This window comes from Rattus rattus, chromosome 15 (genome assembly GCF_011064425.1).
Source record: "Rattus rattus isolate New Zealand chromosome 15, Rrattus_CSIRO_v1, whole genome shotgun sequence".
Lineage (NCBI taxonomy): Eukaryota > Metazoa > Chordata > Mammalia > Rodentia > Muridae > Rattus > Rattus rattus.
The window spans coordinates 78,542,707-78,614,795 of record NC_046168.1 but is presented as its reverse complement, the minus strand read 5'-3'; the positions used below and the strand labels follow the sequence as shown (position 1 = coordinate 78,614,795).

At 40.3% G+C, this 72,089-nt stretch overlaps 1 protein-coding gene and 1 pseudogene across 2 annotated transcripts; one reads left to right on the top strand and one right to left on the bottom strand.

Moving 5' to 3' along the window:
- Nucleotides 1-25,495: 25,495 nt before the first annotated feature.
- On the bottom strand, nucleotides 25,496-26,697 carry LOC116884785 (annotated as a pseudogene).
- A 2,579-nt stretch (nucleotides 26,698-29,276) lies between these two features.
- Snx2 (sorting nexin 2) lies at nucleotides 29,277-70,871 on the top strand. 2 transcript variants are annotated; one of them, XM_032885520.1, is made up of 16 exons: nucleotides 29,277-29,432; nucleotides 40,029-40,146; nucleotides 45,300-45,463; nucleotides 48,583-48,649; nucleotides 48,887-48,930; nucleotides 50,411-50,552; nucleotides 53,898-53,976; nucleotides 57,670-57,745; nucleotides 58,450-58,563; nucleotides 58,818-58,911; nucleotides 60,990-61,195; nucleotides 66,428-66,571; nucleotides 67,023-67,034; nucleotides 68,143-68,223; nucleotides 68,326-68,397; nucleotides 70,410-70,871. In XM_032885520.1, the coding sequence occupies exons 1-16, from the start codon at nucleotides 29,325-29,327 to the stop codon at nucleotides 70,458-70,460; spliced, it is 1,572 nt and encodes a 523-aa protein (XP_032741411.1). In that variant the 5' UTR covers nucleotides 29,277-29,324; the 3' UTR covers nucleotides 70,461-70,871. The 2 variants fall into 2 exon arrangements, with proteins under 2 accessions (XP_032741411.1, XP_032741412.1); XM_032885521.1 differs by lacking the exon at nucleotides 67,023-67,034.
- Nucleotides 70,872-72,089: the final 1,218 nt, after the last annotated feature.

Genomic DNA, 72,089 nt, shown 5'->3' with positions numbered 1-72,089 from the left:
CCCTTCTCAACAAGGCCACACCCACTCCAACAGGGCCACAGCTAATAGTACCACTCCCCATGGACCAAGCATTTAACATGACCACCCCAAACTGGGATCTAACTAGACCTCTAGGTCCCCCCTTCCATTTGTAAGACACAGGAAGGATGAAGAATGGAATGTAGGGGCAAATGCACCCCCACCCAGGGCTACCAATGGCCACGTCCAGAATGGGACAATCTGATGAGCGAGATCTAATTCCCTCCACCAGTAAACAGTCTGGGCTGAGAGAATAGAGACAGCTGTTACACAACTATGATTCACACAAATCCTTCTTTTCATAGAAATGTTTCTTTTAAACAGTTGTGACGTTTTCAAGGAATTGTGAGTTAGACAAGGGCATTGTGGGTAGGTATGTTTTTTTTTTTAAGTCTTCATTTCTTACAATTACATTCTGAAGTATTTGCCGTCAAAACGCAGTAGTGTTTAACATCATCCAGTGGAAATAACCCACTGTGATTGACACAAAAGCGGCCAGAAGCTGAGGTCGCTGACATTGGCTCGTGGGTTCTTCTCTTCCCCCCTTCCTAATTCTGGATGTTTGGAGATACTTGTAGTTTCAAGGCCCCAAGCATTTGGGATTAGTCACAGCGGCTAGTGTTTGTAGAGTTACTCAAAGAGGGGCCGCACGGTGCTTGGCAGTGTTTGGCTTGTAAGGCATCTGAAGTTGTGCTTCTTACACTTCCAAGAACTGTTACGTTCAGCTGGAGGGAAGACGGGCTGAGATGCAACAGAAGGGTGAGACAGCAGGCAAAATCCTGCACGTAGAAGTCTCGTAGTGTCTTCCCGGAAAAGAGGAAGAAGGGCAAGAAAGGAAAGAAAACTCCTGAGTGGGTGGGAGGGCACATCCTCCAATAATCTACAGATGCTTCCTGTCAAATGGCCACCATATCCTGTGTAACTTCCTTGCCTGGGTGCACTTTATTTTCACATTCGATCAAATGGCTTTGTGCTTTCCATTGTAAGGTTTTGTTTTTTTCATTATAAGTCTAAGATTTGTTTAAGATTTACATGCTAGAGAGGGCAGCTGCATGTGAATTAAAACAACATAAACAAGAGCTGTACAGGCCGTACAGGTTCAGACTAGACCATAATCCCAGCATGAAGTCCCACCCCTCGCACGAAGCCCAGACCCTAACTACAGAGCTATTGGCAGTTGATTGCAGATTGGAGAGGGAGAGTCAGTTTTCTTTAAGGGCGTGGCCCTTAGTGGAATGACCTCCCTCCAGTGAAAGCCACACATGCAAGCATACATGTCCAGAATAAACTAAGTGATGACTTTAGCGTTGGAAGGGTAGGGAAGGGGGTATGTATCCCGGAGGACTTGAAGAAGGGGATGAATATGATCAACATGCGTTGTACACACTTTTTTTTAAAGACTTATTTATTTATTTTATATAGATGAGTACACTGTAGCTGTCTTCAGACACACCAGAAGAGGGCATCAGATCCCATTACAGATGGCTGTGAGCCACCATGTGGTTGCTGAGAATTGAACTCAGGACCTCTGGAAGAGCAGTCAGTGCTCTTAACCACTGACTCATCTCTCCAGCCCTGTACCAAAATCTTAAAGAACTAATGAAAAAACAAACTGAAAAAAAAAATTTAAAAAGAATCCTAGAGAAGGCAGGGTAGGCCCAGAAGACAGTAGTTTCTCTAACACTTCCTTTCAGTCCTTATTTCTCAATCTGTTTTAACAATATTAACTGGGCAAGCCATTAATCTCAGCACTCTGCAGGCAGAGGCAGGCAGATCTGTGAATTCAAGGTCAATCTGGTCTATAGAGGGAATTCCTGGACAGCCAGGGCTACACAGGGAAACCCTGTATCAACAAAACAAAATAGAACACAAGTGTGCGTGCGTGCATGCGTACGTGTCTGTCTGTCTGTGTCTGTGTGTCTATGTGTATGTGTGTATGTGTGTGTGCATGTGCAAGTGCATGCCCATTATGCATATGTATTAATTTTTGAAGACAAGGGCTCATGTAGTCCAATTTACCTTTGAGCTCCATACATATCCAGAATGACCACAACTTCTGATCATCATTGTCTCTACTTCCAAATGTTTGAATTACAGGTGTGGGCCACAGATGCATGGTGTACTGGGTAACGCAACCAGGGCTTCGGCTTCTAGGTGAGCAATTTCCCAATAGCATTGCTGCCCTAGTCCCTAACAGGGTTTTAAAGTGTGTAGTGAAGGAACTTGGAGAACTGCTGTGTAAATTCAAGTGCGAATTAAAAGATCAGGGATCACGAAAGAAAATGAGAAAAGACTTCAAAATCCCATACCTACATTTTAACCCTCGTATATAAAACCTATTTCACTAAGTCCATCAGGCTGGCCTTGAACTCACAGAGATCTTCCTGTCTCTAACTCCCTAGTACTAGAATTAAAGGTGTGCACCACCATAGACAACTCAAAATTTCAGTTTCTATAACTTATATGGCCAACTATTAAGAATATATAAGAATAGCTCATCGTATATATTATGGTTTTTGCTTGGGAAATTTGTGTGTGTGTGTGTGTGTGTGTGTGTGTGTGTGTGTGTGATTTGTGTGTTATAGCCTCAGTACAGGTTTATTCATTAAATAAGTCCTCTGGAGAGATGACCCAGCGGTTATATTCCAGAGGTCCCTGATCTCCACATGGTGGCTCACAACCATTTTATCCGATGCTTCTGGTGTATCTGAAGGTTACAGACTTGCAAATGAATAAATTAAAAAAAGTCTGGCTTTGTTATTACCAAGTTTTTTTTACATTCTTTAAAATATTGAAAACACAATCCATCTGTTTTATGTGACTTAGAGCTTTAAACCTTCAATCAACTAGATAAGACGTCAGAAATGGTCCCAAAAATAGTTTGGGACAACTCTAACCAAGCAACTAAAAGATTTATATAATGAAAATATTAAGATACAGATGAAAGAAATTAATGAGTCAGGTATGGTGGCAAATGCCTTTAATCCCAGCAAAAGAAGACAGAGATGGGTAGATCTCTGGCATGTATAGCAATTCTAGGACAGCCTGGGCTACAGAGAGGGAGAGAGACAGAAAGAGAACCAGACAGACAGACAGAGCCTGTATCAAATCAGTAATAAACTACATATTCAATGCAACCCCATCAAACTTGCAACACAAATGAATCTTCAAATTCATATGAAAACAGATACAAAAAATCAGCTAAAGCAGTCTTAAATAACGGCAATATTAAAACTGCTGCAGGTGTCACTATTCCTGGTTTCAGCTTGTGTTACAGAGCCACAGTCATGAAAGCAGAATGGCATCGGCACAAAACCAGACCCATGATCAATGGAACTGACGTGATTCCACATACTTACATATGCCTGCTTTCTTATAAATACACAGTGAAGAAAATAGAGCATCTTCCATAAGTGATGCCAGCCAAATAGGGTTGAATGTAGAATGAAAATGGATTCATGTTTTTACTCTGCGCGACACTCAACTTCTACTGGATCAAGAAGCGCGACACGAGACCCGATGTCCTGAATCTGATAGAAGAGAAAGTGGGGAGTAGACTTGAGCTGATGGGCACAGGAGAGGACTTTCTGACCAGGACACTGATAGCACAGGCGCTGAGATGCCTCACTCTTGGGTATAGACCGGAAGGAGTCTCCATCCGACTGTGGAGATAGATACCTGCTCATCCCTGCTTGTGGCTGCTCGGTACGGTGCCCAGAAACGTAAAACAACCTAGTTGTTCAAACAATAACGTTAATTAATAGAAATTAAATTAGGAAATGTGCAGGTAAATAGATGGAGCTAGGGAAAAAAAAATCATCCTGACTTCAAAAGACAATGTTGTATGTGTTCTCTTACATGTGGATGTTGGCTTTTTCTTTATGTATTTTTATTAAATATTTTATTTATTTACATTTCAAATGTTATCCCCTTTCCAGGTTTTCTCTCCACAAACCCTCTACCCCATCCCTGTCCCCTCGCTTCTATGAGGGGGCTCTCCCACCCACCAATGCACTCACTGACCTAGCATTCCGCTACACTGGGGTATCAAGTCTCCACGGGACTGAGTGCTGTTGAAAAAATATAAAAATAAAAAAATATGGTTGTCTTTTATCCCACTGGATCCGGCACCACAGTGTCCCAAGAGATCTGCTAGATATCTTGGCGGAAACACATCCAAACTCCACGGCGGCCCAGTGTTTCCTACCGCCGCACACTTTCCTACTCAAACCGTCACATAAAAGAACACACAACACAATAATCTTTGACTCAATTGATAAGATATAATTGCCCACTTAATCATACATAGCCCGGTACCATCCATCCCTTGAGAACATTAATAACCTGTAAATACACAGAGCAGAATCTTAACATCAGCCTCCATCGTCCGGCTTCTCCCCTTCTCTCTCCCTCCCGCCTCTTCCTTTCTGTTCTAGTCCCCCTCTTCCTTCTCCTCCAATGACAGGCCTCCTTCTATCCTGTACCTGCCCCTTACCTGTACTTTACAAACTCAATGGGGAGAAGGTTCTGGTGAAGTCACCTGATTCCTGAGTAGTGACTAGGCAGCTGTCCTTGGGGCAGTGGAATTAGCATCAAAATACAGATAAGTCCAGGGCAAACCACAACTGAGGGCCTCCCTTCCCTTCTACGCCTGATAAGGATATTGGCTTTCAAGCTTTCAAAGTGAGTGTTGCTGTCTGAATAGCCACAGAGGTTGAAAATCCGAGTAAGGAAACAATGCAAGAGAGGTTCTCCTAGGAAAAGGAACGTAAAATATAGCTAGCATTTTGGAGAAATGAAGGGGAAACCAGAATACCATTAGATAGAGAAGGGTTGGGACAGAAGGATAAAGGGAGCAATGTGGGAGATCCCAAAACTAAAGGACATTTTAAACCTAGTACTGTTCCTAGAAAATATGTACATAGAAGAAAGGAATCTAAAGGGAATCAGCAAATAATAAGGCAGACGATGCCCCAGTCAAACAGCTTATTCCCCCAAGTGGAACCTCCAGTTGCCAGGAAAGGGTTACTTCTTATCGAGTCATTGACTAGAGGAGCCCCACGAAACCGTCCCCCAAAAGCACAGGGCATCGCCAGGACTATGGGTTGCTCTCCACATCCTGCTGGTCAGGCCCTGTGGCTGAGGATACTCATGTTGTAAACGTGGAGAAGTAGAGCTGGGTCTGTACTAGAAGCTTCACTCTGCTGATTGGCATTTCCGGTGCTGGAAGGTAGTCTCCCAGCTGCAAACTGTGCAAGCCACAATACCCTTACTTTCCGCTGAGTGCCTTTTTCTCAGCCCTTGTTCTTAAGCCCATATTCAAGTAACTTTACTAAACCTAACACTGCTTCATTTTTTTTTTTTAAAGAAAGCTTTCAAGGTCATCCAAGGCTAACAGAGCCAGTTCAACTCCAGACTCCTTTCTCAAAAAAAAAAAAAAAAAAAAAAAAAAAATTAAAATGTAAGAATTCTGAGAACACCAAAACACCAAATTTCTAAACTCAAAGGCTTTATAACAAAGCACTGTAGGGTGTGGAGTCTTGGGTGAGCCTCTGTACACAACTGGTCACTGACAAGCAGCGCCCTTAAACAAAGAGGGCTTTCACCAGGGACTCATAGGCTTACCTTATTCCTTGTTCTGCTACTCTCTCAGCCTTATAAATTTAAACATATGATTTATGCACTCCGTTTGAATCTTGATCAGTGGCAGATTTAATGGAAGATCAATAAAGGAAGGAAAAAGGTGCCTGAAAACTTTGGAACTTAATGTTTTAAATGTCGAGCTAAGAAAATCAGACAGGGCAACTAGGAGCATGGTGCATACCTTAAAGGGCAATTAGCATTCTATATGGCTTCTGTGAAGTGGCTGCCGCCTTTAACTAGATATAGTGCTTTCACACAACAGTGTAATAATCCTTAAAGTAGTAAAACTAAATGCCTACCTTATTGATTAACTATCAAAAGTATTATCATATTTCACCTTTCTCATAAAATATGTTCTAAAAATTTATGAGGACATTAATGTATGAGTTTACCTCTCTGGTAGGATGAACTATGAATACCAAATAAATGTTCCCTTTGGACTTTTAAAAGGTGGCATTCTAGAGCCATAGAAGGAGTGCCTGCACTCTCAGTGCCCGAGAGGCCAAGGTCTATTGGGGTTACATAGTGAGTTCAAGGCTAGCCTCAGGAACCTTGTGTCAACCAGAAGAAAAAGAAGAAATGGGAAGAGGAACAGAAAAGGTGTGTGTGTGTGTGTGTGTGTGTGTGTGTCTGTGTGTGTGTACAGTAATTTACAGTAATTTCCATAAATAAGGACTTGACTTTGTTCACGTAGGCACTTAATTCTATTTCTAGAGCAGTGGTTATCACCCTGTGAGTCTTGACCCCTCTGGAGGGTCTAACGATCCTTTCACAGGGCTAATCTAATGCCATTGGAAAACACACATATTTATATTATGATTGATAACAATAGCAAATTTACAGTTATGAAGTAGCAATGACAATAATTTTGTAGCTGGGTATTACCACAACATGAGGAACTATATGAAAGAGTAGCAGCATTAGGAAGGTTGAGAACCACTGTTCTAGGGCTTTAAAATATCATCTCTTCTTTTTTTTTTAATATTTTATTTATTTATTATATATTATGATTACACTGTCACTATCTTCAGACACACCAGAAGAGGGCATCAGATCTCATTTCAGATGGTTGTGAGCCACCATGTGGTTGCTGGGATTTGAACTCAGGACCTTGGGAAGAGCAGTTGGTGCTCTTAACCACTGAGCCATCTCTCCAGCCCCCATATCATCTCTTCTTTATGATCCTTAAGCATCTTGAAAGAAACAGCATAGATATATATTAACTTCTAGTATTGTGGTGTATACCTGTAATCCCAGCATGCGAGAGGCCGAGGCTGGAGGATCAAGTTTGAAGCCAGCCTGAGCTACATAGGATGGCCCAATCTCAAAAAACAAAACAAACAAACAAAAAACTAAAGGCAAACAAAAATACAGATATTAAGTGAGTCTCATTCTTTCCCTTCCTGGATATATGTAATAAAAGTAAATATTATTAAGCTGTAGTTCAGTGACAGAGTTTTTGCCTAGACTGTGTGGGGTCCTGGATTTGATTCCCCAGCACTGCAAGGAGTAAATGGCCCTATGTGCTAATTGCATAGTCATTTACCTCTGCTACCTGAATCAGTGTTCTAAGACGTACCAATTCTAGAATAATTAAAATGTAATTGTCTGCTTCAAAAACACCCGTTTAGCCAGATGTGGTGGCCCCTGCCTATAATCCCAGCATTTGGAAGGTGGAGGCAGGAGAATCAGGAGTTCATGGCCAGCATTAGATACACAGCAAATCTCAGGCTGGCTTGGACCATAGGAGACCCTGTCTCAATAAACAAACAGACAAAACCACACTTGCTTATTTTTTCCCAATAAATTTCTGTATTATTTAAAAATCATGTCATTAATCTCAACACACTAATAAGCACTCACAGTATTTTATCTTTTCCTTCATTGAGAAGCTTTTATTACTTCATTTACATGGTTTTACTGTGAACAGAACAGACGAAAATTCCTGCTCCGGTGGGACTTCCGTGTTGTTACTATTAGTGAGACAGACCTCAGACAGCTCCATGTGCCTCAAACGAACGCATTTTGACATGGGTAATAGCAATTTTGTTGTTGTTTATTTTTTATTTTTTCACTGTGTGTGTGTGTGTGTGTGTGTGTGTGTGTGTCTGGTATATGTTGTGTATGCACATATATGTGCTCTCATGTAGCCCAGACTGCCCTGGGTTTGCTACATGACTATGGTGGTTTGAATGAGAAATGCCCCCATAAGCTCTTGTATTTGAACACTTTGGGTGTGGTACTATTTGGGGAGATTATGGAACCTTTAGGAAGTGGAGCCTTTCGGGGGGAATAACTTACTGGGGGTGGGCTTTAAGGTTTTATCATCTGGCACCACTTCCTGTTTTCTCTCACTAGACTTCCTGTGTACACATGAAATATGACCAGCCATGCCCCTGCTCTGTGCTCTTTTGCTTCCTTGCCATGACTGTATCCATCTGAACTCATAAGCCAAAGTAAGCCTTTTCTTGATGAAAAGCAATGTAGGACTTTTTGTCAAGCTATTCCATCACAGCAACAGAAAAATACTGAAAGCAATGGCTTTGAACTTTTAATCTTTTGTCCTTCGCCTCTTGTCTGCGGCCATTACAGACAACGGGCACTACGCCGGTTTATATGGTCCTGGGATTCCAACGCAGTATGTCATACATGCTACGTGTCTTCGTTACTTTTCCATTGCCATGACAAAACACCATGACCAAGGCAACTTAGGAAAGAAAGCATTTAACTGAGGATCGCAGTTCCAGGTGAGTCCATGGTGGGAAGCGTAGCATTACGCATGCAGGCAGGTAGACATGGCATTTACATCTAATCCACATGCCTACAGTAGAGAGAGAGAGAGAGAGAGAGAGAGAGAGAGAGAGAGAGAGAGAATGAGAAGAGAGAGAGATGGGAAGAGTATGGGCTTTTGAAACCTCAAAATCTATCTACTATCTACCAAGACCACACCTCCTAATTCTTCCCAAACAGTTTCACCAGGCTGGTGACCAACTATTCAAACACATGAGCTGAGAAGAACCATTGTCATTTTAAACCACCACATGAGGCAAGCACTCTACCAAACTGAGTTACATTCCCTGCTGAATCTCACAGGCCAGCTAGTCTGGTGCATGCAGCACTGAGCAAAGACCACATTGTTTCACACAAGGTGGACCTTGAAGGCCAGCACTCATGGCTGTCTTCTGACCTCCACACGCCCATGTGCACACACATTCACACCCACAGAGAGGGATGTACAGATATGTACACACATCAAACAAACATATCCACAGTATAAGGTTAGAGTGTGCAATTGACATGTGTAATTTAGCAATGGTAGTGTATTCACAGATATGCCACCATTGTCATGATCCATTTTAAAACATTTCTTTACCTTTCAAAGAAATCTTTCGCTCTTTAAACAAGTGATCAAATAAGCTGAAGTTAGAGGTAAAGTGATTCATAAGTTTGTTAATTATTTTAATACCCCATAAACATAATAAGTTTTAATTTAAAATAATAAACATACGGCCAGGCACGGTGCTTAATTCCTATAATTCTAGTACTTTGGAGGCAAAGGCCAGAGGATCAGAAGTTCAAGATTATCCTCAGCCACATAGTAAATGTAAAACCAGCCTGGAGACCTGTCTCAAACACACACACACACACACACACACACACACACACACACACACACACACACACGGGTGGGAGAGGAAGAGATAGATAGATAGATAGATAGATAGATAGATAGATAGATAGATAGATAGATAGATAGATAGATAGATATAGATAGATAGCCAAGAATGCTGGGGGACATCTGTAACACAAGCACATTCGAGATGAGGCAGGAAGATCACAGGTCCAGACTAGCCTTGTCTCTGTTGTTTTGCTTTGTTTTGTTTTAAGTTAATTATCCTGATGGTGGCACACATTCTTAGTTCCAGGACTCAGGAGGAAGAGGCAGGCAGATCTCTTAGGTAATTAGGACAGCCAGGAAAAATGTAAGCTCCCAAGACACATCAGAAGTGGGCACCAGTATGGTTGATGGTGAAATAGCTTCAATATGGCAGTTCCCAAAGGTCCTGTCACTTTTAGAGCGGGTTCTCTAATAAGAGGGTTCTGATCAAAGAGTAGGGGATTGAGGTTATTATTTGGATACTAAAGAAAAAGGTGTATAGGCATATGGTGACACAGATCTGTAATCCTCCACACACAGACACACACACACACACACACACACACACACACACACACACACACACACACACACACACACACACACACACACGATGACCCCCAGAAAGATTGAAGAGTTAAGGACAAAGTCCTGAGTTAAAGGAGGATGTAGCCACATGGAGATTTTAGAGGAAACAGTGCTCAGGAGAAGCAGTGATGGATTACTGCCCCCTCCCCACAGCTGTTCCTGTGGCCTCCTCTACAGTATACAAGTCTGCTGAGCTGCAGGATTCTACAGTTAACCGTCAGCTACTCAGCACCTCGGCCAACAGGGAGAGATTTCTAGATCCCTTTTTTTTCTGCCATGAAAGGCCAGTTCAGCCTCTTGTATCCTGACAGGGGAAGTGAGTCATCCAGCTGCAGTAGCATCAAGTTCTCCTGAATCCTCCTGATGGCCCCAAGAATTCTTATTTCAGAGATTCCGAGGAAGTAGGTCTACTTCATCAGGCCTATTTGTTTGTCTTAATACCTCATTGATGTGACTTTATTTCAAGACATAAAAAGAATAGTTTACGATGGCTGTGCCCCTGTACCCCACAAAACATGTGGTGTCTGGTGATATCCGTCAAATCCAGTGACAAAGAGAAAAAAGGAGGAGGGATTGTCTTAGTTAGGGTTTTACTGCTGTGAACAGACACCATAACCAAAGCAAGTCTTATAAGGGCATCATTTAGGGGCTGGCATTCAGGTTCAGAGGTTCAGTCCATCATCATCAAGGCGGGAACATGGCAGCATCCAGGCAGGCATGGTGCAGGCAAAGCTGAGAGTTCTACATCTTCACCTGAAGGCTGCTAGTGGAAGACTGGCTTCCAGGCAACTAGGATGAGGGTCTTAAGCCCACACCCATAATGACACAGCTATTCCAACAAGGCCACACCTCCTAACAGTGCCACTCCTTGGGCTAAGCATATACAAACCATCCTGGGAATGAACTGGGAATCTTCCACCATAACAACTCAGAAAGAGGACTTTGTTTCCCACTTTAGTAACGATTCATTAGTCCTTTGTCTCTAATTTGACCAGGCCATTTGGTCTCAGCATTTTGAGCCCCTAAGTCACATACACATATTTTTTTTGAGGAATCGGGTCACCACACATATTTTTATCTTCTCCTGCCAGCAGCTGCTTTATTGCAAAAGAATGAGCACAAGGACAATGCCACTGTCTGTGCCCTGTTCTACTGTGCTCTGGCTTCTGGGAGCTCCTTCCTTCCATCCATCCATCTCACGGCCTATTGCTGCCTGTCTCCAGCTACCCCCTCACCCTGAAGGCCTCTATGGTCCCACAGTGTAATCAGTGTATGCTGGGTGGAAAGGGGTGCAAGAAGCTGTGAATGGCACTGAGCAACTTCTCCACTTAACCCCAGTAAACAGTCAAATTTACCACAACTTCAACTTTGATGACATTTTATAGCATGCTCAACGGGGCGAGCACTGCTGTGAACAGAGCTGACAAACTACTTTTGTCTGATTCATAACTGTTGAGGAGGGGGTGTGGATGGACAATGATGTGAATTCCAGCCTTTGAGCAAAGGGAACCTCATGCAACATTGAACAGAGCTATAGTAACAAGCATGTGCTATGCTTCAACTTGCTTGGGTAACAAAAGATGGCCTTGAACTCCTGATCTCCCTGCCTCTGTCTTCCAAAGGCTGGGCTTATACCTATCAGCCACCATACCGGACTGAGATTTTTTTGTTTTTAACACAATGGTGAGATACACAGCTTTGTACTTCAAATGTCCTAAGATGGGTTTCCCCCCTGTTTCAACACAATAACAAACCATATGCGAACTCAACTGATTTAATGTGGTACTGTGGGCTAAATTATTCATAATATTGATGTCCTAACCCTCAATTGCTCAGAATGTGGTTTGGAGAAAGGGGCCTTTACAAGAGGGAAGAAAGCCAGCTCAGTGCGACAGGCTCCCGTTCAAGAGGAATGAGGTCCTTTTCCTCCCCCTTGAAGATTGAGGTTGAAGCCTACGTGCACGGCAAGTGCTCTAACACCGAGCTATATCCCCAGAGCTGGTATTCTTATTAAAAAGGGGAAGTGTAGTGTCAGCAAGCCAGTCTACTCAGTGAAGAACTTTCAATGGAGACCGGAAGACCAATCGCCAAGCCATCCCCACATGGTAAGACAGATGGACCCTTGAAAGTTATCCCCTAACCTTCCTGAGTGTGCCTTGGTGACGGCACACACACACACACACACACACACACACACACACACACACACACACATACACACACTGAATAAATTTACAGGAGGCTTACAAGGAATATGCCCAGGTGAATGTGAAGAGAAGCATCTAAATGCCAAGGAAAACGAATGCCTGGAGAGGCTCTTCCTTCAGAGATCTCAGAAGAACACAGCATCCGTTTGAGAGATGCACAAGAAGGAGAGATCTCATTACCTAGTTTTTGATTGGACTTAAACTCCTGAAGCTCCTTTCAGCCTCTTGAGTGCTGAAATGGTGAAATACTCACTTCCCACCAAGTGTCTTGGTCTGACATTTCTAGCCTGCAAAACCGAGAGAAGCCAAACCTCTGTGATTGAGGCGCCCGGCGTGTGGCATTTGTGATAGAAGGGCTAGAAAACTAACCAACGTGGGGAAATGAGAAAGTTTTTATTCCCCCATTTTCGGTCCAAGTTAAAACTGACTGAGTTTCCATTCTGCAATTGCAAGCTCCAAGGTTGCAGAGACAAAGCAGGTAATCATAGGACTAGATCTAGCCAGTCAGACTCGGCAGGATTCCCAGAGAGGACCAGGCAAACTGGAAATAAACAGTGGCCTGCTCTAGCCAGCTTCAGTGAAGACATACTGGCCTAGTATTTACTACCCAAGAGTCTGATCTTTGAGAAAACTCCAAAATGTAGGGTTTTGTTTGTGTGCTAACATTAAAATTTTCCTCTGTTTAAAGTACTAATTTTAAAAATATATTGTCCTGGTCAAAGTCATGAATCCAAATAAAATCTGAGGCCTGGCCCAGCCCACAGCCTAATGGAGCTCAAGGTACAGAGGAGGGTGTCAGAGAATTCCGCCCTTGCTTTTAGGTGGCGCTCAGTGACTAATTCTGGCCAATGGAATGTGACTGATGGAAAGGAAATCAGGTACTGGGACACAGTCAAACACCTTCTTACTGCTCTACCTTTCTAGAACAACCTTGGTGGGACATACTGACCTTCACCATTTAGGGTGTCAGATAGCATTTGACAAAGGCAAGAACTTGAAGTTGGAGACAGTTACAGTTTATCACATAAAGGATAACTCTCCCTTATCCTGGCCCTAAGGGAAAGAATAAGGCGGGAGGTGAGGTGGGGTGGCTGTTATCTTGTGCTAGATAATCAGGGTTTCAGGTTCCACCCTCAGCTCCTCTGGCCCAGGATCTAAGGGTAGCATCTGCTCAGGACTTTCTGCCGGCTCAGTCCCCAGACAGCACAAAGAATCAGTTAGTTAGAAACAAACTGGTTTTGACTACAGACCCACTCTTAAGATAGACTAGAAAACCATTAATCCACTAATCATATGAATACGTTAGTCTATTTATGAAGACCAGGCCCTGATTGTACCATGAGTTTTGGAGGGGACAAACCAGGTTAAAGTCATAGAGCTGAGGTCAGATTTCCAGCTCCATTTATGAAGGGCACACAGCAAGCCATGAGAGACACATAGCAATTGCCCCTTCCCTGACAACATTTAGGAAGAATCTGATAACTTCTCCGTGTCCCTTCCCCACACAGGCTCACGTTGGTAGGATAGTCGCCATGACTAACAGTCCATTTACCTTAGGCACATTTTTGTGGCCACTGGAGCTTGTATAAGAAAATGACCACATTTTCCCACATCTCCCAGTGAAGGGAGCAGTGGTGGTGCACGCCTTTGATCCTAGCACCCAGGAAGCAGCGGCAGGCATATCTTTGTGAGTTCAAGGCCAACCTAGTCTACAGAGTAAATTCCAGGATAGCCGGGACTGCACAGAGAAACCCTGTCTCAACCGAACAAGAAAAAAAATTGACTACTAAGTAAAATTTGTTCTTTCTTTTCTATAGAAAATTATTTCCTCATCATAATCATTATTAAAAAGTTCACTGAATGCTTTCTTTATAGTACTACTTTTAACACTTAGGAGTAAAGTTATACAACTTAACAGGATAGTGACTTTATTAAAAATAAGCCTTTTTTTTTTTTTTTGTCTTTTTAAAAGTGCTTGAAAATACCTTTTAACTTGAACTTTGAGATCTTTCGAAACTCCTGTTTTGCCTACATATAAACCCCTGGGCCTTGTGACTGGGCTGAATACATATTAACTTCCGTTAGCCTCCTTATCTGCTGTCTTTTACAGCTGAGCCAGTTTAAGCCCATTTTGTCTGAGTTGCCCTGAAGCTCTTCGCTGACTGTCTTGGGACCTATTCGCCACTATCATATTTTTTCCTCAGACCCTCCCTGAATAGCCTTTAATCTCATTAAACCGACTTCCCAGAGCTTTCAACATTTTTATGTTTCTACTTGTCCTTACATATTATGAGTGTCACACAGTGAGTTCCTTATGTGTGTATATATAAATATATATACAACTGTACTGTACACACACACACACACACACACACACACCCTATAACCTTTTATGGATATTTTACCTATATCTTTTAAAATTAGTGATATCTCAATATAAGATTTATTTGTTATCAAATCTGTCAAAAATAAATCTTTACAGGTGGTGCATTCCTGTAATTTCAGATCTTGGGAGACAGGGCAAGAAAATTGTAAGTGCAAGACCATCCTGTGCTACCCACTGACTCCTGTCTCAGGGAAAAAAAAAAACAAAAACCAACAGCAACCACAAAAAGCAAGCTGAATTTCCTTTTTTGGAAAGTAAGATAAGTTAATTACTGTAAGCACTATCGTATATAAAGATAGAAACTGCTTCTGCCTGGAATGTCAATGTTTAATGGTAAATTTGGCGTTTTTAATTTTTAGATTTGGCTTAGAATTGGATTCTAAGGTGGGGGCTGGTGAGATGTCTTAGCAGGTAAAGTAAGATTTCTGAGGACCTTAGCTCAATACTCAGAACTCATCTAGTAGAAAAGGAGAAACAATGAGTCTAACATCAGCAAGTTTTTCTCTGGTTTCTGTATGCAAGCCACGGCCTACCTGTGCCCATAGTTCCACCCCCAGACAAATACACAACTCAGTGTTGGAGCTGGAGGGAGGGCTCAACCATTAAAGGCTAGGCTCATGACCAAAAATATATATTTAAAAATGTTTTTAAGAGTGGAAAGCTTTGGCTTCTAGGCAAGCATTCAGCTGAGCTAACCTTTAAAAAGTAATGCCCTAAGCCAAGTAATTCCAGCACCCAAGAAGTAGAGGCAGGAGGATGGCTGTAAGTTCAAAGCTAGTCTTGAGCATAATAGCAAGTTCTAGGCCAGCCAGTGTTACATACCTAGATTTGTCTCACTCCTATCTCGCTTTAGCCCGGACACCGTGTCACAGTGATAAAGCTGGTATCATAGATGTTACCTGAAGAAGACTCCATGGGGGTGGGGGGTGGGGTGGACAATAGGATGGTTCAGGAACACTGAATGAACAAGTTTTATCTCTGTAGACTTTTCTTGTTCTGCCAGAAACCTTCTGTTATCCTTTAAACATGAGCTTGAATAGCTTTACATAACTGTAGGCAATCTTTACCTGTGATGTAACTCATGAATCTTCAGAGTCACTGACCTCAGCCAGTGAATAAATTCTCTGGTCACGGATTTCATGTTTGCTGGGTAACCCTTCTCTGTTCTGTATGTATAATGACCATGCCTTTGCTTTTAGTAAATTTGAAGTTTAAATTACTAAATGTATGCTCCCAACTTTCTTTCTTTGTTTGTTTCCTTCTTTCTAGAGCAAAGTAGGGAGTTTATTGAGAACAGTTTGTTTTTTTTTTAACTCAGTAATCTACAGTAAGAATTCATGAAACATTTACATGATGTCAAGCTTTAATTACATGCAATTTGCTTTTTAGAGAATGAAGAGAGGGCAAAGCTAGATGGTTCAGATGGTGTAGGCTCTTGGCACTGAGCCTGAGGACCTGAGTCTGGTCCCTGGGGCTCAAGGTAGAAGTGGGAGATGTTTCCAAATCTGTCCTCTGATGTCTACACACGCACCATGGACTTACCCCACCCCAACAAAATAATTCAGTAAATGGAAAACCAAACATCAGTTTGTAGCGCATACTGCGAGCCTGAAGACCCGAGTTCATGGACGCAGAGAACTGACTCTCACAGACGGTCTCTGACCTCCACACGTGCACCTACACACACACTCACCCATCACAAGCTAAACCAAGTAGATAAATTTAAATTTTAAAAGATGAGTGCTCAAAAAGCATAGATTTCACCATGACTTTCCCATACATATAGCACTGTCCTTTGCCCACATTTTCCTGCCCTTTCTTGCTTTCTCTACTTCTCTTCCCAATGGTCTGTGCCCTCAGAACATCACGAAATCATATCAGCATGTATGAAAAATTCTGCATGGGAGAAAAGATGCAACATTTGTCTCACTTGTTCTTGTTTCTTTCCTTCTTCCTTTAAAAAGCTTTCCTCTCCCCATCGAGCCCCGTTTTATACACAGACACACACAGAAACACACACACGCACACACACACACACACACACACACACACACACCTTTCAATTTAGACTTTGTAGAAGAGAAGAAACATGATATTTACCTTCAGAGTCTTGTTTAGCTTGATATAAGGTTCTCCGGTTCCATTCTTTTTTCCTGCAAATAACAATTTCACTCTTCTTTACAGCGGAATAGAACATGTAACATTGTTTTTTTTTCTTTTTTGTTTGTTTGTTTGTGTGTTTGTTTGAGACAGAGTCTCTCTGTGTACGTAGCACTGGCTGTCCTGGACCTCGCTCTGTAGACCAGGCTATCCTCAAACTCACAGAGATGCTCATGTCTCTGCCTCCCGAGTGCTAGGATTAAATGCAGACATGACCACCACCTGGATGTAATATGTTTTCTTTATCCATTTGTGCTGGTGGAGAGCAAGTTTGGTTTCACGTCATTGGATATTATGAATAGAGCTTCAGCAAACATTGAATCAGCAATTCAAGAATCTCTGTGGTGCTGATATGATTCATATATATATACATATTCATAAAGACAAAAATCAAAACAAAATAATCTCTTCAGGAATAAACCAAACCAATGAAGCGAAAACGAAAACTTCTAAAACGAAAACTTTAGGATTGACAAGGTGGCTGGGTAGGTAACAACATTTGGCAAAGAAGCCGCCGCCGCCGCCGCCGCCGCCGCCGCCACCACCACCACCACTCTCAGAACCCAAGTTAAGAAGCTGGATGTGGTGGCATAGAACTGTAATCCCAGCATCCCTACACTTCATTGAGATGGGAGTCAGAATCAGGAGGATCCCGTGCCAAATTGCAGGTCAGTTAGACGAGAGTATACAGGAGGACAGAAACAACCAGAGATTGTGCTTTAGAACAGTGGAAGGAGAGGGGGAGACAGGGAGAGGGTCAACTCCTCAAACTTTTCTTATGACCTCCACATGTGTGTGTATATGCAGAGAGAGAGAGAGAGAGAGAGAGAGAGAGAGAGAGAGAGAGAGAGAGAGAGAGAGAGAGAGAGAACAAAGAAAAATGAATACTTTATGGTGAATGTGTAACACTAGCACTCGGCAGATACAGACAAAAGGTTAGGCATTCAGAGTCATCCTCGACTACATATCAAATTTTCAAAGCTAGGTTGGCTGTGACTGTTTGAATGAGGACTGCCCTTCATAATCTCGTGTATGTGAATACTTGGTGCCCAGCCTGCAGCACTGTTTGAGGATGTTACAGAACCTTTAGCAGGAAGAGCTTTGCTGGAGGAGACATATTACTTGGGGGAGGCTTTACAGTTTTACAGTCAGGTCCACTTCCGGTTCTCTTCCACCCCCTCTTTCTCTTCTTCTGTGTGGATGAATGGATGTGATGTGATCTCTCTGCTTCCTGAATGACGGGCTGGATTCACATTTCTACTCCATGCTTCCCTCATCGTGAGAGGCTATCTTCCTAAAACATAAGCCGAAATAAACCCCTTCTTCCCCCACATTGCTTTTGATTGTGTATTTTATCACGGCAACGTGAAAGTAACTAATACAGTTGCCTCAGACCCTGTATAATAATGATTATGAAGACTTTAAAAATACTTAGTGTAACAGGCCCCAGACCTTAGTAGGTCCTGAGACCTTAGCAAGCCTGACTCCATAGAGGAAGTACCATTAAGGATGTAAATGTAAAACTCAGCACATAGACAGCACCATCTGCCAAAACTAAGACAAAGACCTAATCAATCAATGTCCATAATTCTGGGAAAGTCTGTAAATGTATTAACCTTGCTTTTTGGCTTCTGTAGTTCTGTTTCTGGCTAACTGTTCTTGTTTACTGAAGTATATCAGCCCAGAAATGTTTTTAATTAATTAATTAATGGACACCCAGGCAGGACATGGTTTTCATGCTTAAAAGCTTATCCAGGGGAAGGATCGGGGTTATCCTGAGATCCAGAAAACCCAGTGTAAGACACTGGCCAGAAAAGAAAGACTTCCTATTGTCTTAAACCTATGTCTGAGCAGTCTTCTCTGGTGAATATCCCACAACACTTAAAGAGAAAGAAAGACAAAAAGAAAGGAAGAAAAGAAAGAAAGAAAAGAAAAGAAAGAAAAGGAAAAGATGTTCCATGCTCATGAATTGACAAAATTAATATTGTGAAAATGTGTATCAGTCAGGGTTATTTAGAGGAACAGAACTGATAAATGAGTCTATATATCTAAAAATGGAGTATTTTAGAGTGGTTTATAGGCTATGGTTCAGCTTATCCCACAATAGCCATCTACCAACACAAAGTCCAAAATTCCCATAGTTATAGAGTCCTGAGGATGGCTGTCTTAGCTGACCTTCAGCAAATGCCAGAGTCCTGAAGAGCAGGCTCTAACGCAGTGAGGGCATGGGCTTGCTGGAGAGAGTGAGGGCACGTAGGCAGAGAGCAAGCTTCCTCCTCCCACGTCCTTTACATTGGCTGCTAGCAGAAGCTGTGACCCAGATTAATGGTTGATCTTCCCGTTTCAAATGATTTCATTTCAAATAATGAAAATCCTTCACAGGTGCTTGGGTTTTAGTTAACTCCAGGTGTAGTCAAGTTGACAACCAAGAATAGCCATCACAAAATAGTTATATTGCCAAGACAATATACAAATGTGGTCTAATTCTCATCAAAATTCCAACTGAGAAAGGATTGGGAAAATTAAGAGAATGTGGAAAGAGAGAGGGGACTTCACCCTAGTCTGGCTGAAGTCTGAGCAGCTGAAAGTCAAGAATTCCAGGACAAGTAATATTTGACGTGGAGTTTACCTAAAGAGACAGCATTTCTTTTATAGAGAGATATTTCAAATAAGAATGCTCATCTACTGGATGGAGAAATGGCTCAGTCTTTAGAACACTTGCTGCTCCTGCAGATGACCTGGGTTTTGTCCCCAGAACCTGAATGATGGCTCACAACCATCCATGACTCCAGTTCTGGGGACCAATACCCTTTTCTGACTGCAACAGGCACCAGTAAGGCATGTGGTACTCACAGGGACACGCAGGCAAAACACTCATAGACATAGACGGAGTAAATTTTAAAGATGATAAACAAAACAAAAATACAGCTGCTTTTTTTTTAAAAAAAAAAGAATGTTGATATATCAATGAACTACATTTTAAAGCTATGACTAAGAATGATCTTCCTTTTCAGCTGTAAATTGAATATTTTTGAGGACTATTGTAAGCAAACATGTAAAGTCCATTGTTTCAGCCTTTGGGTTTCACAGATCACATTGTAACCTTATCTAAAACACTTCTCAAATCACACTGTGAGTTCTTCTTCCAAAGATCACGGTCCTTTGAGGTGTAACTTCACAAGCCACTGAAGTCAGAAAGATCGCTTTTGCAAAGACATTTGCAGTTGTTACTCTCTCGAAAAGTCTGTTCTTTTCTTGAGCGCTGGATTTTTGTACACCCCATATTTAAGCCAATGCTAAAAATCTTCTTAAACTTTAACTCTACTTCATAATGGTTCATCTTGAAATGTTTTCCTGGAGCATCCTGGGATCCCAGCTTCACTCACATAGAGGTCTCTGAAAGAAAGCTTCTGCAGTTGGATAGCACAGGGTTATTGTGGTGACTTGATTACGAATGGCTTCACAGGCTCATATATTTGGATGTTTGGCCATTAGAGAGTGATACATGACAGGGATAGGCGATCTGGACTTGGAGGAAGTATGGCACTGGGGTAGCCTTTGAGGATTCAGAAGCTCAAGCCAGACCCAGTGGCTCACTCTTTCTTCCTGATGTCTGGCAATGCAGATGTTTCTAGAACTCTCAGCTACTGTCCTAGCACCATATGTACCTTTGGGCCACTATGCTTCCTGCCATTATGACAATGGACCAAACCTCCGGACTTGAAACCAGCCCCAATTAAATGCTTTCCTTTACAAGAATTGCCATGGTCATGCTGTCTCTTTGTATCAATAAAACCCTAAGACAGGTGTGTCTCCAGCCCCTTCCCCCACTGCTTCTGACACAGTGATGTTCTTTATAGAACTGAGTTACTTCTGAGTGGTATTTGGCCTGCAATTTAGGCACACCCATGATTTACTCTGAAAAATGTTATAGAGTAGATTGGGGGCCGATGGAGAGCTATCAAGGTAGGGAGGTAATAGGAAGCTAATGCCAGAGCAGAATGTAAAAAGGTGTAAAGAGGTTCACAAAAGAGGCATGTGGTAGGGGTTGGAGATTTAGCTCAGTGGTAGAGCGCTTGCCTAGCAAGCACAAGGCCCTGGGTTCGGTCCCCAGCTCCGGAAAAAAAAGAAAAAAAAAAAAAAAAAAAGAGGCATGTGGTAGTTGCCTTTCTATTGTTATGGTAAGACACCGTGACCAAGGCAACTTACAGAAGAAAGAGCTTATTGGAGCTAACAGTCTCAGAGAGTGAGTCCACAGCTATCATGGTAGTGAGCATGGCAGCGGGCATGGTGTTGAAGCAGTCTCTAGGAGCTTATGTGTTGAGACAATAATGATGACGTGAGAGCTAGATAGAGCTAATTGGGGATGACATGTGCTTTTGACCTTAAAGCCTGTCCCCAGTGAGACATCGCCTCCAACAAGGTCACACCCCCTAATTCTTCCCACGAGGTTTCATCCACTGGGGGACCAAACATTCAAACAGATGAGCCCAGGGAGGGCATTTTCATGCAAACCACCACAAGACACAATCCCATCCCAGCATGGTGGTACATGCCTGTAACTCAGTACTTGGGAGATGGAGGTGGCAGGGGTAGTGTACACAGAGAGAGTCACAGTCCCACACTGCTACCCACAAGCCTAAAGAGTTCTTTTAATCGTTTTAGGGTCCTTGATTCAAGTAAAGTCAAATCTTGGTTTTGCTACAGAAAAGAATTTTAGGCAGCATGAAGCAGAATTGGTGTCTACTAAAGGATTATTATATGTGTGTGTGTGTGTGTATCTTAGGCACAACAGTTAATAGAAAGGTACTCAGGCAGAAAGTAAGGCACAATAAAAAATATGGGTGTGGTCTTCTCAAACGCAAACCTATCAGCAAGTGTCTTTAAAGTAGTCATATACCTTGTTTGTGGTGGCTTCTTAATGTCTGGAATCCATTGCTAATGAGGTCAGTGGGGTAGAGTTCCTATGTGTTGCCTAGAATTCGGTAGATAAGAGAGCTAGGTCATAGGTCTCAAGGGCTTAGTTCTTAGCTAAGAAGTTTTTACTGTAAATAAGAGATTTTTATCTTGTTTATGATAAAAGGAAAGGAATAAGGTCACAGTGGAAAAGGAGTAATGCCATTCTTGAAGGTCCTGTGCCATTATGCCTGGCTTATTTGTTTTTTATTCAGCCCTTGGCTGTCGTAAAATCCACTTCTCCTCCGTCTAACACTGTTTTATGGAATGGAATGTTGTCTGATTTTGGAACTGAAATAAAGTCAACTAGGATTTTGAAGCTGGTGCATTACAAGTTCCAGGCCAGCGGAGGCTACACAGTGAGACAGTATCTCCAAAAAGTAACACCAAAGCTGGGGGTGTGGCTTGGCTGGTTGAGTGACTGCCTGATGTGTGAGAGGTCCTGGGTCCTCTCCCCAGAAATACTTAACCTGAACACAAAGAAGGTGGAGGTAGGGGGATCAGAAACGCAAATTATCTTCAGCTGTATATAGTCAGTTTGCATGCTAGGGAGAAATCCAAAAAGAAAACAGAACAGAACAAAACACCAAATTGGAGAGAGGAGCAGCCGTGCTTGTATCCTGTCTAGAACCTTCCCTAGACAACTAAATGTCTAGCATAAAGCAGACTCCAGGTAGGATGGAGCAATGGGGTCAGATTCTTTAATCTGCTAAGAAAGCCCTTTCCCCCTAAACTCAGAGATGCCCCCAAAGTCTATACAAGGAAAGGACTTTATTCTGCAGGTTGTTGTATCTCCCCCACAACCCCCCGTGATGAGAAAGGCTCTCTCTGTGTAGCCCTGGCTGTCCTGGAATTCACTATGAAGGCCAGGCTAGCTAGGAACTCACAGGCTGCCTCTGCCTCCTGAGTGTTGAGGTTGGGTTAAAAGCATGTGCCAGCCACACCCAGGCGGATATTGGATCTTCTGTCCCAGACACCCCCTCGATGTGAGTGGCCATTACAACAAAAGGATACGTTACCATAAATCTGTTTCGGTACATCTCTTTGTTGAATTGATGATGTTTATCGTTTAAAAACATTTACATTCTAAATTTTTTATTATGATTTTTCTTTTAGTGGGGTTGGGGGAGCAGCTATGGTGCATGTGTGGAGGTCGGGGGTCTTCTGCAATGTGGGTCCCAAGGGATTCAAGTCAGGTCATCGAGCTTGCATATGTTGAATGGTATGTGCCTTTAACTACTGCACCATCTCAAATCCCTCTAGGTCCACACCTACCCAACCCCCGGATTCTTACTATGTGGCCCAGACTTGCCTGAACCAGATATCCTGAAGTCTCGGCCTCCTGAGTGCTAGGATTACAGACATGTGCCACTGTGACCAATTTGTGTTTATTTGATTTGATTATATGGTTCCTGTTTTTGTTTTTTAATTTATTTTTCTTAAAGTCTCATGTGGTCTTGGGACTAGAAAAATGGCCCAGTGGCTAAGAGTACTTGCTGAGGACCTGGATTTTGTTTTCAGTTCGGAAACCAGGCAGCATTTCATCCCATAATCTAGAGTAGGTGTTGGTCTGAGCAGAAGTTGGTTTTATGACATAAAAGGGCTGAATAAAAATAAATAAATAAATAAATAAATAAATAAATAAATAAATAAATAAATAAATAAATAAATGAGGTCCTTGCATAGCCCAGCACTCTGGAGGCTGAAGCAGGGAAATGGACAGTTCCAAATCAGCCTCAAAATAAGGTGGATGGGGGGCAGACAAAAACAAAACAGAAAGGAAGAAAAAAAGCAAAGAAGAAGGAGACACCAGACAAGAGTGGACAGGATGTAGAGGTGGGGAGATCAAAGAAGAGTTAAAGCCCTATCTGAGCTACTAGAGACATAGAAGGGAGAGCGTGAGAAGGGGGGGGGCTGGTTCAGGGTTTCCTGCATTAGAGTTGAGTTCATGGTCTGATGATCTTGAAGAACGATAGTGAAAGACAAGAAGTATGCAAAGTGTAGAGAAGAAAGCCCTTGTAGTCAGGCTGAGACAGGAAGTGAGTACCTCTCTGGACCACAGGTTCTTTTATATCTTGAGAATGGGTCCGTTTGGTCCAGCAAGGATCCATTAGCTAGTTCGAATGTACATGGGGAATCCTGATTGGCCACCAACTCAAGTGGAAGAAAGCAAACTTAGAAGAAAAAAAAAAAAAAACGTACCAAAGGAAATGTCCTACAAAAAAAGTGTGAGGGTGGGAAGAAGAGGCAGGAAGTAGGGAGAACACTGTGTAGTAGCTAGCTGACATCTTGGTGAGTCAAGATGGGTTTGGATTTTTAGCTCCTGATCTTATTGATTGTGCCGAGTTCACTGTAAAACTTTGGTGTTGTTAGAAGTTGACTACAGGCTTTGTTTTCCTAGGACCTGTAATTCCAACCAGTTGCCTATAAAGTGGGGTTACTTTACTCCTTGTTCCTATAAGAGGAACCCAGAAGCAAGTCATTTCAAAGTAGGTGCTGGTGGAACAGAAACTCATGGATTGGCTGATGCTAACTTCTTTCAGTTCATCATTCCCCTTGTGTATTAGCTTTGAGGCAGACACCCTTGTTTGGGAATGGGGCTATTCATTCTTACTTGTCTTTTGATCACTCTGTTAAACGGTTAGGTTGTAGTTTAGGGCAAGTTGGCGTGAGTGACTCCACCTTTGATTTCCTGTGATTTGTTTGCTGTACTGGAGATAATGTTATAGTTGCTATGGCCAGGGCTAGGTTGAGCTAGGGAATGGAATCTACAGTTGGCTTGGGTGGAGTCCGCATGTTCCAAGATTCCTAGAACACACAGTTAACCCAGTTGCTCTGTCAATCAATCATTTGGCTGAAAAGACCGTCTCTGTGGAAAGTGGATTCACCTAATCCCTCACTAAAGAAATGGGAGGAATAATCGTTTCTTTAAAGAGATATTGTACTTCTCTTTCCTAGACTTCTCAGGCCTCTAGGCCTCTGTGCAGTTACCCCAGAGCCAGCAGCAGACTGTGTTAAGTTGGCCTGATGCAAAAGGCATCATTTTGACTTTTTCTTCTTTTCTGTTTGTTTTTTCTTTTTGATGTTGGTCAGAGTCCAATGTGCTTTCTCCGGTACTTTGGGATTTTTCACTATTTCTCTGAAGCTATCTCTCCAGCCCCCACCTTTGCCGTGTGACTATTTACTGTGCCTAACTCAAAAAGTTCTTTCTTTCTTTTTTCTTTCTAAGAAGGAAAGAAATTTTAATTTTTTTTTCAAGAGTTGGTAAAGTATAATTATTGACAACAGCCGACCGAGATCAGCGCAAGTACTAACCCTGCCATGTCTTGACTGCACAGCAGGCTGGGTTGACTAGGGAATGTGGAAGGGTGAGTCCCATGTTTGCTTAGCCATCCCTATGTTTGCACACAGGAACAGCCTCAGCCAACACAGAGTCAGGAGTCATTTCTATCTAAGGAAAGGCTTCAGTGTCCATTCATGGAAAGCAAAGTAGAGAAGGTGCCTAAGCCCACACTGCCCACAGTAATAGTCCTTTGAATTAGGGACGTCATAGTGAGGTAGGTGGGACAGCTGTTATCCTCCACACAGAGCAAACCTTTGTTCTATAGCCAGCACCAGGCAGATGAAGGTTAGTGGAATTGTGGACTAAAATAGGACAAACACTAAGTATGGTGATTCGTCATTGAAGAATTGGGCCCTAAAATTGGAGTGGCTCTTGAGGGAGAGTCTAGATGGGATTCTCTCGCCACCCCTAAGCAGACTTAGCAAATCTCATTCGGCTTCCACGCCTGGGAAAGAGTTCTACTCCACTGGTCTGACTAAGCACTATGGAAAGCCCTCTAGAGAAACACTCCAGGACGGACTTTTCCACAGGCTGCTTCACTTGAGAGTATACTACTTTGTGGGCACAAAGGGCATTTTGCTAATCACGGTCATTTGCTGCTTCTGCCGAACTTCTACCAGCAGCTGTGTTCCTGGCCGTCTGTACTTGACTGCCACATAACCCATCGCCACATTCTTCTTCAGGCTGGGTGAAGGGCAGTCACTGGTCACTCTACCAATCACAGCGCCTTCTGTGTTCAAAATAGGACTGTGTGCTCTCATTGGAGCCCCTTCGCATATCAACCCCACATGTCTCCGCGGCACCTTACTCTTTAGCTGGGGAACAATGATTTTGGCATCCCGGAAGTCCATCGCAATTCGGCTGCGCTTTCCCAGCATCCAACTGAGGCTGCCCTCCACAGGTGTGGTATGTTCATCGATGTCATTCCCATACAGACAGAGGATAGCCTCCAGGCGCAGGCTATCTCGGGCTGCTAGTCCTGCCAGCTTTACCTCTACGTTTTTCAGCAGAGCAGTCGCCAAGTGGACTGCTCCTACTGCTGGCACTGATAATCTCTACATCATCCTCTCCTGTGTAGCCACAACAGGTCACACGACAGCCAGACACACCGAACACCTCTATCACAGCACTAGTCATGAAGGGCAGTTTCCTCATATCATCTCTCACCCCAGCCTTTCACACCTGTACTGCCGTGGGTCCTCGCAGAGCCAACAGAGCATTATCTACCACCTCCAGGCCCACATCACTGCCCCTGTTCCAGAACTCCTTGACTTTGTCCTGCATGAAAGCCAAGTCCTTGTTCCAGCAGCCAGCATTGGATACTACATACAGGTGCCCCTCAGAAGTATTGGTCACAATCAAGTCGTCTAAGATGCCTCCAGCCTCATTGGTAAACAGAGATAGCGTTCCCTGGTTAGGCCTTAGTTCCGCAATGTCTCCAACCACAATACTCTCCATCAGCCTCACTCGGCACAGCCAAATATCTTGGTCTGTAGCGTGTGGGACACATCAAACAGAGAGCAGTGCCAGCATGTGTGCAGGTGTGAATCAAAATGACTGTCCCGGTATTGCACAGGCAGACTCCACCCTGCAAATGCCACCATTTTCCCTCCATGGGCTAGGTGGAAGTCATGGAGTGGAGTCCATCCTGTGCAGAACTGAATGGGCAACTCTGGACCAAGGGTTGTTCCTGCAGGTGAAAACCCAGTGGGGCTACCACCCTGACTGTCCACTGCATTGTGAAGTTCTTTCTTCCTTTCTTCCTTTCTTCACACCTGCCTGCCTGCCTTCCTTCCTTCCTTCCTTCCTTCCTTCCTTCCTTCCTTCTTTTCTTTTCTTTTTTTCTTTCCATCTCCCTCCCCTAGGCAGTTGCTAAAAGTTACAGCTTGCCTGCCTGGCAGTTCTTCTTTTAAAGTCTGAATGAAACTGTCCTGGAGCTATCTTCTGAGTCTGTTCTTCAATCCTTTTATTAATGAAACTTAGAATCTTGAAGAAGTGTTTGATTTCCCTGGAAGGACCCGTCGCCCTGACAGGACTCCCCAGAATTCCTACCAACAACCCAATCCGGGGCTGCACACACTGGGCAAGAGCTAAGTCTGGATTGTATTCCCTGCCCTCCATTTTGAGCTTCAGGTTGGTCTATTCTAGTCTAGTATAGGAGCTCAATCTGAGGGGATGCTTTCCTGGAAATTTTATTTAATACAACTTTGTGCACAGGAAATGGGCTGGCCGGAAAGTTATCACATGGTAATCCCTGATTATGAAGGAAAAGAAGTTTGATTGATTGATTGATTTTTGTAGCTGTGGCTGTCCTGGAACTCACTCTGTAGGCCAGGTTGGCTCGTATTCAGAATGCCGCCTGCCTCTGCCTCTGCTTCTGCCTCTGCCTCTGCCTCTGCCTCTGCTTCTACCTCTGCCTCTACCTGGCCTCTGGCCTCTGGCCTCTGGCCTCTGCCTCTGCCTCTGCCTCTGCCCTCTGGCCTCTGCCTCTGCCTCTGCCTCTCCCTCTGGCCTCTGCCTCTGCCCTCTGCCCTCTCCCCTCTCTCTGCCTCTGCCCTCTGCCTCCTCTGCCTCTGCCTCTGCCCTCTGCCTCTGCCCTCTGCCCTCTGCCCTCTGCCTCTGCCTCTGCCTCTGCCTCTGCCTCTGCCTCTGCCTCTGCCTCTGCCTCTGCCTCTGCCTCTGCCTCTGCCTCTGCCTCTGCCTCCTGAATGCTAGGATTAAAGGCGTGTACCACCGTGCCTGACTTTGAGTTCTTGCTATTCTTGTTTACTGTTTTGTCATATTACCTTAATTAACATATAATTATATGTAAATATAAATAAATCGTAAGAGCCCAGGAAAATACTTCTGTGTCGGGCTCACGTGCTAGCATTTTGCTTCCTCTGATTTAAAAGAACTGGGTCTATTTTCTTTGTTTGATTTGTTATTTTTAGTCAAACAACCAATGTTGATTGAGTACTAAATCGAATAAGAATTTTATAGGGCACCATGGGAAGAGCAGTGAGGAACAGAAAGGCAAAAAGATGCAATTTGTAGTTAGAATAAGAATTTCTCTGATACTGGAGACACAGTTCATGACTAGAACGCAAGAAAAGATTATGTCAATGACTTATTAATAATTTTATTTTGTTTTCAATTTACTATCTTTTCTTTAATTTACTTGGCCCTCAATATTCTATTTTCTCAAGTCTTTTTCAAGTGGTTTTTTTTTTAACTTTACATTCCTGTTTTAGGTTATTCAAATAAACAGCCCTGTCCCAAGCATTCCACATCCATAAACTATATCTTTAGGAAATATCAAACCATTACTTCTTTCTTTCATTGATAATGTTCTACTGAAAAATTATTTCCCAAATATATACCAAAATTACTTTTTATTTTTATTTAAACATCATTGGCTTTTATTTAGATACATATATATATATACATATATATGTATATAGTATATTATGTATATGGGCGGATACATACCACACTGTCATGCTTATGGAGAAGAAAGAACAACTAATTGGAATTGGTGCTCTCCTTTCCCCATGTGAGTTCCTGTTATCTAACTCACATCATTAGACTTTGTGCCAAGTGTCTTTACCTACTGAATCATCTTGCCACCCCCCCAATATATGTGTGTACACACACACACACACACACACACACACACACACACTAAGCTAGAGCGATGGCTCAGTAATTGAAAGCACTTGTTTCTTTTACAGAGGTCCAGGGTTCGAGTCCCTGTGAGACTATGGGGAATGTCTTCATTCAAACAGCCACAGGGCATAAGCCAGAGAGAGCAAGCCTCATTGCTGGAGCTCAAACTCAGAAACATAAACATGCTATGCAGGTGTTTGGCCCTCAAACTCCAACCTTACTGAAATGAAACAGCTCAGTTCCTCACACTAGCCACATTTCAAGGGCCCAGGAGTCCCGTGCTTTGTCTACTGTATTGAACAGTACAGGAAGAGAAAGAACACTTGGATTGTGTCAGAAGGTTCTTTTGGAGCACTCTGACAATATTTGAGTGTGATTCTTGCCCTGAATCTGAGTTCAATCCAAGCTCAAAGACTGGCGTCCAACCTCGTCTACTTCCTAGTCCTGTAGTAACAAGTATAAGCTTTTTGTACTTTCAGTCTGGTCAGCGTGTGGGTAAGGACGCCAAAACTCAGACTTGCAAACAAGAAGGGGTGGGACCCGCTCAGAGCTGTAGAACAAGCACTGCCTCAGTCGGGGGCGGGGCCTCGAGGGGCGGGCCCGAGGGGGCGGGCCGGGAGGCGGGCCAGTCAGCGGGTCGGCGCGCCAGCCCAGCCTTGCGTGCTCACGTGACAGGTCCGCGAGGCCCGGCTCTTGCAGACGTCCAGGCTAGCGAAGATGGCGGCTGAGAGGGAACCTCCTCCGCTGGGGGACGTGAAGCCCACCGACTTTGAGGAGCTGGAGGACGGAGAGGACCTGTTCACCAGCACTGTCTCCACACTTGAGGTGAGACAGCCCCGGCGAGGAGGCCGCGCCGTGCGTCTAGCCTTTCGCCTCGCCGCCTCTCCCCTGCCGCGACTTGTCCCTTCCCACCCCCGGGTTTGGCCAGGCCAGGTCCGGTGACACCTGTGACGCCGGCTGCACCTCAGGTGCCTGTCAAGGGGCCTGAGGTCGGCCTGGGCGGCCAGGCCTCCGGACCGCAGCTTGCGGGCCTGGGCGCCGACCTCATCTCCAAGGGGCCAGGACCCACGGACCGAACCTAGCGGTGCTTGCGGGCTCTCGGGCCTTCAGAGTCATTCGCGCCTCTTCCTCCAGGCAGGAGGAAGGCTTGTCTCAGGTTCCCGAGGCACCTCCGCTCCTCTGGGATTTCAGCAGCCCGGGGAAAGGGTGCTTGCTTCTCTGCCCACCGGAGGGTGTGCCCTGCTATGGGGGAGCCAGCAAGTCGTAAAGTGAACTCTCAGTGGCTGAGGGTCCGAAGGGAGATCTGAGTGCGCTTTTCCCTGTCAGTGCCCTTCACGGACTGTTGGTTCTCTTGGAGATAACAGCCCGTTTTTTAGTTAAGTAAATGCATTTGAGTTAGTAGGCTTGGGCAAGATCTCGTTGAGGCGCAGGCTGGATTCGAACTCACTATGGAGCTGAGGATGGCTTTGAACCGCCGATCATGTTGGCCTCACTTCCGACGTGAGCCACTGCTTGGGTTTTAGACTTTTTAGGGGCTGTAATGTTTGAAAAGTACAAACTCGGAGGGTGGAGTAGTCCAGGAAACTGGTTTTTAATTACCAGGGGAGAAATAGAAACAGATCTCCACTCCTTTTTCCTCTTTTTTCGCATGGTCAGCGATCTCTGTAGCAGAGTGTTCCTGTTTTTGTCAAAGGAAACACTGAGTTTAGCTGTATTGGCCCGCCTTTTTCTAGTCACATTTGAATTATTTTACCTCGAATGAGAGCACATACACCGGAAGACGTAATTTTAAGCATGTAAGCACTTTTCTCAGAAGATTGTTTACCTCAGCTGAAGGTTTGTTTTTTTTCTTAAATTAGGGGTGTGTGTGGGTGTCTGTCTGTCTGTCTGCGCACTCGCACACGTGCGCACGTGCGCACACTTGCACTAGCACTTAAGAAAATAAAAGAGCAACTTTTGGGAATTGGTTCTCTGTTTACACTGTTGTCACGCTTGGTAGGCAAGCCCCTTTACCAGTTTAACCATCTTACCTGCTCTCTACTTTTTTAAATTTTTATTTATATGAGTACACTGTAGCTGCCTTCAGTCCCACAACAGAAGAGGGCATCAGATCCCATTACAGATGGTTGTGAGGCACCATGTAGTTGATGAGAGTTGAACTCAGGACCTCTGGAAGAGCAGTCAGTGCACTTAACTGCTGAGCCATCTCTCCAGCCCTCTACTTTCTTTTAAAGTTTTTTTAGTATTAGCTTCGTTGGCCTGTTCAGGTCTTCACCAAATCAAATGGAAATAGCTGTAAAATATCCATTATCTGAATTTCAGTGACCAGAAACTGAAAACTTGGGGAACCGTTGAACACTGGTCGGATTCTGTTAATTTTATCTGCAGTGGTGAAGCCAAACCACTTTTCAACAGATTATACATTCTTCAGACAATGCCTCGGTCACTGATATGTACTAAAAACCTCGGGTGTTTGTGTCTTAATATAGCTACTACTGGTTTAATTGTCAACACCATCATCTCCTAAAACTAGTTAAAATTACTTTGCAGAATATATTTTTCTAGGCAGGGGGAGTTAGTGTCTTCATAGCCTTTGTTATGTTTTATGCCACTAACATGTGTTGAACATGTCTGCAGGGTCCTAAAACCTGAAGTGTCTTCTAGTTACAGTACGACTTGAATAAGAAGAACTATAGTCTGTATCAGAGAAAGTCTGCAAAGGTTTATTATGAATAAACTTACCTTGGCTAATGTACTGTGAAAGTTGTAAATAAAGTTGTTAATTGGTTATTGGTCTAAACCTTATCTCATGGATTCATTTTAAGAAAGTGGTGTGACTCAGATTTTTAGATTCAATTTTAAACATTTCAGGTTGGCATACAAGGTTCTTTTTTCCGCCTTGTAAATTTTTGGGGTGATCTATGCAGAATGCTGTGCTGTCGCCTCACTCCTCTTTTACATGATGCTCCTTACACCTTGGTGCAAAAGAATCCAGTGTTCATGCACACATGCCTGCTGCACCTGGCTGGAATCCTACATGGTTAATAAATGCTTTTTTTTTTCTTTTGAGACCGGATTGACATGGAACTAATTCCTCTCTCCTGAGCCTGAGTGTTAGCATTACAAACATGTACCACATTAGTGACACATTGGTGGCACGTGATTTTAGGCCCAGCACTCAGAGGCAGAGGCAGGAGGATCTCTTGAGTTTGACCTGAGCCTGCTCTACAGAGTGAGTTCCAAGACTGCCAGGGCTACCCAGAGAAAACAAAACAAACAAACAAAAAGAAGGTGTACCACCACTCCTGGTTGTAAGTGGTACTTTTCCTGTAATTAGGTTGAATGTGACATTACTAGCCCCAAATCAATGCTTCTGACGATAGATAAAATTTATTCAATGGCCTCATTGTTATACATATTTTGTTTCTGTAGGACACTATAGAGTCCTATTTATTATTTATTATAGACAGGCTCTCACTGTATAGTAGCTGACCTGGAAATATGTAAGAGTGTGTGTGTGTGTGTGTGTGTGTGTGTGTGTGTGTGTGTGTGTGTGTGTGTCTGGCCTCAAATTCGTAGAGAACCTCCTGCCTTTAATGTATTAAGAGTTGGTCTTTTTATGAGGTGAGAAATAGAGATCCACATAGACAGCCAATTATCCGGTTTCTATTTGTTGAGGAGGGCGTCTTTTCAGTTCTGTATATTTTGGACACCTTTGTTGAGAATCTGGCGGCTGGCTGCTGGTGAGATGGCTTAATGTATAAAGATACTTGTCATCAAGCCTGGTGACCACAGTTCAGTTCCCAAGGAGGGAACTAATTCGTCACATGTTGCCCTCTGATCCCCTTGTCCGGACTATGGCATGCATGCATGTACCCCTCATATCCTCAATAAATGTAAATTTAAAAACATTTAAAATCAGGTGACTGTGGTTGCATGGATTAATAGCTGGGGCCCTGTGTATCACAGTGTGCACATGCTGGTTTGTGTGGTGCCGTGTAGTGCAGTAGGACTTGAAATCACAGTGTTGCAGCGCTCCTCTTTCCTTTGCTCTCCAGTTGGTTGCTGCTTCCGTATGAACCTTAGTGTTCTTTTTTTTTTTTTTTTTAAGATTTATTTATGTATGTGAGTACACTGTCGCTGTCCTCAGACACACCAGAAGAGGGCATCAGATCCCATTACAGATGGTTGTGAGCCACCATGTGGTTGCTGGGAATTGAACTCAGAACTCTGGAAGAGCAGCCAGTGCTCCTAACCGCTGAGCCATCTCTCCAGCCCTTAGTGTTCTTTATATTTCTCTGAAGAGTGATACTGGAGTTTTGTTAGGATTGCATTGAATCTGTTCATAATATTAACTCTGTTGATCTGTGAATGTGAACAGTCATCTTATTTCCTAGATATCAACAGAAATGCTTTGAATTTCTTTCTCTCTGTCTAGTGTGATAATGGCCATAGGCTTGTTATAAGTAGTTTTTATTATGTTGTGATATGTTTTTTCTATTGTCAGTCTCTTTGGGCTTTTATCGTGGAGGATTTTGCCCAAAGCCCTCCCCCTTTTTTTTTATCTGTTGAGATGATCATGTGATTTCTTGAGTCCAGTTGTGTAACAATTACTGATTTGTATGTTGAACTATCCCTATATCTGAAATGCAGCCAACTTGATCATGATTAATTACTGTTTTTGAAAAAAAAAAAAAAGAACAGTAATTATGTGTGTACATGCCTGAGTACATGTACACTGCCTCTATGCGGGGGCCCAAGGAGGCCAGAAGAGGGGGTTGGATTTTCTGGAACTAGAGTTACAGGCAGTAGTGAGCCATCATGCGGGTGTTGGGAATTGGACCTGGTTCTTCAGAAAGAACAGTGAGTACTCTGTACCACTGAGCCATCTCCATCCTGAATTATTATTCTTTTAAGTTGATTTTCTATGTATGAGTTTTGGGGTTGTTTTTGGCCTGCATTTATGTATGTATATTCTGCATGGCTGATGTGTGTATACTCTGCATGGCTGATGCCTTCGGTGGTCAGAAGCCATCTGGAGTAATTAGAATTGTGGGTAGTTTTTAGGCCACCATGTGGGTGCTAGTGAAACCTGCAAGAACAACAAATGCTCATACATAATCTGTTCTCTCTCTGGTCCCTGGGTTACCTTTTTAATGTGATACTGAATTTGATTTGCAAGTATTTTATTGAGAATTTTTGTGTCTGTGTTCATCAGGGAGACCGGTCTGTAATTTCTTTTTCTGTTGTGTTTATCTGGTTATGCCATCAGCATAACGCTGGAGTCATGGGAGTGTGGATCATTCTCTCTTTTATTTTATAGAATACTTTGAGAATGATGATTGCTGATTCTTCTTGAAAATTTGGAAGAATTCTATAATGAATACATCTGGGGTTGGATTTCTTTTAGTTAGAAGATATTTATTACTGTTTAAATCTTGCTTCTTTCAGGCTTGGTTATATCATTTATCTCTTAGTTGAATTTCAGTAAGTCATGCATTTAGAAATTAATTTCCTTTTGATTTTCAAATTTAGTGGACTATAAGTATTTAAATTTTTAACACAGCAGATTTATGTATTTTATATTTAAAAATGATTTATTTTTATTATATTTATGTGTATCTGTGTTTGAGTGAATGCTGCGTGTGCACGGGTTTCTGTTTTTTTGTTTTTTTCTCGGAGCTGAGGACCGAACCCAGGGCCTTGCGTTTGTTAGGCAAGCGCTCTACCACTGAGCTAAATCCCCAACCCCTGTGCACGGGTTTCTGGAAGGCCAGGAGAGAAGGTGAAATCTCTTGGATCTGGAGTTAGAGGCCTTGGAAGCCACCAGACATGGGTCCTGGAAGGACAAGTGTGCTCTTACCTGCTGAGCCATCTCTCTAGCCCCCAATATACATTCTTCACACACAGCCATATGCTTTTATGACGTTTTCTCCATTGTATTGGGGGTTGGGGTGTGTGCTACATACAGTGCATGTGTGGCACTCAGGCCTATTATGTAGGTCCTGAGCTTTCTGTTAGGTAGGTGGCTGGGCTTGTTGGCTAAGAGCCCTTACCTGCTGAGTCATCTCATCAGCCCAGATTTTCTGACTTTCATTGTTTTTTGTTGTAATCTTTACCTTTTCAGCTCTGATTTTATTAATTTTGTTTTTCTCTGGTTCTTTTAGTTTGACTAAATATTTGGTAATCTTTCTTAGAATCTTTTCAAAGAATCAATTCTTCATTTATTCATGTGTTTTTTGTATTTAAAAATTTTTTTCTATGTCATTTATTTGTTGATATTAGTTCTTATACTCTGTTAACTTTGGGTTTGCTTGTTCTTGTTTTTCCAGCGTACTGAGGTTATGTGAGGGCCTTCTGGTTTTTTGATTTTTTGTTTTAAAATATAAATTCTGGTAGTTACATACTTTGTTCTTAGGACTCCTTTCTCTATATTTCATGGACTTTGCCATGCTCTCTTCATTTTCATTCAATTCTAGGAATTTTTTAAAATTTTCCTTCTTGATTTCTTGAGAGATCTTTCTATCATCTAGTTGGATGTTGTTTAATTCCCATGGGTATATGCATTTTTCTGTAATTTCTCTTGCTGATGATTTCTGCCTTTTTTACATTGTGGCCAGATTGGAAACAATAAAAAGTCATTTCAGTTTTCCTTCTTTGTACTAATTGGGTTTATTTTAGAGAAAGTTACATGGGCTACTGAGAAGAATGTGAGTTCTGTGATATTTTAATGAAATGTTCTATTTTTCAGCCCCTTGATCTGTGATGTCACTTAACCTGGATTATGTATTTATATATTTATTTATGTATTTATATACATAAATATTGTATTTGTTGGTCTTTTGAGATAGGATTTCTCTATGTGTCCCTGGCTGTCCTGGAATTTACTCTGAATTCAGGAGATCAGCCTGCCTCTGCTTCCTGAGTGCTAGGATTAAAGGCATGTACCACCACTGCCCAGTTTTACTTTTACTCTTAAAATCTACTGTGTTTGTCGCACATTCACCTGCATCAGGGTGTGTACAGTTACACATGCTACAGTGCATGTGTGGGGTAAGTGAACAACTTTGTGGACTTGGTTCTCCCCTTCCACATCGGTTTGTTTGTTTGTTTGTTTGTTTGTTTGTTTGTTTTAGTGGGATGACCGTCTTATTGGTGAGAATAGTGTGTTAAAGTCACCATAATTGTGTTGGGATGAATTTGATCTTATATCTAGTAATATTTGTTGTATGAATTGGTTGCACTTGTGTTCTGTGTTAAATTGTAAAGTCTTGCTGGATTGTTCCCTCTTGACTATAAAGTGGCTTTATCTTTTGCTTCAAAGTTTGTTTTGCCAGATATTAACAGAGCGACACATTTACTTCTTATGTTTCCTTCCTTGGAATATGTTTTCCCTATGCTCTCACTTTGAAGTTTCATTTGTAAAGCACATTTCTTGGCAGCACATAGATAGGTCTTAGGGTTTTTATTATTTAATTTAAAAATTATTGTATGAGTATTTTGCTTGCATATATGTCTATATACCACATTCAGGCTGTTGCCCACAGAGGCCAGAAGAGGTTGTTGGATCTTCTGGAAGTAGAGTTACAGGTAGTTGTGAACCAGCTGATGATGTGGGTGCTGGGAACTGAGTCCAGGTTCTCTGCAAGAGCAACAAGTGCTCTTAGTCATCTCTAGAGCCTTGATTTTTAAGTTTAAAACAAAATTGTTGTTTACACAGGTGGAGATTCGAGAACAATTTGGGAAAATCCCTTTCCTGCTTCCAGCATTACATACGCTGGAGAATTAAACATGTTGTCAGACTTGGTGACAAGTGTGCATGTCTGCTGAGGCACTGTACCTCCCCAATGATCTATAGTGCAGGTGCTTGCAGCTGAAAACTCCTTTTAGGATTGCTTTTTATTGTACTATAGACCTTTGACATGCCGAATTTTCATTTGATTTTTAGGTATGTTTTTTGGTGGGGGCTGGGCTAGGGGAAGGTAGGGAATGGGCATTGGAAGTGGTGGCTGAAAGAGTCTCAAGCAAATTTGCTGAATGACCTTGAATTTGTGTTTCTCTTGCTTCTCCCTAGAGTGTTAGGATTATAGGTTTATGCCACCACATCCAGTTTATACTGTGATCGGTTTTAAAATCCAGGTCTTCATGCATGCTTGGAACTACTTGTCCAATTGGGCCGTGGTCTTAGCCTGTCTTTGATATTTTTTGATGACCTACCAATCATTTGATAGTGTGTTGTTCAGTTTCTGTAGTGAGTGTTGTGGCTGTTGATTTCTGTTCTTATTCCATTCTTATCTGGTGGAAGGCAAGAAATTCTTTTTCTTTATTTGTTAAGACTTGTGCCCTTTTGTTTTAGAGAAAGTTCCATGGTTGGTTGAGAATTAAATATATTCTACAGTGATTGGGTGGAATGTTATTAGATGCTTGTTAGTTCCATTTGAGCTATGCTATCATTAAACTGTTTTTGACTGGTTGACCTGTTTATTGTGAGGATAGGACATTGACGTCATTCACTTACTAAGTTAGAGTTAATCTCTGATCTTATAGGTCTAGTATTATGTGAAACTGTGCTCTGTACATATTTGTTTAAAATTGTATTCTTGATGAATTGTTTTCTTAATCACTGTGAAGTATTTTTCTTTATCTCTTTGGAAGAGTTAGGTTCAAACTCTGTTTGATCAGAACAGTGACATCTGCTTACTTTTCAGTTCCATTTGCTTGGAATACCTTTATCCTTTTACCCCAAAGATTCCCTCTATCTTTGATGGTAAGGCACATTTCTTAGGCCTTATAATATGGATCCTGTCTTTCAATACAGTGTGCCTGTTTCTTTCTTGAAATTTTATATATATTGGGGATTTGGGGGGGAGAGTGAGCGCCCAAGCCATACAGATGAGTCATGGACTTCATATTTATAAGACTGATCTTAAGCCTCTTAAGTCTTGGTTCTCACTTCCAAACATGTGTCGACTAGCACTAGGTGTTAGTGCGGAGACAATAGGGAGATGCGTCCCTCATGGTTGCCACTGACTTTCGAGAGCTGTATTGTTTTTTTTTTTTTTGAACACTGGTCACAGTCACTTCTGCCTGATTTTCAAAGACTGTACCTGGCTTAATAAATTCTTTATAGCAATTGTCTCTCGCAGGAATAGATATTATTGTGTGGTGTTCTGGTTTCCTTTTATCGTCACACTAATGAGGCTTCTAATCTTCTAACTCACCTGGAAGTCCTGGTTTGCTTGTTTACAATTTCTCTCTCTCTCTCTCTCTCTCTCTCTCTCTCTCTCTCTCTCTCTCTCTCTCTGTGTGTGTGTGTGTGTGTGTGTGTGTGTGTAGTTTATGGGGGTTGGTTGTCTCCACCACATAGGTTCTATGGATCACACTAAGGTCATCAGGCTTGACAGCAAGCATCCTACCCACTGAGCTGTCATGCTAGTCTTTTGTTGTTTGTGTTTTTGAGAAAGGTCTCACTTATGTAGCCTTGGCTGGCCATAACTCTCAGCAGGTCTCTTGCCTCCCAAGTGCTGGTATTACAAGCATGAGCCATAAAATTTGGCTATACCTGTTTTTTCTAAACAGCATTATTAAGGTGCAGCTCATGGCTCACCCGTTTGTGTGTTCATTTGGGTTGTTTTAGTATTGTGAGATATGTGTATCTATTACCACAGTCAGTTTTAGATGTTTCATTATTTTAGAAAGAAATCTTGTACCCTTTAGATGTTGTCCTATTTTCCTAGCCTACCCCCCACAAATGCTTTCAATGTTTTTTTCCTACTCAGCATTCAAGGGGGAGGGAGATGTTATTACAGTGCACCATATACAGTGTAAATAAATAAAAATAAGGTCTTGCTTGTGCCCAAGTGGCCTTAAGCTTGTGATCCTCTGGCTTCAGTCTCACCTTTGTACTACAGTCTCAGAAGTTTGTTACTATGCCTGGCCCTACTTTCATTGTTGATATTTTAATTGTCATATCCAGTATCTGATAAATGTTGAGTTACAAAGATTAAGGCCTTGGTTTTTTTTTAACCCCACATCCCAGCCCTGTCTCACTATGTAGTCTGGACTGTCCTGAATCTAGTAATCCTCCTACCTCAGCTTCCCCAGAATTAGGATGATATGAGTGCCCTATCACCATACTGGTTTTCTTTTTCTTTTTTTAGCTTTTATTTTATTTATTTTGGTTTTTCCAGACAGGGTTTCTCTGTGTAGCCCTGGTTGTCCTGGAATTCATATAGGCCAGGCTGGCCTCAAGTTTGGAGATGTTAGCCTCTGCCTGTCCCTGGGTTTAAAGGTGTGTACCACCAGCACCTGGCAAGTTTTTAATTTTTTAAAAGAATTGTGTTTGAATTCTTGTGTGAAAGAATGTACATGTGGGTTGCTCACGGAGGCCAGAAGAAGGTGTTGGATTCTCTGAAGCTTGAGTTTATAGGCTTGATTCAGGGCACTGAATGTGGACCCTCTGCAAAGACATCAGGAACTCCATCTCTCCAGTTTCCTTGGTTTAAGATGAGGTCTCATGTAGCTCAGACTTGCACTGTAGTCAAAGATGGCCTGAGCTCCTAATCTTCCTGCCTCTGCCTCAACAAAGTACTGTGGTGACAAGCATGGACCGCCATGCCCAGAAGATGAATGATATCAAAGGGAGATATGGATGTGGTGCAGAGTATTTGCCCAACTTGTGCACAGGGATCTGGTTTTAATCCCTTCCACCACAAAACAAAAGATCATTCATCTTACAAAACGTTTACTAACCATAAAAAAAATGTTTGCCCTGTGAAACAAAGAAATTCTGTTGTAGGTCTACTATTAATATAGAAAGATAACCCATGGACTGGCTGAAAATACTGTAATTTAAATCTGATCCTCCCTCAATTCTTTTTTTGAAAGTATATAAAGAGCCTCTACCAGCAGTGTGGGGTACCTTTAATCTCAGTCCTCTGTGGGCAGAGGCAGGCAGATCTCTGAGTTTAAGCCCAGCCTGGTCTGCAGAATCAAGTTCCAGTTCATCCAGGTGCTGGTGTGCCTTTAATTTTCTTATTTTAAAGAAGGTCTTCGAACTTGGATATATCTGCCCCAGTAGAAATGTAACCATGATTTAAAAACAAACAAACACCCAAAAACAACAACAAACCCACTCATTCTTAAAATCAAGGGACTTGCTCTAAATTTGCTTGTACTGTGATACATATGGTTTTGTTAGTAACTAATTATGATATGTTAGTGCCTCTAAAAGGGATGATAAACTTGAGTTAAGTGATTGTTGAGCAAAGGGGATGTATTACAGTGTATTTGAACCTTCTCTAAATATAAGTAATTGTTCTTTTCCTCTCTAACAAGAGAATGTTGTATTTCTTTAGCTAGAGACACAGTGAAAATCAAATAAGCATCCCAATCCATTGTCCACCATTGTTCTTTTAACAGTCAAGTCCATCATCTCCTGAACCAGCCAGTCTTCCTGCAGAAGATATTAGTGCAAACTCTAACGGCTCCAGACCTGTAGAAGTCACACTAGACGATGACAGAGAAGATCTTTTCGCAGGTAATTGTCATATCTTGATTTTTTTTTTTTTTTAGTAGTAGCCAATTATAATACACATACTATTAGAAAATACTTTCTAAGGCAAGTGAAACTCTGTCTTTATAGGAAACTCTGTAACACCTTAGAGAGTGAATGTGAATATAGTTGATTCCTGTAATCTTAGCATTTGGGAGCTGGAGGCATGAAGATCGCTGAGTTCAGGGTCAGTCCATCTTATAGGGGAGACCTGCAGCCAACCCAAAAGAAACTTAGCAGGATGGGAACTGTCTAGTTAGGTCATTCTGTAAGAAATGCATATAGAACAGTAGGAGAAGCAAAAATACCCTCAGTTTTTAAGCATTTAAGAGTAGGGTACATGATACCGACCATACCTTGGGAGGAAGCAGTGATTGTATTCTTTTTGTTATTGTTGTTACAAGTTGTCACAAAGCAAAATCAAAGGATGAATTTAAGAATCACTACATGAGAGCTAGAGAGATGCCAAGGCAGCTCTTCCCGAGGACCCAGGTTTGATTCCCAGCGTCCATATGGTGGCTCACAGCCATATGTTAACTCTGGGTCCAGGGTATCTGATGCCTTCTCTTGGCCTCTAGTGGCATCAGGCACACGTGTGATGCATAGACATACACATAGCCAAAACACCCATCTACATAAAAAATACGAATCACTGTATGCTATAGGTTTGCTGTTAGGTAAGTTGACGGTTGAGTTTGTTTTGGATATAGGATAGAATTTGGTGTAGTCCATTGTAACTTAAAAAATGCTTGACTCTTCTAAACACCTATGTCTTAAAATTAAATTAAGATATAAGTTAATATTTTAATATTAAAAAGAAAAATTAAAATTTTAAATTAACAAATTAAAATTTTAATATCGACACAGAATTAAAATAGTAGATAGCTTTGTATTTAGCAACTTAATTATGTAATTGGCTTTTATTGAGTTAATGCTTTCAACTTTTGTAGTGATCATATTCAAATATTCAAGTATGCTTGAAGGTACAGTTCTTCATAAAAATCCATATAGTTTCCAGCTTGAGAACCTGTGGCAGAATATTGTTTAGAATGTGAGGCTAGCCTGGGCTATATAATGAGACTATATATATATAAATGATCAGGGATACATAGCAAGACCCTATGCTGAAGAAGGAATGAAGGGAGGGAGGAAATAATGAAGGAACAGTATATGTCGGTGTTTGGCTTTTTTTGTTTTTTTAACAGCCCAAACTATTTGGGACTGGTAAGAGGGATCAGTGGGTGAAGTTCTCTGTGTATAATCCTGACTGTGCCTGAGTTTGATCCAGTGAGCCCTCAAGGAAGGGAGAGAACTTACTCCTGAAATTGCCCTCTGACCTTTACATGCACTCTGTGACACATATTCCTGCACTGCCATACATGCATCATGCATACATACATATATGCATACATACAATTTTAAATAAAATTATCTTTATGTTTTACATTTTAACTTAGCTGTGTTTTGTAATGACTTTAGGTGATCCAAGACATGTTTGTATAAATAATACAACACTTGGCTCATATTTATAATGCATTTAATCAGATCTGTCTCTTTTCCTACGGAAGCGTGTGATGCTAGGAACCAGTAAGTATAGCATATGCTCTCAGGATGATGAACTGTTGTATAGTAGTAATAACATCTTGGGTGCATAGAATACAGATCTGGCTAAAGCAGCATAGCCATTGTGATTTTAAAGTCATAAAGAAACCAGATTATGTTGTATGTATTGGTGTGTTTTAGGTAAGTTATATAGTTTGTATAGTGTTGGTAGTTCAATCAGCAGCACATGGAAAAAAAATTAGCTGCGACATGTTGTTATAAAATGTTCACCAAATGGGGTTGGGGATTTAGCTCAGCGGTAGAGCACTTGCCTAGCAAGTGCAAGGCCCTGGGTTCGGTCCCCAGCTCCGAAAAAAAGAAAAAAAACAAAAACAAAAACAAAAATGTTCACCAAATGAGTTCAACTGTCTAGCCCTTCTCCACTTGTTACGTTTTTTTTAAAAGATTTGTTTATTTACTTTATGTATATGAGTTTTCAGACACACCAGAAGAGGGCATCCTATCCCATAATAGATGGTTGTGAGCCACCATGTGGGTGCTGGGAATTGAACTCAGGACCTCTGGAAGAGCAGTCAGTGCTCTTAACCACTGAGCCATTTCTTCAGCCCCATTTGTTACATCTTAAAGAATGCCTGAATATGGACAAAATCAATGTGTATTTCACTGAAGTTACAGCTCTATATTTTTCTTAACTTTGCCCTACATATGTATAGCTGTTTATTTAAGCAAAAAAAAAAAAAAAAAAATTCATGTCAGCAATTTAAAGTCTGGGCACACCTGTGATTCCAGAACTTAAGGCAGCAACCGCAGGGTCAGATGCTCCTCAGTAAATGAATTGGAGCTTTCATGAGATCTTGTCCTAAGAGCCAAACAACAAGAGGGGCAGCGGTGGTCTACACACTTAATCTCACTGAGGAGGCAGAGGCAGGCAGATCTCTGAAGTTGAATGAGTTCCAAGACAGCCAGAAATACCCACAGAGAAACCCTGTCTCAAAAAAAACAACCAACAAAACAAAATTAAAAACCCAACAACAACAAAATACATTTAAGGCAGACTGTCAGTTTGATTTCTTCCTTTTCCCTATTAGTTGCTTAGGTCACGTGTGCCTTACTTAAAGCTCCCAGCCCTTTGCTGTTGAAGCAGCTACTAATGCAAGCAAGCAGAACCTTGTATCAGTGCAGTCAGATGTCATTGAAAAGCTTTGGTTGGCTTTCCACTAGCATTTCTTGATCTTCCTAATGCTGTGAGCATTTAATATACAGTTCCTCCCGTTGTGGTGGCTCCTAACCATAAACGTATTCCATTGCTACCTCATAACTGAGTTTTGCCTGTGTTAAGATTATCATGTAAATACCTGACATACAACCGTCTTGGGAACAGCTGAGTTTAAATCCATGTCAGCGGAACTCTTTGGTTTGCTGGGGCTTGTGTGTGTGTTGCTGTAGCAGTGCTTTCTCAGGGGCTCATGGGGGCTGATGGGGCTCATGTGGGTGTGCTGCCATATCCATATTGATGCTTTGATCCTTTAAAACTCACACCTCAGTTTCTTTCTTTTTTTTTTTTTTTTTTAATGTCTGAGTGCTTTGTCTCCATTTGTATTTGTGTAGCAGCTGTCTGTGGTGCCTATAGAGGCAGAAAAGGCCATAGGTTCCCTGGAACTGGAGTCATGGATGATTATAGGCTGCCATGGCTTCTGGCAAGTGAACCTGGGCCCTCTGGAAGAACTGCTCCTAACCACTGAGCCATTATTCCAGCCCATTAAATCCAGTTTTGATGTACTACATTTTACTTTTTTTTTATCTTGTTGACTGTTTTTTGTTTTTGAGACAAGGTCTCACTAGGTAGATCAGGCCTCAGATTCATAGGTATCTATTTGCCTCTGCCTCTCAAGTGCTGGGATTAAAGGCGAGCACCACCATGTTATGATTACTGTTGACTATTTTAACCTCTTTAAAAGTGTTATTACATCTATCTATCTGTCGATCATCTATCTATCTTCTGTGTGTGTGAGAGTGTGTGTGTGTATGTATGTATGTATGTATGTATGTATGTATGTATGTATGTACACAGCATGTGCATGAAGGTCAGAGGATTGTTTATAGAAGTTAGTTCTCTTTCCACCACGTGGGTGCTAAGGATCAAACTCTGTCAGGCTTGGTGGAAAGCATTTTTACCCACCAAGCCATTCTTTGTCCCTGACTTCATTTCTTTCTTTTCTTTTTTCTTTTGAAGAGTATTAAGTGCCATCAGCGTGCAAAGCCTAAAGTGGTAACTAAGCTTTTAGTTTGTTCCGTTTATAGTCTGTTGTATCTATAGGCTTTTTCCTGGTTACCATAGTTTGGAAGATTTTAGTTATTAATCATTTTTATTTTAATATAAAAATATGAAGAGATCCATACCAGTTATCATGTCTATATTAAATAACCAGTCTAAAGAATTTGATAATATGTCAGCCTGTATAACTTCAAGTTGACTGCTTAAAGTGGCTCATTGACCACAATTACTACTTTCTCAAAATCCCAAGAATCCAGAAACCTTAGGCTGAAAAACCATTGGTCTGATCCCTTGTTTGCCTTATAATTCCACCTTCCTCTTCTTGGTATCAGTTCCACAAGCCAGCAGGACTGTTTTGTGTTGGGCTCTCTGATTGAATCTCACTGCCCCACTTTTCCTTATGCTGTTACTCTATTTGCATGGTATTTTCTCCAACTTCTTCCTGCTCAAACCACCTCAAGTCAGAGTCACGTATTTTCTCATTTCCCCCACCCTGAAATATTGACTCTTGTGTCTACTCAAATTATAGTGTTTGTTCTGTCGTTCAAATAGTAATTGAATGTCTTATAACATTCTTTATTGTTCTCTTAAGTCTTTTATTATTATTTAACATTCCACATGTCTTGTTTTCTCAACTAGATTATAAACTCCCTGAGGGCAGGTATGATTTTTTTCCCATTTCTTTGTGTTTCTTCTGCATTTAGCACAGCATTACATAGTATGTAGACTTTCAGTTTATTGATGTGATTTGATTTTAAATCTATTTAATTTTAGATACTTCAAGCGAATGAGCATTTAAAATTAAAATCTAAACATCTCTTTGCTTTATGTCCTATTTATATATTCAACTAATATCTAGTAATCTTTGGCAATTAATTGCTTTGGATTACTAACTTGGTGGGTTTTCCATAAAAGGTTTTTAATCCCAGTTGGAATAGTTAAAGGTAGTCTTCTGCTGTAAAATTTGTTTTCATATGTATGAAATTAATTATGTTAGTTTGAATAAAATATTTGAAAGGTAAGTTACTACATGTGCATTGTATGACCAATCCAAAAACAAATTTATGTGGGGTTATTCACATTGCTTTTCCCTAGTATGGACTTAATACAGTTCTGCATAAAATCAACAGTTCCTATTTGCTGTAAAGTTTCCATAAAGAAGTAAATAGTTACATAAAGTCACTTTGTAGTGATAACTTATAAGTCATAGTCCTTTTGAGATTTATAGGCATGTTTTTCATATTTCATGAACTGCTATATGCTGTGATTTCCTTGATTAACTTGTTTAATTTATGTCTAGAAGCCACAGAAGAGGTGTCTTTGGACAGTCCAGAAAGAGAGCCTATCATGTCCTCCGAGCCATCTCCTGCAGTCACTCCTGTCACTCCCACCACACTCATTGCTCCTAGAATTGAATCAAAGAGTATTTCTGCTCCAGTCATCTTTGACAGATCCAGGGAAGAGGTATGGTGAACATTTGTACTTCTAGGTTAATATGTAAAGAGTACATTTTTGTTCCTTACCGCTCTCTCGTTAGTTATTCCTAATCAAAGCCTTTCAGATATTTTAGATGGAAAAACCATACTAAGAGGAAAGGCATGGTGACACAAGTCTATAATCTCAGTGCTTGGGAGGCATAGGTAAGTAGGTCTTAGTTGGAAGCCAGCGTGGTTCTACAATTGAGTTCTAACCCAACTAAGTAAGGTTACATACTGGGACCTGATGTTAACACATACACACACACAAACACCCTTTCTCTCTCTCTCTCTCTCTCTTCCACCCCCCCCCCCGGAATATTGTTTACATTCCTTTTGTTCTAGTTTGGTTTGACTTTTGAGACAGAATCTTTTTAACTTTATTGCCCATGTTGGCCTGGAACTCATAGTGTCCTGATTGGCTTAAAACTCATAATACTCCTTTCTTAGCCTCTCCAAATAATCCACCCCAAGGAACTCTACTACTTAAGGTTCTTAAAGAGTTTGAAGCTGGAGTGTGATTCAGTGGTAGAGTGCTTGCAGTGTTCAGTAATTAAAACACACTATTTGACATTTGAGGTCTTTTGATAATAGTGTGTACCTCAGAAGGTTCCTATGTTGAACAAGTGATTGGAGAAAGTACTTAAAGTGGGGTTGTGAGTTTGTCTTTGATAGAGCGTGTAATGAATACTATCGACACTTAAGATTGCTATATGCATTTATTTATTTATTTTTACAGTGCTAAGGAGTGGCTGTGGTTTTGGTTTTTGTTTGTTTGTTTTACCTCTGAGCTGTATGTAGCCCAAACTTTTATCTTTATTTATTTACTTTTTTGAGCTTCCTCGAGCTCTCATTTTAAAAGAAAACGGTATAATCAATTAAAGTTACATTCTCATGACTTGATAATCCTTTTACTTATTAAGAATAGGATTATTAAGAAACAGCAATGGTCTTTTAATAAGGCACATTTGGAGAAGAAAATAATCGTTATATAAAGATTATTTTAAGTAGAAAACATTTAAAATTATTTAACTAGTAATATATAACCAGTATAATCACAATTAAATAGTGACTATAGACTACATACAAACATGTGAATGATCTTTCAGAATAATACAAGGGAGAAGTAGTCAGATGCAGATGAGTACTCACACTGTATGCACTGTTAAGTATCAGGTAACAGCAGTGTTGGCTGGGGGAAGAGGTTGTAACCAGAAGGCAAGGTGTAAGGGGATCTGTGCGGGGGATGTACGAGCTGCTTACATTTCTCCTTTGAGTTCTGGTTACAAAGATGAGCTCGTCTTGTGAGAATCATTGAACTGTCCACTTAACACTCTTTAGAGTCACAGTGTGCGTATATAAAAGGTTAGCTTAATATGTCTATAAAAAGTGACTGAACAAAAAAGATGGTAGGAAAGTATACTTTTGTTATGGCTTTATATTACTAACATTGCCTTGACCTTTTGGCAGATTAATACTCTCAGATTTCTTGTCCTTTGCCTTTTTGGTTTTTGTTCAGTGCTGTGAATGGAAACCAGGGCCTTGCTGGTGCTGGTCAGGTGTACTACCTCTGAGTTACACTCCCAGCTAACCCTTCAAACTCTTCTGTAGCAAAAGTATTTGAAACTCTTGGGGGTTTTCTGGTCTGTATTTTTTGTTTGGTTGGGTTTTTTGTTTGTTTAAGACAGGGTTTTTGTTTTTTTGTTTTGCTTTTTTGGTTTTGTTTGTTTGTTTGTTTGTTTGTTTTTAAGCCTTGGCTGTGCTAGAAGTCACTCTGTAAACCAGACTAGACTGGCCTCCATCCACCTGCCTTTGCTTCCCAAGGGCTTGCGTCACCACCTCCCAGCTGAAATGCTTGTTTTAAATTGCTTTCAAAGGGGCCTCTCTGTAGTCCCATCAAGTTATTTTTCCCACTTGCTGATTTTGAAAATTGAGTTTTACAGGGCCTTGTCTTCAAGAAAAATGTGTTTTTTAAAAAAATAATTAGAGGAATCATTCTTTTAAAGTAGCTTTTAGATATAATTGCTACAAGTAAGTTTCTACTAGTATAAGTAATAAGTTCTTTCTAGTTATTCAGGAGTGAAAATTCTGGGGCCAAGGCTGGGAAAATGGCATAGTAGATAAAGGGCATGTGGGTTTAGATACCCTGATGAGTATAAATGCCAGTGGATATTGGCAGTTCCCTGCAACCCCAGTGTTAGGCAGGCAGAAACTGGAACCCTACAGCAAGCTACGTAGTTAGACCAGGCAAATCTGTGGGGTAGGAAGCTGAATAAAAGTAAAGCAGGAAAGCATTTATTAATCTAAAGATTCTACTTATTAGCTGTGTATGGTGGAGCACATCTATAATCCCAGCACATGGGATATAGAAGCAAGAGGAACATAAGATTTCATACTGAAAAAAAAAAAAAAAAAAAAAATCCACAGTATTTTCAAAACTACCTGTTTTTTTTCTTTTTTAAAGTTTTCTTTGTTTACATAGCATATATGAAAGCGCCTGTTGGTTTTAAATTATTGTGACATGACCCTAATAAAAATACTAGGGTCTGTATATCTGGAAAAGAATTAGTAAAAACTATGCATTAATATTATGATAATAATATAAATCAAAATTTTTAAATTTTACATTTTTTTGAGAATTTCATACATGAGTACTGTGTTTTATGACTGACTGTCCATTTGGTATTAGATCACCTGTCAGCTAGCTCATCCTTAGAAAAAAACTCAGCAGCCAGTGACTGCCTGTAGCTCTTTATTTATGGGTAGGATTTTGTGAAATTTCTCCCGTCCATATTGGCATGCCAACTGGTATTATCAAATGTAGTCTCTATAGTCTCTATCTGTTGCACAAAGAAGCTTCTTTGATAATGGTTCAGAGTCTCCCTGTGTGTGGGTGTTAGGATAAGCATTTAGAATACAGTTAGGAACGATGTTGGTTAGAGAGATGGCAGTAGTAGGATCTTTGCTAGAGCACAGGACCTCACACGGCCGGCAGGGCTGCTCCACTAGGCAGACACTCCCTATTGAGAGGGCCATGAGGCCACATAGACAGTTACACTTACTTTCAAGATAAATGGAACCTTTTAACACCAAAATACACTTTTCTAGATTGAAGAAGAAGCAAATGGAGATATTTTTGATATAGAAATTGGTGTGTCAGATCCGGAAAAAGTTGGTGAGTCATTATTGTATTTTGTACTTCTTTTTGACTAGCTTGAATGTTACATCTTATAGTTTTCCATTTATGTATATGGAGAAGTATTGTTTCTTTTTAAATTGTTTTTTATTTTATTTTGAATTAATTTAATTAAATGCAGGGTCTTACACACCCTAGGCAAGCATTCTACTGCTTACCTAACCTCTGCCCAAGCATTTGGATTTTAATGATATTCTTTGGCTTTTGTCTTCATAGGTGATGGCATGAATGCTTACATGGCATATAGAGTAACAACCAAGGTAAGCTTTGTGCTTCTTCAATAAAGTGTTGGCCCTTCACTGTGTAGTAGAGAGGATGTGTGAGCAGGAGTGTACAGGAAGTGAATTGGTCTAGACCTGAGGTTCAGGCATGGCTAAAGCAGATCCAAGGTGAATGATGATGTAGTAATGGGAGGGAGGAGCAGGATGCTTCCTTCAGGCAGAAGATTTGCTTGCATAAAAGGCCGAAGTCGAGGCATTGTACTTTCTAGAGTTTCATCTGTATGTGACTCATGTCAGAATTTGGTGACCACAAGGCCTCGTGTATTTTGAGTAGTCATGTTAGGAGTTTTGGTTTTATCCTTAGAATAAAGGAGAGCTGTTAGAGAGGTTGGACAAAAGCATGGCACTATTAGATTTTCACTGGGACGGCTCTGTCTTAATTCCATGTGGATTGTGAGGATCCAAGTGTAGGTCAAGATCTCCAGTTGCAAGGCTATTGCAGCTTTAAGGATTAAGTCTTGAAACAAAGCAAGTCTGTCATAACATCTTAATTTCACACTGGGGTATAGCTCAGTTGGTAGAGCGAGTGCCTGTCTAGCATGCCTGAGCCCCAGGTCACTCTCCAATATGCAGAAAAGCCAGGGGAGGTGGTACACACCTGTGATTTCGACACTCTGCAGGTAGAGTCATGGGGAGCAGAAAGAAGTTCACAGTGGGTTCTAAGCCATCCTGGGACACACAAACAACTACAACTGGGGAGGGCATTGTTACTTGACTCTGAGAAAAGTTTTGAAAGTATGGAAATAAATGGTTGTCTGAATTACGTGTAGGTAGGAGATTTAATAATGCATAAGTAGAAGGTGTAAGGAGGAAGACATTATTTATGATAAAGGAACTTTGTAGTTGAAGAAAGACAAGATGCAGAGAGACACACTGAGGAGGCAGAGTTTTGTTAGTTGATGAAAGAAATCCTTATTCAACTCTGACTATAATTTGAGGTTCTGTTGCAAGCATCTGGGAGTAGCACTAAAGAGGAGAGGATAGTGCTGTCCCTATGGGACTCCGACTCTGACAGGGGAAGTGCAGTGAGCTTGAGCTCGGTGAGGTTTGCACCGAGTTACCTTTTGGGAGGTCTGGGCCATGGGTAAATTGAAGACCCAGTAGTTCATGTTTGTGAGTTCAGAGGTAGCCTAGGCTGCATATATATAGCAAAACTTGTCTCAGAAAACTAAAAGGGGAAAAACATTAGCAAAAATATGGTAGAGATTGGTGTGATAAATCAAAGACAGAATAAAGCAAGTATTTTCTAACCTTATTACTTTTTAAAGACTATAACTTGGACCGTAAATTTTAGTTCAGTTTTGTTTTTTCTTTTTTGTTGTTTTAAATCCATAAGCCACATTGGTACTCTGCATTCATTCACAAAACAGAGCAGACTACACTTGCAGTTATGTGCAGTAGTCATTTGTAAATGATTGCTTACTACTAACGATGTGAAATACCTTCTTTTCATTTGTAGACTTCTCTTTCCATGTTCAGTAAGAGTGAATTTTCAGTCAAAAGAAGATTCAGTGACTTTCTTGGTTTGCATAGCAAATTAGCAAGCAAATATTTACATGTCGGTTACATTGTGCCACCAGCTCCAGAAAAGAGCATAGTAGGTAAGCATAAGTCAGAACAATTACTCCTTACTGTTTCTTTTTTTAAAACAACAAACAAAAAAATTTATTTATTTAATGTAGCTGTCTTCAGACACACCAGAAGAGGGCATCTGATCCCATTAGAGATGGCTGTGAGTCACCATGTGGTTGCTGGGAATTGAACTCAGGACTTCTGAGAGAATAGTCAATGCTCTTAACCACTGAGCCACCTCCTTACAGTCCAATTCTTTCCTGTTCCTAATTCAGTTCTAAGCTGTTCCAGTTTCTGTGTCCCTTGTCCTTCCCAATCAGGGCTCCCATCCAGAGCTGCAGATTTGTATGTGCTGCGTGGATCCTGCATATCCTTAAAGAATGTGTAGCTCACAGTTTTAGTTTCTAACATATAAATATTTGGTTGTTGAATATTGGGTTGAAATTGACCAAACTGAAGGCAGTTAGAAACTGATTTTCAAGGGCATTAGAATACCAATGTGATACTTAATGTTGTTAACGTATTAATGTTTTCTCTAAGAACTACGTGCTGTTTGGTGCTCATCTATGTGTTGTCCAAAGAGAAATTCAGTTTATACTTTTTCTTATAAGAGTGATTTAAATTAATTTTAATTTGTTACATAATTAGTTCCCAATCAGGTTTAGTGAGGTCCTGCCTGAAATAAAACAAAAAACATTTCTACTAATATCAGGAGTAAGGGCTTAATATTAAAATGCAGAAAATTACAAAAAAAAAAAAGCAGAAAGCCTTCATTATCTTTACTATAAAAGTTTTGCTACTTTATTTACTGTGTGTGTTGGGAGATGTCACTCTTGCCACCATATGCGTGTGGGGAGCAGGACAGTTATGGAAGTTGACACTCTTCTCTTCATGAGTCCCTGGGTTTAAACTCAGGTTAGTTGGGTTTGGCAGCAAGCATCTTTATACACTAAGCCATCTCACTGGCCACCATTGGTCTGCTTTCAAGACCTGTGTTTTAAAATGTGTAGGTTATTACTAATCTGCTTTAAGTTCTGGTTTTTTAATGACTCCATTTTAATTTTCTTTATACTCAAAATTATAACTCTGAAAAATATTTAAAATGAACTTTGCTGATCATTAATTTTTTTTAAAGATTTATTTATTTATTATATGTGAGTACACTGCAGCTGTCTTCAGACACACCAGAAGAGGGCATCAGATCTCTTTACAGATGGTTGTGAGCCACCATGTGGTTGCTGGGATTTGAACTCAGGACCTCTGGAAGAGCAGTCGGGTGCTCTTAACCACTGAGCCATCTCTCCAGCCCCCGCTGATCATTAATTTTATTAGGCTTGAAAGATCATTTTATAATGTGTAATTTTAAAACTTGTGTTCCAATGAATTTGTTATATTCTTTTCCAAATCCTTGAATAAAGAACTTTGGGTTAATTCTCTTGAACTCAGGGCCTTCAGCATGCTAGGTACACTAAATTACTCTCATATACTCAATTTTCTATTTTTTAAAAATAATAGTACTATACTGTTTTAGAACTGTCTAAGATGCATCTCAGACGGGTTAAATTTGGTTGGATATGTAGCTTCTGTGGCAGTGTTTGCCTAGCATGCACAAATTCCTGGGTTTGATTCCAGCACTGAGGAAGTAGAGACGGGAGACTCGTGTTCAGTCATTCTTGGCTACACAGCAAGTCCGAGACAAGCCTAAGGCTCTATTAGAGTCAATAAATAAGTAAAGTGCACTAGATCATTTGAACACCATTTCCTTATGAAAAAGTTTTAAGGCAAGTGTATGTATGTCTAATACATAAATGTTTATATGTATACATGTATGTAGAGTCAGTTAGGGTAATATAAAGCCAAATAAAAGTTTCCTCTGAAAACTATGAATAATTAAAGGTAACTTGCAGATTAATTTTTGAACTTTCTGGTGTCTAGTTAGTAGAGAAGCAATTATGTGTTCCACAACACCCTATATTATTGACAATTTTTAATTAATAAATATTCTTTAAAAAATAATAGGGCCTCATGTAGCTCAGATTGGCCTCAAACCCAGTGTGTTACAGAAGATAACCCTGAGCTGTTGATTCTCTATGCCTCCAAATGTTCAGTTATAGGGGTGGGCTACCGTGCCGTTTGTTTGCTTGTTCACTGTATGTATTTATGTGTGCATGCACACATTCACTTATTCACTGTATGTATTTATGTATGCATGCACACATTCACTTATTACCACAGTTCTTGCTGGATAGCACAGACTGACCTCACACACAGTCCACCTACCTCATTCTCTCAAGTTCTGGGATTTTGGCCATCTGCCACCACGCTTGTAATCCATCTCGTGAGATGGCAGATTACAAATAGGAGTTTCCTGGGAAGCTGTAATTGCCATTGAAAGGAGTCTGCATTTACTGCAGTTGAGATAAAAACACAATTCTTTCTAAACTATTAGAAAAGGAACAGCCTGGCACAAGAGTGCATTTGCATTTTTATAATGCCTTAGGCAAGAGGGCCATGAAGTCCGGTTCAGCCTAAGCTATATAGATAAGACCTTGGCTCTATGGAACATAGACAAAATGACCACAACAGTCTGCCTAGCCATAACAAATGCAGACATGCTGGCTCTGCATAGGGAAAGCATTTAACAAACTCATCAGTTATATGTATCTCATTTCATCATCACATAAAGACCTGCATTGACAGTCATTGACATTATTTTTTAAGCTCCATTTTATATGTTCAGATGTAGGAATGGGGCTTAAGGAGATGGCTCACAGTTAAAGAGTAATTGCTACATTTACAAAAAGCTGGAGTTTGCTACCCAGGACCCAAATTGGGCATCTTACAACTGCCTGTAACTCCAGTTCTAGAGGATGTGATGTCCTCATCTGGCTTCTGCAATACCTATATGCATGTGTGCATAACAAAATACACTCATACACAGAAGTAAATAATGAAATCTTTTAAAAAAACAAGTATAGAAAAAATTAAGTTGGAGAATAGGTCCAAGGTAGAATACTTATCTAGCATTCATGAGGCCTTGGGTTCAAGGCCCAGGATTAGGGAAAAAAATACGCTTGAAATATAAAACCGTTTATGTTCTTAAAGTATGGAGTAACACAAGTTATGAAATTTTTTATGTAAGCTTTTGTATAAGTTTGAAACCCACAAATATGGCTCAAGTTGTGCTTTATGTGTTCCTGCTATAGATATTTATTCATTAATTAGAGATATTAACATATCATGAGATGTAATTTTTCAAAATGCCTACTCTAAGTAAAATCCCAGTACCAGCATGGGTCAACTTAAAATCTATTTTGATTATGAAGATATTATGATGGTCTGTTTCTTACGAATCTCATCCAACTTCTTCAAAGGTATGACCAAGGTCAAAGTAGGTAAAGAAGACTCATCGTCCACTGAGTTTGTAGAAAAACGAAGAGCGGCACTGGAGAGGTAATCTGAGTTGCAGTTCCACCATTGTCGAGCCTTTACTAGTCTGCAGCTGTGTAGTCTAACAGCATGACACCTGTTCTGTAGCTAGCAGGAAAACACAGGAATGAGTGAATTGATGTCAGGATTGTGTCATAATTACCAAGAGCTCTAAAAGATGCTTGTCGTTAGTTGTAAGAGGGAAACATGGAAATTGTGCTTGCAGGAACACTTGATAGAATGTCAGGAAAAGCCATGTATAGTGCACACTCCTACAATTCCAGTATTCTTAGACTGGGAGGAGGAGTTCTGTCATGGGCATGCCCTGGGCTACATAGAAGGACCCAGTCTCAAAATCTAAACAACAGGGGAGAGACTGGACATCCATGGAGAAATGCTTATGTAACATTTCAGAGGGCTTGAGTCATGACCTCACAGTCCTTTCCCAGATACTACAGTTATAAATTATTTTGATATTTAGAAAGTTATGCCATATTAATCTACTATTTTAATTATGCCATATTTACCTACTATTTTAATAATTTATAGTTTGTCTAAATTGATTTTTAATTAGATTTGTTTATTTTAATGTATGCGAGTGTTTTTCCTGAACATAAAAATATGTGCATCATGTGCAAGCTTGGTGCCCGTGGAGGTCAGAAGAGAGGGTTGGATCTCCTGGAATTGGAGCTACAGATAGTTGTGAACCACTATGTGGGTGCTGGGAACCAGACTTGGGTCCTCTCTAAGAATAACAATGTTTGTGAATTATTTGATATAATAATTTTACTATTATTAAACTGTGAAAACTGCTTATGTGTGCCTTGTCATTTTTATGTACTTAATTCTGACTTTAAAGAATAGTAATGTTACTCCTTGCTTAGATCCAATCAAAGAATAATAATAAATATGTTCTATCTTCCTTTAGAGTACATAATTATACGTGTCCTGTAAACTACAAGACTTGCTTTTCTTCTTTCGTTTTTGAGACAAGGTCTTTCTGTGTAGTCATGGTTGTCATTGATCATATAGATCAGCCTGCCTCCACCTACCACAGTACTGGGATTAAAGGCATGCACTGTCCCACCTGGCCTAAAATGTGCTTTTTTAATAGCAGGCCAAAGGGTTGGGGATATTCCCACTCCCAGCATCTTAACATGTAATACTTTCTTACTATGCTGAAATGTGAAAACAAAGTGAGACTGTCAGAGCAGTACAGCGAAGCTTTCTGTTTGTTTGCTTATTTGTTTTTGAGACAGGGTCTTACAATGAAGTCCTGGCTGGTCTGGAACTCACTATGTAGACCAAGTTGGTCTCAGATTCACAGAGGTCTGCCTATTTTTTTCTGAGTACTGAGATTAAAAGAATGAACTATGACAGTGGTTCACTGAGGCTTTACCAGTTTCTAATAGCATAATTAATTTTGTCTGGTCTTCATTTTATTTTCTCCTTTATCAATGACTTAGATTGGTAGAATAGCCTTTAGGAGTGTGTGTGTGTGTATGTGTGCGCGCGCGCGTGCGTGTACATGTACACGTGTGTACATATCTTCATGGTACAAATTTTTAGAACTGTTTTTGAGGCAACTTCTTACTTAGTAGTAAATTATTCACATTTTAAAAAAAATCCCCTAGTAAAGTCCAGTTAACCATACTCCATTTAAAAAGCTAAAGGGGGCTGGAGTGGTGGCTCATCAGTGAAGAGCATTAGGCGCTCTTCTACAGGGCGTATGTTCAGTTCCCAGTACCTCAGCGTCATTGTAACTCTATAAGGGATCTGACATTCTCTTCTGACCTCTGAAGGCACTACAGTGTACAGACCTAGAACCAGGCAAAACACTCATATACATAAAATAAAATACAATTTTTAAAAGTTTAAAAATAAACAATTAAAAGCTAATGTTTAAGAGAGAATCTAGTTATTCAGAATTATTTAAGTTATATCAGAAGTTTACTTAAACTGGAATTGATTGTGTTTGAGGCCAGCCTGGGCTGCATGAGACAGTTTCAAAAACAGAATCTCTCTAGAGCAGATTTTACTAGCCCCTAATCCTAATTTTATTCAATAAAACCAAAGTTCTTATAATTGACTACAAATCCCTGTCTGATTGTTACCCATGTCTTTCATGTCTCTTTGGTCACCCACTTTGCTCTGGGCTACAGTGACCCTTTTGTTTGGAATCCAAGGCCTTTCTACCTTTTACCCACCTACTACATCTCATTATCCTTTCTAATGTTTGAATGTTCAAGTGAGGCCTGTTCTGACAGCTGGCTTCATGTGCCTATCTACATTGGCACAGAGCATGTCTATGGACCTGGTCCTGTGTACCCCATTCTTTCTCATGGGACTTGAGAAAAGCTATGTAGACCAACTTGGTCTACATAGTGAGTTCCAGACCAGCCAGGACTTAACATATTATAGCTTAGTATCTGACTTCTAGTACCAAATTGTAAATTCCAAAAAGGAAGAGATATTCATAACTTTTGCATGCTGATGGATTCTAGGCCATCAGAATAACATGTATTCACTGCTCAGCAAATGGTTGTTAAATAAATAGGTGATTGTCATCTAAGACCCAGAGCATTTGCTCTTCTAGTCTTTCATTATATTGTTGGCATTGAATTTAAGAAAAATTAGTTTTAACTCTCTGCATCTTAAGGATTTTGCGCAGCTGTCTTTGTTTTGCTTTCTCTAAGCACACAAATAGAAACTGGAAAGCTCCTGTGATTCTCCTCAATTCACTCTGCTTAAAGCAGATCTGAGCTACCACTGACCACCCCACTTCTACTTCCACAGCCCTTGGTAGGAAAATAGCAAATGCAACATCAGTCGGGGCTACCAATGAGAACTTGTTTTTTTGTTTTACAAAAATAAGAGGAATTGTTGAAGAAAATTTAATTCTTATCAGATTAGAACCAAGGACCAAAACCCAATTGTTTCAATATACCAGCAAGAAATCTTGATAGGTAGTTTCCCCATTTAGAGATAGTAGTGATTATACTTGTTGAGAAGAAAGTATACATGGTGGTATATTAACTTAATTCCCTAAAATTATAACTGGAAACAGTAATTCTGTCTAAACATTGTTACACAAGCTTTAGTTCACATATCCTTTTGTAACTAAATCGTCATAGTGAGATATTGGTCAAGTGTTTACTCTGTATCCCTTTCAAAAGATGAGCAAAGAGGCCAGAGAGGTGGCTCAAAGGCTAGGAGTGCTTGCTGTCCTTGCAGGTTTGCCCTCAGTACCCACATGGTGGCTCTCAACCTTCACTGAGTCCAGGTTTGGCCTCCATGGGCACTGGGCATGTATATGGTGCATGTAGGCACTTATACATATAAAATAAAAATAAATATTTTTTAAGTGAACAAAAATTATGTATTTGATTCTTTAAAATCCTGCCCTCCCTCCTGCTGCCCCTCCCCCCCCCCGAAATAGGGTGTCATATGTAGGCCTAGCTAGTCTAGAACTTGCTATGTAGACTAGTCACGGACTCAAAGTCACAGAGACATCCACCTGCCTCTGCCTCCCAAATTCTGGGGTTAAGGTGTATCACCATGGTTTCTCTGTTCAACTGTATAAAATTCTAGATAATTATAGTGAGTGCAGACTAATAAGAGATAGATTAAAAATACTTTTACTTATCTATTTTTATTCTTTTGTTGAAACACAATTTAAAGTGGTACTAAAATAGGATCAATTCAACTCTTGAATAGGTATCTTCAAAGAACAGTAAAGCATCCAACATTGCTTCAGGATCCTGACTTAAGGCAGTTCTTGGAAAGCTCAGAGGTATTTCCACTTCAAATTTTCTCATTCATGTTTGTTATAACTAATACAAGATTAGATATTCAGTAAATAATTAGTTCAGTGGACATAGTAAAACCATCATGCTTTGGGATTTGTGGTGCTGGTTAATTGAATTACTTGCAAATACCTTCTTTTAGTAATAGAGGATGGTCAGTTCCTTTTTTGAAGAATTTAAACTAGACTTAACCAGAGAGATGAGAAATAATTTCACTGTCGCTGCCCTAATTGTTATTGTTTGAAATTAAAAAAAAAACAAAACAAAAACAAAAACAACTTGACTTGAGTCTCAGAATTTTCTAGAAGTCTCGTAAGCACAGCCTTCACAGAGTGAGCATCTCTGCTCACCAGCAGCTTGTTTGTGCTCCAAGGCAGGTAGCTGCTATGCTAGAGTCCGGCAATTTCTTAATGTGTTTTGAGAAACAGTGTTTGTTCTATCTAAATGTAAACGTGCAGAAAAAAAAAGCAAATGGAAAGTCTATTTTTTACGTTTTCCTTTGAGAATGTACAAGTAGTGCATTTGAGAAATTAGATCTCACTGTTGAAATGTGTGAGGTGAAGAAAATACAGCTTCTTTTCTCTTTTCTTCTCTCTCTTCTCTTTATTTTGGGAGGGGGTCCCTTTTGTGCCCAGTTAAATCTCTAGGCTTTTAACCGGTTTGTTTGCCCTTATTTGTCATTCAATTCCAGCTGCCGAGAGCAGTTAATACACAGGCTCTGAGTGGAGCAGGAATATTGAGGATGGTGAACAAGGCTGCCGACGCTGTCAACAAAATGACAATCAAGATGAATGAATCGGATGCAGTAAGAGCTGATTTTTCGACTTGAATAATGAAATGAATTAATGAGCCCAACAATTGCATTTTAAAGCTGTACAAGCAGAAAATAGGATATTAATTTGCTTATTGAGTCCAGTTCTCAGCTACATCAGTTGACCACCATGGTTATATATGGCTAATTTGCTGTTCTAAAACAAGGAAGGTAGCTTGCTATTGGTAACCTAATTTACAATGGTTCGTTCATCCTAAATTAGCTCCATTTTTCATTTTTTTTCTTAGTGGTTTGAAGAAAAGCAACAGCAATTTGAGAATCTTGACCAGCAACTTCGGAAACTTCATGCCAGTGTCGAAGCCTTGGTCTGTCATAGAAAAGGTTTGTTAGCTGTGTGTAAGTGAATACTCTGAGGTGACTTTGGAAAAGACAAAACAGTAGTTTCAAGCCTAGTCTGCTGCATGAGGTGCACTTAGGCGGCTGAAGCAGAGCCGCCATGAGTTAGTAGCTGGACTGCCTCACAACAGAAAAAGAGTATTTGTTTCAATATCAGTTAATGTTTTCCTCTGTATTTTGATCTGACTTCTAGCTTAAAATTAGAAAACTCAAGAGCTTATAAAACTATTTTAATTTAAATTAAAACTATTACTCTTTTGGTTCAGCTCTTGGTTAGCATGCATGAGACCCCAAGTTCAATTCTCTGAACTATAATGTGGAAAATTAAAATTGATATTTACAGATTTTCCTAAAAGTATTTGTATTGTGCCTCTACTTCTTGGAAACTTCTGTGAATTATTTTCCTTATTTTATAGTATTTAGGGGCAGAAGGCCCTGGGTTTGAGCTCCAGCATCACATAAACCAGGCAGTCAGGAGCTCAGGGCCATCTTCTTTTTTTTTTTTTTTCCGGAGCTGGAGACCGAACCCAGGGCCTTGCGCTTGCTAGGCAAGCGCTCTACCGCTGAGCTAAATCCCCAACCCTCAGGGCCATCTTCTAAACAAGAAGTTCAGGGCCAGCCTAGATGAAAAAAATAAAAAATAACAAAGTTCAGACCACGATATTTAAAACTAGGTTTGGGGGAGTAAATAGCTCATAGGAAATTTGAGTTGAAATTTTTTTAGTCCACAAAGTTTTAGTGTTAGACTCTGTTTTGCTTTGTTTGACTTTAGAGTGGAGTATTCTAAATTTTTTCTTTTTAGTTTTTATTTCATAGCATTTTATAGCATAGCATTGTTCATATGCATTATTTCATACGTGTTTTACCTGCATGTCTGTGTGAGGGTGCTAGATGCACTAAAACCAAAGTTACAGACAGTTGTGAGCTGCCATGTGGTGCTGGGAATTGAACCTGGGTCCTCTCGTAAAGCAGCCATTGTTCTTAACCACGGGACCATGTCTCCAGCCTCCATATGAGAGTCATGTCTGAATAGTAGTTTGTCGTAACTTTATTGTTTGAATTACCTATCTCTTAGGAAGTGGGCTTTGGAGTTTTTTTGAAAAGAAATTATATACTATGCAGCATCAGAATAGTTTTTATAAAATGTAATTTTTAGTCATCGTCAATAGCCTTTAAAAACATGAGTTTTCTTCATTTGAAATGTCTGAAATGGTTGTGTTAAAAATAATCTAGAAAGTCTTATTGGAGAATAGTATGAATTTGAGAGCAGCCTGGACTAAATGAGTTCCAGGCTAACTCATGTTTCAAAAGACAAATAACCAACCACCAACTAACAATAACAACGACAAAAAAGATCTCATTTAACTCTTATCATCATTGCATAGCAAATAAAAAGGGACTTAAATTGATAATTTACAATAATGTACAAGCTTACCTTTTTTCTTTCTTTCTGGATAGATAAGATTCTTATTAAAAATTAAGATGTAAAATTTTTAAAAAAATAATAAAAAATAATATTTGAGATACTGTTTTCTATGACAAATGTTTAAATGCTGAAGAATATAGTATGAATTAATTATTCTTATTTTTATGTACCTCCAGTGTGTGGGTTTGCAAACTTAGGGCGTCCAGAATACCAGTATCAACTTTTAATCTCAGCGCCGTCTCTCCAGCTCCATTAATGTTTATGCTTATTCCTCGGACATTAGGAACACACTTACATCTTCAACAGAACGCAGACGGCAGTAAAGGAGCTCTTTGGTGTGAAAAGGGAAGGCAGGTTATTGAAGTATTCAGACGCAGCTCCCCATCTGAAGATAAAATCTGTGATTCTACTTTGGTAGGGCTATGCTGGGGTTGCATGTAAACACAGACCACTCCACACCATCTGGTGCTCCTATGAGCATCTATGCCCGAGGCAGTTTATTGACTTTCTTATTAATTTGAAATAATTCATAAATGTAAAATTTAATTCGTGAGTAATTAAAATTTAGAGAGAATGACTAGTGTTAAAATTTTACTAGCAAATACTAAACGCTTTTTTTCCCTTTTTTTAATTTCAGAACTTTCAGCCAACACAGCTGCCTTTGCTAAGAGTGCTGCCATGCTAGGTAATTCTGAGGACCATACTGCTCTCTCTAGAGCTTTGTCTCAGCTCGCAGAGGTTGAGGAGAAGATAGACCAGTTACATCAAGAGCAAGCGTTTGCTGACTTTTACATGTTCTCAGAACTTCTTAGTGACTACATTCGTCTCATTGCTGCAGTGAAAGTAAGCGCTGTTCTCCAATCTTCTGACACTCTTGTTACGTAAGCCGTCTGCCTTAGAAATAGTTTAGACTGAGCATATGAATTGCCTACAACACTAGCACTTGGGTAGCAGATCAGACTAGACCAGTGAGGATCACACAGCAACACACACACACAATCACACTCATTTGGTCTTCTATTAGATATATACATGCAAATCTTACACTGCACTACTACATAAAAATGACGTCAAAATGCGACTTGTAACAACATTTTCTACTCTTAGTACATGGATAGTACAATAAACAGTTCTTAAGTCAAGGGAATGTCCAATAAGTGAAACACACACATTTATTTATGTATTCCTATGTAAGTTTGCAACTATTTGCGTATATTTACTTATTCTTTTTTTTTTTTTTGTTTTTTTTTTTTTTCCGGAGCTGGGAACCGAACCCAGGGCCTTGGGCTTCCCAGGCAAGCGCTCTACCACTGGGCCAAATCCCCAACCCCATATATTTACTTATTCTAGCAGTAGCTGGAGCTGCCTACTGGCTCTAGTCTTATCAGTAAGAAATGGGACAAACCAGCAGTAATCGTTCTCGCTCATGTTTCCGGGGGTCTCTAGCATGAATTTGGGCAGTATAAGGATTTTCTGTGTGTATTACTCAAGTGTGTAGTCACATACTCATAAATAAAATGAGACCGAGTTAGACCATGACTACATTTACAATGGTAGCATTAAATCTTAAGCACACCTATTTCTGAATAGGTACAGAAGGAACCTAGCTCAGCATTCGTACTCCCAGCTGAGTGTCAGTTTGTCAACATTTTTTCTGAAGATATTTTCTGATGCTCCAGAGTCTTTGGGTTACTGTTGTGGATGAAAATCATAATGAGGAGGCTCCAGCTATTTCCTCTCTGCATTTCCTTGGATTCAAACATTTTAGAGAGCTATTGAAATCATCTTCCTTTCCTTTCTTGTACAAACTGATAGTCATCTTTGGTGAGAACACTGATACACTGCCTATTTATTGATGTTTTGAGCTGTCTCAGGACTCCAGCACTTCCAAATGGTGTTTTTTTTTTTTTTTTTTTTTTTCGGAGCTGGGGACTGAAACCCAGGGCCTACCACTAAGCTAAATCCCCAACCCCCCAAATGGTGTTTTCTTTTTTAAACTAAAAGCTTTTTTTTTTTTTTTTAGATTTATTCATTTATTATATATATAAGTACACTGTAACTGTCTTCAGACACACCAGAAGAGGGGATCGGATCTCTTTACAGATGGTTGTGAGCCACCATGTGATTGCTGGGAATTGAACTCAGGACCTCTGGAAGAGCAGTCAGTGCTCTTAACCACTGAGCCATCTTTCCAGCCCCTCAAATGGTGTTTTCTTAATGTTGACAAAACTTACCAACTTTGTATACTCTTGTATGTGAGTCCTTATGCTTCTGGTGAGTTTTTTATTTTGTTTATAGCTGTGGTAACATTTATAGTGCATACTTTATTGTATTTAGGCAGCTTTTATTTTTACCCTCATGCTGGCCTGGTTTACAAGCTGGATATCTTTTATTGTTGTTTTTGTGGGTATTGTGTAGCTAAGGCTGGCCTAGAACTCCTGATCCTTCTGTCTCCTCCAGGTACTCAGATTATAAGCATGCACCACAAGATGGTGATTCCTATCTGTCTGATCATTTCTTAATACAGACAGATGTGAGAGCTGTTTTTTTTTTTAATTAGTATTATTTTTATTCTTAGTAGAGATGTTATTTAAAACAAACAAACAAATAAACAAACAAAACCCAAGAGGCTGGGGAGATGGTTCCACAACTAAGAGCACCTGTGTTTCAGTAGAGACACTCACTTCAATTCTAGCACTACACTAGCTCACAGCTGCCTGGCTCACATCCAGCTTCAGAGGATCAGATGACCCCTCTTCTGGCCTCCACAGGTGCTCTTGCACATGTATATACACATAGAAGTAAAAATAAATTAAAATTAAACAAAAATGCTAAAGAAAATAAACCAGTGGGTCAGAAAGGGAAGTCGACAGTGTCTGTGAGTGCAGGTAGAAAAGAGCTACCCAGGGAAAGACCCCCCCATGTCAGGGATAGGCTCGCCTGCCTGTGCTGAATCCTCGAGAAAAAGCTTTCATCACACTGTCTTAAGCCTTTTGTTAGGACAAGTGTCTACATTTCTTAAAATTAGTTATGTCCATGTTTTTCAAAATATCCTAAAGAATGCTGGCATCAAAAGAGGTATCACAATCAGCTTGGAAATAGGTATTAACCTTGTTTGATCCAGAGGCACCTACATTATAGGAGACATCTTTTTTTTCATACAAAAAATTTTTTCCCACTCAATATATCAAAGGTGTGTTGACAAGTGCTGAAGATCAGTTGACAAAGAGGGTTATAGAGTTGTGGTCTAGTTTTGTGAAGGCAGATAAAGCTCTTGAGATCAATCGGGTCAGCTACTTGAACATAGGAGGTAGGAGTCATAGAAGCTATAACAAGCAAGAGTTAGACACAGGACAGTTCAAATAGTCAAAAGGACACATTTCCACTCTTCAGCCAAGACCTCTAGTTTCTCTGGCAACAGTTCCAGTGTGTGGTGATTCTTGAGTAACTTCATAAAAGACTTGGCTATGCATCTGTATGAAGCTAATGTTTGTCCCCGTCCCTACTTGTCTTGTCCTTTTATCAATATATCTCACGGATTCCCTCCTTTTCTCAGAAAGGATTCCATTCTTTGCCTGCCTCTTACCCTCAGTCTCAGTCCATTTTAGAGCGGTCTCCATCCAGTTCAACATTCATAGATATGTCACTTTATTTACTTTTGGTTTTTGAGCTAGTGTCTCATATATTCTGGCTGGCCTAGAAACTATATAATTAAGGATGACCTTGAACTCGAAAACCTCCTGTTGTGAATAGATGTGTGCTATTACATTCCCTTACATAATGCTGGAAAGAAAACCCATGTTTATTCAAGCAATTCAAGCTTAATTTTATAGTGTTTTGACAATATCTATTTTGATGTAAAATTTCTAGAAATAGAATTATCAGCCAATGGTTATATGTAGATATGAAATTCAGTTTTATTTTATACAAGTACTGCATGCTCCTTTTTGTCTGCCTAATGATGGCGTTTCTATAGTCCAATTGCTCTCTTCCTCCCTCCCCTTTCTTTGTGTTTCTTTTTTTCATCATTTAAAAACAGTCATTTATTTTTATTTTTTATATGTGTGTGTTTTACTCATAATGTGTTCATGTTTACCAGGTGCATGCCTGGTGTCTGGGGTGAGAAGAGAGCATTAGATCCCCTGAAACTGGAGTCACAGGCAGCTGTGAGCCACTGTGTGTGTGTGGGAACCACACTCAGTCCTCTGCCATAGCCGCAGAGTCCTAAACCCTGCGCCGTGTCGAGCTCCTGTCGTCACTCACTTGATTGTTCACTTGTTTGAGGCAGGGTCTCACTGTGTAGCCCTGGCTGTCCTGGAACTTACTCTGTAGACCAGGCTGGCCTTGAATTCAAAGAGATCTGCCTGCTTCTGCCCCCCGAGTGCTAGGAATCAGGCATACCCCACCACACCAGGTCACTGCTGCTTCTCCTCCTCCCTGGCCTCCTCATCCTCCTCCACCATACAAAAAAGCTCACTGAGATCCAGTGCACACTTTCCTGTACATGTCTATGTCGTGCTTCAAAGAACCAAGCCCTTGTGCCTCCTCTACCTGAGCCACACCGAGCCCTATGCCACCTCTTTTTTTGTTTGAATTGCTAATTTCTTTTTACCTACTTTCCTGAAAAAGAAATCTTACCTATCTTTATTTGATAGTAACTGACCTTCTGTTTTGTTCCCGTCAAGATGACAGGAATAAAATCATAATTTGCATTTAGGAGTACTGTGAGGATTTGCCAGTACCACAGAGGTACACTGACTGTTCAAGAGGGCGTCTAGGTTACTCATTCAGCTTGGAATGAGTAACATTTGTGTTTCTTCAGGTAGGCCCCTGGTACCTAATGTTCTGTTTTTGTTTTGTTTTTTCCAAGGCAGCATCAAGGTCAAGGCGACTTTGAACTGATATGACTTTCTTGCCTCTGTCCCCCATTTGGGATTACAGGCATGAACCATAACACTCAGCTATTTACTGCTTCTTGATTAAAATAGGGTTTAAAATTGAAATATCTCTGGCATAATACTTTTTGATTCAACTAGTTACTACTTGGCTTATTCGTTGAGTTAGTATACATATGAAATAATGTTAACATATCCCCAACATCGAGCTAGGAGAGAGATTCATATTGTATTTTCCCATCCTGCCCATTGGTTTTCTTTTTGGTCACAACTTAGTTGCTCTCCTGTATCTGTATTTCACTTGTCTAATCACGTGATTTTACTCTGACAGGCCCATGAAGATAAGCTCTGGATGTGGTTGACTTGTTTTGATAGAGTGAGCCTGTGTCAGGTTTCATTTAGTCTTACTTTTAGTTGTGGTTTTTGGTCCTTTTCACTATGTACTGGACTCAACCTTTTCTCCATTTCCTTAGGCCTTTACTGTCTTATTTATTGTTTGCTTTTTCCCTATTGGAGTCTTCTGTGAAACTTTTCACTTCACTTCCTGTTACTTGAGGTCCCCTCCCCCCGCCCCTTTTTTTTAAACTGGGTCACTCTATGTAGGTCTGATTTGCTCAGAACTTATATATAAACCAAGCTAGTCTCAAACTTAACAACAGTCCTCTTGCCTTTGTCTCCTGGTACTGGGATTAAAAGATTTGGCCTGGCTTGGTTCATTTTATCTTTTTTTCTCTGTGAAGCCTTGGTTATACTGGAACTTGATCTGTAGACTGGACTGGCCTTGATCTCACAAAGAAACACCTCACCTGCATTTGCTCCCTCCCAGTCCCCCCAGTTCTGGGATTAAAGGCATGAGATGACACAGCCCAGTCTTTTTACACTTTCAAATTCTGTTTTTTCCAGCATATAAATCTTTCTTATGTAGTGTTCAATAGAAGAATGTCTAATGTACACTAGTAATTTTAAATTGAATACAACATTTTTAGACTATACAACTTTTACGTCTTACTGCAAGCCACATTTAAAACCCTGAAAGCTGTTGCCCTGCATATTTTCATTGTCTCCATATACTAGGAAAACATTTAAATGCTTGGTTTATAGATTTCAGTATTATTATATTTACATTGTAATGAGAGTATTTTACAATGTTGTTTAATAGCCTTATGCCGTCCATTTACAGGGTGTGTTTGACCATCGGATGAAATGCTGGCAGAAATGGGAAGATGCTCAAATTACTTTGCTCAAAAAACGTGAAACTGAGGCAAAAATGATGGTTGCTAACAAACCAGATAAAATTCAACAAGCTAAAAATGAAATAAGAGAGGTAATTAATAATACTTTATTTCTTTACTCAGATTTTTCATATCATTCATATATGCATAATTTTTCATTTTTTCTGAATCATTCAGCACTTAGCTATTTCTTCATATTTTTTATGAACTATGTGAGTTAGTTAGAAGTATTTAACATTTTTTATCATCATTAAAATCTCCAGAGCCCTCTGTTACTTCACATGACTATGAAATGAGTCAAGAAGCATGCAAGGAAGAAATCAAAAGTTAACCTTCGCACTTCGAGTACATTTCTTTTCAAATGGTTTTGATTTCCAGATGGTTACTCATTTTGTATCTAAAAATGGTTTTAAAGGTAGACCTACCCATATTTCGTTCTCTGGGCAATTTTATCCCCCATATATATGTATTATATATGGTGTTTTAATAAATTTGTATAAGTTTATTATAATTTATACACTTCTTTTGCCATGCTTCAATAAGGAAATTGAAGAGGTAGGACAACCTTTATATTACTACAAATAAGCACACCCGCTCTTTGCAGAGGATGGACCAGGGTTTGGTTATGTAGTGGGAATACCATTTCATTGCTTAAATATTTATTTTTAGCTGCTTCATTGGTCACTAGTCACATTTTGTTGTTACCATTCTGAATTTAATGATTATGAGTCTTCAGTAGATAATAAATAGTTTCATTTGAAAAAGACTAGTCATTTTACCATTACAAAATGTTTTTAAGTGTTTATCAAATATATTGAAGTATTTCCATGAGCACATGAATGGACGTGTTATGGAAAATATCTTTGGCATATTTTGAAATGTGTAACAATTTATTTGTTAGTGAGCCCTATACTCAAAATTTCTCCAGTTGTATCTAATAGGTGTTTGTTAGGTTAATCTTTATTTTGTTGGTTTTGAGACGGGATCTAACCATGTTACCTTAGCCCTACACCCTCTTTCACAAAGTAGGAGTTACAGCGAGAGCTACCATTCTGGCAGAACATTATAGGTCATTAAACGTTGAAATATTCTAGTCTTAAATAAATGTAGCAATGAATTATTAATGGAATTTAAACTGACATGTATATCTACCACTAGAAAGTAAAATGCACTTTTTTATGCGTGTATGGGGTGTGCATGTATGCGTATGTGTGTGGGCATATGTGTATGTGCATGGACATAATGTGTGCATGCATATGGAGGGCAAAGTTTCATGTTGGGTGTCTTACTCCATCACTTTCCACCTTGTGTACTGAGTCCAGAGCTTTCACTTGAACCCAGAACTTGCTGATTTCACTTGTCTAGCTGGCTTTCCTCTGTCTTTGCCTGCAGGGTGCTGGGATTACAGGCTACTGTCATGCCCTCCCAGCATCTACATGGGTGCTAGAGATTTAATTCTGATCACCATGCTTGCACAGCAAGTGCTTTTCCCACCGAATTGTGTCCGCAGGTTAGGCGAGTTCATGACTGAACTAGGTTAGATTGGGTTTTCTCTATTGAGCTCTCCTGGCACTTTCAGGTATTTTGGTTAAGTAATCATGACAGTATAATATTTTTCCAGGTAATAATAAGCATTTTTTTTTCTCTTGTTTGTTTTCCTTAGTGGGAGGCAAAAGTACAACAAGGAGAGAGAGATTTTGAGCAGATCTCTAAAACAATTCGAAAAGAAGTGGGAAGATTCGAGGCATGTATCATACTTCTGTATTTTCCTTACTCTTGCTATGGTTCTGTGGGAAAATTTAATTTCCTACTAATACCCTTTTTTTAATGCATTGTGCTTTAACAGAAAGAACGAGTGAAAGATTTTAAAGCTGTTATCATCAAGTACTTGGAATCATTAGTACAAACACAGCAACAGGTAAGCTCATTTTTGTTATAGCTTCTGGAGTTTCTTGGAGAGTCATTTTAAAGATGATTAGCAGCTGTTTAAATTAGAGGAAAAATTAAAAGTGGACTAAATGCTAAAGTAACTGGAGACTATCTTAGGTCTGTTTGCCTCTACTGGATAATACACAGAGATACACTGTTCCTAATATCAGGACATAAAAAGTCACAGAGTGGCCTGGAGAGAGAGATCAGTGGTTAAGAACACTTCCTGCTCTTACAGGAGACCCAGATTCAGTTCACAGCATGCACATTGCAGTTCACATGCAGTTCTAGTGGATCAAAGCCCTCTTTCGGCCTTCTGGAACAAAACACCCATGCCCATGAAATCAAATGCATCTTAAAAAGTATCCCATAGACGGTTTCCCCTTTGAGGTTTATTCTGTTTTGGAGATGGGCTCTGTCTGTATCCTAGGGTAGCCTGGGAATTGCCACCCTGTGCCTCAGCCTGCCGAGCGTTGAGGTTGTAGGGTGCAACCATGGCGCCCGGCTTTACAGCCCTGGTTTCCTTTCCTTGTCAGACAAGGCAGACTGACAGAGTAGGTGCTCCCAGTACATTTCTCCCTTCCACAGCATACAGAAACTTAGACTAAAAAATAAGGTTTTAAAGTTTTCTCTGTAGTATTTGGTTTTATTTGGAATTTTTGATGCTTGAATACTATCTAAAATTGACATTTGTTTCCTTATGAGCTTTCATGACCATTAAAGTCTATAAAAATAGTATTTTGCATATACAAATCAAAAATCGTAATGTCTTTTAATAGAAATAATTTTTCTAGTTAGTTTTAAAATGTACAGAAATAGAGATATATAGATATAGGTAGAGTTAGAGATCTTCAAATTCAAGACAGGCACCATGGTGAAAGCCTGTGATCCCAGCTCTTAGTACGCAGAGGTAGGAGAGTCATGAACCCTGGAGGCCAGTCTGTTTTGAATGATAGTAAGTTTCAAGCCAACTCAGTTTTCAAGTGAGTAAAGAAAGTTATATTTTTAAAATTTAACTGCCAAGTGGTGGTGGCACACACTGTCAATCCCAGCACTCAGGAGAGAGGCAGGTGGATCTCGGAGTTCAAGGCCAGCCTCGTCTACAGAGTGAGTTCCAGGACAGCCAGGGACACACAGAGAACCTGTCTTTAGACTAAGTAGAAAAAAATTGTTTTCAAAGAAGTTGCTTTAAATTAACTTTTTAGTATTCAGTTTATCTGTTCTCTAGATGACCCAGAGACTGACAAGTGGTTTTTCCAGTCTCTCTTTTCCTTCCTTATTCAATGTTGGTTCCCACCTCCCTTTCTTCAAGTCCTCTTAACTAGCAATATTATAAAATGTAAATATCCTAGGAATTAGGATTTGCTTTGTGTTGGAAATGGTCGTTAAGTTAGGGAAATGTCAGGTTTTAACTGTTTAGTAACAGTAATATTTTATGTATAATTTTGCATATATCTAAGAAGTATAAAGAATACATATTTTTAAATTATTTATACCAGAATCTGTAATTAGCTAGGAGTAATGTTTAAATAGCTTATATATTAATTCTGTTGATAAGACATCTGGTGAGGAGATGATCCATTTAAGAACCATATGTAGCCAAGGATGGTGATGAACACCTATAATCCCAGCGCAGTGAAGCACAGGCAGAAGGACTGCCGAGACATCAAGGACACAGGTCTGTAGCAGGGAAGCTTGTCTGGAAAACCATTGAAAAACCAGGTAGAAATCACGCATAGGATAGGCGTGGTCCTGCAAGCATAGCCCCAGCAGTGGGTGGCTGAGGCATCATGAAATCCTGAAATTTCAGGCCATCCCGAGCTTACAGTGATACCTTTTTGCAAAAAGATAAAAACAGATTATCACCAGTAAAAATACATATATGTATAAATGTGTAAAAAGACTAAATTAATATGAGCTGCTTGTGTATATACTTAAAAAGGATATATGCATTAAAATGGCAAAAATGTAACAAAAATATCTTTTTATTATCACCCACAGCTGATAAAGTACTGGGAGGCATTCCTACCTGAAGCCAAAGCCATTGCCTAGCGTTATCCCCGCTAAGGAGACATCGGATTCCTCAGTGAGATCATCTAAAAACCATCTAAATAAACCACTATATATTTTATGAATTACATGTGGGTTTTTTATATATAAAAACATATGCGCTGACATTTTATTACAAGCTGCATGTCCTGACCTTCTTGGAATTAAGTGGACTGTGGCATGACATTCTGCAATATTTTGCTGAATTGAACACTATTGTGTCTTAAATACTTGCACTAAAAGGTGCATTGCAAGGCCAGAAAATTTTACAATCTTTTTTCTTTATGTTCTGTAGTGTGTTTACCCTCATTATGAAACAAATTAGCAATGCATTGATTAATGTTCACTTATACATTCCTGTACAGAAATTATGATTTTTGTGATTATAGTAATAAAATGATATTACTTGTGAAATATTAGTAATAAATTATTTGAGTATATAAACATGTTAGGGATCATTTTTTAATAGGAAAAATGCTTTATCATTAATACTATAATTCCTTAAGTAGTTGATAGGAAATGCCAAATTCTTACTTTGAATAATTAAATGAAGTTTATAAATTGTCTTATAAATCGTGGAACAATTGGTAGTTTTGGGTAAAGAAAATATTTTTTTTTTTTTTTTTTTTTTTTTCTAGGCAAGCGCTCTACCGCTGAGCTAAATCCCCAACCCCAGAAGAGAATATTTTAAATGCCCAGTTTAATATGAGAGGTTGGGTGTGTAGTCATGCCTATAATCCTAGCACTTGGGAAGGTGAAATTCGTGGACCACTGTAAACTCAGGCTGAGAGTCCAACCAAACAAAGGTGTCTGTGTTTCAGTCATGTGTCATGGATTTTTTTTCTTTTCTTTTCTTTTCTTTTTTTTTTTTAGCTCGTCTTGTTGTCTTCAAATATTTTATTGTTGCCTCTGTTTCTATTTCAAACACAAAGTAGACCATCTGTGGTCATGATTGACAAGGAGCTAGTGCCATGTTAAAACACTATGGTTTGATGAGAAGCTAAGGGCAGCAAAAGCAAATCTGAAGGAAAATGAAATGTACTGTGGCAACTGACTTACCCTTCTTGAAGGTCCTATTGGAGACTGATAAGCAGTGCTTAGTGATGACAAAGTGGTGAGTCATGACTGGCGTGGCATTAGTTTTCCCTCAATCAGGTATCAGCAGTATACCGTTAAGGAGGGGTGAAAACTTGGCCAATCAAACCTCATTCTTTGTTTTTGACTGTCTGCAAAGCCAGGCTCTTAAGAGCATAGCATTAGGGAAAGGAAGGGTGAGGTGGACCCTTCAAGAGTCCATGAATCACTAACAATGACATAATTCTTTAGGCTTCGCTCAGATTGCCTGTTCAACCTACTGCTCACATATAGCCAGTAACTGTCAGCTTGTCACAGGGTCCTGAGATGGTGAGCTCTGTTGTAGCGTCTTCCAGCTCAACACTGAAGTACCCTTTAATCCCCAGTGTCTTGTGTCATTGTGCTGTTTCATGATATCTAAGCACACTGGGCTCCAAATGGCTCCCCTCCCCTGACCCACATGCTACATGAGCTTGGGTTACTTATTCCATCACAGCAAGCTGGGTACTCTTGATCCTTTACTTGTTTGGGAGGAAAGAGTTGCATGCTGATTCTATT

Bases quoted from the DNA above. Each gene is read 5' to 3' on its own strand.
- Snx2 (XM_032885520.1), top strand. From the start codon at position 29,325: ATGGCGGCTGAGAGGGAACCTCCTCCGCTGGGGGACGTGAAGCCCACC. The intron at 50,553-53,897 runs GTAAGCATAAGT...ACTTCTTCAAAG, and splicing joins TCCAGAAAAGAGCATAGTAG to GTATGACCAAGGTCAAAGTA. The intron at 53,977-57,669 runs GTAATCTGAGTT...ACTCTTGAATAG, and splicing joins CGAAGAGCGGCACTGGAGAG to GTATCTTCAAAGAACAGTAA.